This window comes from Pteropus medius, unplaced genomic scaffold (genome assembly GCF_902729225.1).
Source record: "Pteropus medius unplaced genomic scaffold, Ma_sr-lr_union100, whole genome shotgun sequence".
NCBI lineage: Eukaryota > Metazoa > Chordata > Mammalia > Chiroptera > Pteropodidae > Pteropus > Pteropus medius.
In genome coordinates, this window is record NW_024354499.1 from 5,719,333 (window position 1) to 5,769,997 (window position 50,665).

General features: G+C 41.5%; 1 protein-coding gene and 1 pseudogene across 3 annotated transcripts; one reads left to right on the forward strand and one right to left on the reverse strand.

The window, feature by feature from the left end:
- Window positions 1-1,250: 1,250 nt before the first annotated feature.
- Window positions 1,251-30,597, forward strand: DGUOK (deoxyguanosine kinase). 3 transcript variants are annotated; one of them, XM_039852378.1, is made up of 7 exons: window positions 1,251-1,478; window positions 10,957-11,069; window positions 19,488-19,675; window positions 22,996-23,143; window positions 29,099-29,214; window positions 29,809-29,908; window positions 30,349-30,597. In XM_039852378.1, the coding sequence occupies exons 1-7, from the start codon at window positions 1,337-1,339 to the stop codon at window positions 30,373-30,375; spliced, it is 834 nt and encodes a 277-aa protein (XP_039708312.1). In that variant the 5' UTR covers window positions 1,251-1,336; the 3' UTR covers window positions 30,376-30,597. The 3 variants fall into 3 exon arrangements, with proteins under 3 accessions (XP_039708312.1, XP_039708314.1, XP_039708315.1); XM_039852380.1 differs by lacking the exon at window positions 10,957-11,069 and having other exon boundaries at window positions 1,302-1,478; XM_039852381.1 differs by lacking the exons at window positions 1,251-1,478; window positions 10,957-11,069 and adding an exon at window positions 16,876-18,576.
- LOC120594676 (uncharacterized) lies at window positions 6,714-6,832 on the reverse strand (annotated as a pseudogene).
- Window positions 30,598-50,665: the final 20,068 nt, after the last annotated feature.

Below are 50,665 nucleotides of genomic sequence, written 5' to 3' on the forward strand. Positions count from 1 at the left end.
GAGTGGGAATGGGGCATGGGACAGACTTTAACAGCTCCAATATCCATTAGCCTTACACCCAGGTTATCTTAAATATATTTACAATCTATTTTTTAAAACAATGTGTTTAATATACAAACATCACTTCAACCATCCCATATTAAACATTGATATAGGGAAAAGGCCCTGCCTGCGCTTGCTCTACAAACAGCTTCAAGACAGGTGTCCCGGCCACAGACCCCTCCCCACTCTCTTGCAACCAAGGCGCTGTTTCGTAAAAGCTCCCACCTCTAAGATCGCTGCCTGAATAGTTTGCCTGTTGACTTCTGGTTTGACTCTTGCGGTTTAAGCGTGGAAGATGGAAGCACCTCCTGACAACATTCCATCAATCTTTAGTTCTTAGGTCGTTAAGAAGTTGGAGTGTGGCAGGACAAAGACAGTCAGGGCCTCACCCAATGGCAGAAGGTCAGAAATGTCCCTGCCCCTCTGTACAGCAGTTCTCCACCGACAGCAGGACTCGTTTTATACACTAGGAAGTTCCTCTCCAACCTGGCTCTTCCCCACGTTTCACAAATCCCATTCAGAATCCTCACTCCCCCCACCCCGCCCCAGACTTCACCCCCGCCCCGCCATTGTTCACGCCGAAGAGCCCAATCCATCAAGTTCAAATGCGTTTCAGGCACTTCCGAGTCTCTACCCACTTGATCCTAATGGGATTTTTGGCTACTATGCAAATCGATTGAGTGAACGTTTATTCATTCAAGAGAAAAAGTAAGAGGTGGGGGTGTAATTGAACTAATTTGTTGATTAGGCAATAACATGCCAGTATTGGGCTGCGAGTTACGCGGAATGGGAAAAAATTAATTTGTGTAAATTATCAGATTACGTCAGTTTCCTACTTAAATCCATCCAATTTCATCCCATATTAGAATAAAAACCAGACAATAAACACCTAGAAAAAAGAAATCTCATTTAAAATTACAATTATTTTTATTTGCCTTTAGTTATAAAATTTATTTTAAAGTTACAAAAAAATGCGAAAGTGATGGAATTGTTATATTTCTTTTAAAATGTTATTTGTCCAATGAACAAATCCGAAGGGGCTGATCGTGCCCTTCCAACTCCAGTTATCAGAAAACTCTTCCGCACCGCCAGCTACTTTCCTCTCACAACGCTCGCTACAAACATCGCGAGAACAGAGCTGTTTCTTTGGCCCCTCCCACCAAGTCAGCTCAACCCCACCTACTTCCTGCCTGGTGGTCTTCTGACGTCTGAGGCCCGTCAGACTGCGTGAGCGGAGCTACTGGGGGCGGAAGTGCTCTCGGCGGAAGTGTTAGCTGCGAGGATCGTGGGTGGGATGACCGCAGGCAGGCTTTTTCTGAGGTTGCTGCGAGTACCCTCCAGTTCCATGGCTCGGGGCCCATTCGAGGGCGTACGCCCTTCCAGGGGTCTGCACGCGGGGAGCGGGCCCCGAAGGCTCTCCATCGAAGGCAACATTGGTAAGGGCCGGAAAGTGGCTGCCCAGCCTTGGCCTCGGCTAAGTAGGTGCCTGAGAGGCTGGGAATGGAACTGGGCCCGGAACCCCTCCTCCCCCTCTCCCTTTTCTCCTCCCCCGGTCTGATGCGGCGGGGCTGCTTGTTCTGAGCTGCCAGGGCCTTTCCCCTCCCAAAGTGCACGGTTTGCCAGTGCCTCTTTGATTTTTAGAACCTCGGCCCTCAGTTCTCTCCATAAAAGCCACACAGTCCGTAAGAAGGACAAGAGTTCTACCAGCTTGTACGGATAGATTGAAATGGAAGCGACAAGGATCTGGGTCTAATTTCTTAGACCCAGATTTCTAATTCTGGGTCTAATTTCTAAGAGAGGGTTATCAGATTTGGGGGTGGGGGAGGATGCCTATTTAAAATAAAATTTCAGATAACGAGTAATTTTTTAGTGCAAGTGCGTGTCATGCGACAATTTGGGGCATACGGTGAAAAAAAAATCATTTAACTAAAAAGCAAATTTAGCTGGGTGTCCTATATTTTATCTGGCAACTCTACCCGAAGAGAGTTCCTAAAGTTCAGTCATTCAAATACCACTTCACTATTTTTGCCATGTCTCTCTGCTAGTTCCACTATCGTTTCTTAACGTTTTTCTTAGGAGAAACTCACTTTTTAGACCTAAAAACATGTATAAGTTAAAAATAACTTAGAAGAGCGTATAGAAACCCAGTATCGTTAATTAAAAGTAATTAAAAAACAGAATGAGAGCAAAACATTTCAGTTTAATATTACTAAATTCTGACAATGCTTTTTACCTGCTACGGTGTGAGCCCTAAAAGGGGATTAGCAACTGTTGAATATCGATGACATACTAGCAGTAAGCTGAATTTATTTTGTTCATTCAAACAGAATTTATTTTATTCATAACCCTTTGAGCCCCATTCACATGCTAGCACTGTTCTTGACCTTGAGGATACGGCAGTGAACAGAACAAATAAATATTTTTGCTCTCAGGGAACTCAAGTTGAGAGAGACAAGAAACATAAACAAAGTAAACAATGTTAGATAGTAATTAGTGTGATGGAGAAAATTCAGGGATGAGAGATTGAAGGACGTTGTAATTTTAAATAGGGTAGTCAAAACAGGTCTCATTTTAAGGTAACATTTGAGCAAAAAACCTAAAAGGTGAAAGAGTGAACCATGTGGATAACTGGGAGAAGAATCTTCCAGAGAGAAGACCAAGGGCAAAGGCCCTTAGGTAGAAAGTGTGTTCAAAGAGCAGGAGGGAAGCCATCGTTGGTGGAGTGGAGTGAGCAAGGGGGAGACAAAGTCAGAAGGTAAGGAGTGGTCAGATTGTATAGGCCTTATAGTCCATGATGTGTTTTTACTCTGTTTGAGATGGGAAGCTACTGGAAAGTTTGAACAGTCAAGTGACATGATTTAACTTAGATTATAAAAGATCACTCTGGCTGATATGTTGAAGGTAGAAAGTGTCGAGGTAATTGCAATGGTGAGTTTCATAAGTTGGACTAAGTGGTAGTAGAGAAGGTGGTGAGAAGTGATAGGATTCCAGTTACATTTTAAGGTAGGGCTAATTAGATTTAACATGTAGAATGTGAGATAAAGAGAGGAGTCAGTGAATAAGTTGAAAGGTGGAATTTCGATTTTCTTGAGAATAGGAAGAACAGATGGGGTAGGGAGTGGTTTCAGGATTTTGGTTTTAGGCAGGTTAGGTTTTTATATGGTTATAAGATATCTAAGTGGGGATGTTGAGTAGGAGATGTTGTATGAGCCTGGAGTTGAGTCTCCCTGAACTGGAGTTATAAATGTAGATAGTATTTAAAGCCAGAAGACTGTATGTTGATGGAAAGGATTAAGCCCTGGGACACACAAATGTTAAAGAGATTGGGGAGATGGGAAGGAACCAGCAAAAGAGACTGAAAAGGAATGATCACTGAAAAACCAAAAGAGAATGCTGTCCTAGAAGCCAAGTGAATAACGTGTTCATGAGGAGGCCATGATCAACTGTGTAATGCTGTTTGGTAATGGAGCTCTTGGGTGAAGTTGAACAATTTTTAGGAGCAGTAGGGGTGAAAATCTGGCACAGGTTGAAGGAGAATGGGAGGTGAAGAATTGGAGATAGTGGGTTAAGCAACTGCTTAGATGTTTTCCTAGACAGGGGAGACATGGTGGTAGCTGAAAGGGGAAGAGGAATTTTTGTTGTTAGAAATTAGATCATATTTGTAAGCTGGTAGAAAGGGTCTGGTAGAGAGGGAAAATTTTGGTAAAACAGGAGAGAGGGTAGAATTGCTGGGGTGATGTTAGTAAGCCAGAAGAAATGGAACCTATAGCCCAGGTGAAGCAAGGTTGGTCTTAGCTAGCAGTTTATTTCTAATAATGGGGACCGTAGTGAATGAGTACTGACTCGAGTAGGTATAGTGGGAACTTATAGCAGGTCTGCTGGTTGTGTCTGTTTTCTCAGTAAAATAGGAAGAAAGATCAGCTAAGAGTGAGTGTGAGGAGAGAAAAGATATCAAGTATCTAGTGAGTGAAGGGGAGAAATATAGAATTGCTGGGCAGCATTAAGGACCCATTGGACTTGGTGGTCGTGGACTTTGTGGACATTTTAAAGTGAGACCAGTCACCATGGCTGAGTGTGCTTTTCCAACCAAATCAGAAACATGGAAAGGAGTGAGAAGGAAAGGTCCTGCTACCTGCCTCATGGTGTTATTCAAAGATGTTCTGTCCTGTACTTTGGGAAATGCCGCTAAAGGAAGCTCTGTCCTCAGAGCCCAGGGAGGTACAAAGTACTTTACAAAATAAATACTTGGGACAGGCCATCAGGTTGTTGAAGCCTTGGAAATAAATGGAATTGCCCAAGGAAAATATGACTAATAAGAAGGCGACTGGGGTTCTTTAATCTGGCTCTCTTTAATTCTATCTCTCATTACTCTCCATCATCCCACACACCCTGATGACTCTCCCCAGACAGAATTAGTCACTGCCTCCTCTGTGTGCTCATAACATTTTGTACCTACAACTGCTGCAGCACTTGAGATTGTTTGCATATTCAACATCTTCCCCAGGTTGGCTACTTAGTGTCTTATTCATCTTTGTGTCATGAGCATAACCCCCTGCCTGACCCATTGTACTCATTCAGTGTTCACCAGATGCTTGAATCCTATGCTGTGATATCCATGTGGAAGTTAGTCATTGTTACCCACAGAGGAAATATTTTAAATTGCTATTACAATCAAATGAAGAGTTATCTTATTCTCTAATTATAGATGGCATCTCCAAACAAATCAGAATAAGAATACCTCGTCAGGAAATCTGAACAGGAGAAGGTGAACTCCTGTCTTAAGTGAAGTTAGATATCTTTAGAGTGGCTTTTCTTGTAGTCGTACTGCTCTGAGTCTCTTAATCTGGTCCTGCAGGTGTAGACAGCAGCAGCATGTATATGGGAAATGGATCATTGAAGTAACAACTCATGGCATCTAGCATGAGTTGTGAAGCCATAGGCCATGCATGACTGAAAGTGAAAAGCTTGGTACCTAGAATCCCTTAAAATCCAGCAAATAAGATACCTAGCCTATATTTTCAAGTGTATTCACTGAAGGAAAGTATCGCTTTCCAAAACCAGTTATTTTATGATCACAAACCTAAATTGAAGAAAGGAGCGCTGTTTGAAATATTGTTATTGAATCATCTCAGACCATTCTTGCTTTAAGTTTAAAGACTCCACCAGAGAAGAGGAAGGTTTTACACTTTGCAGTCTGGAGACCTGTACATAAAGCAGTGGAGAGCTTCCCTAATAACATTTTTCTTTCAGCATTCAAGATTAGTGATTTAAGGTCACTAATCTTTTATTGAGTATAAACAACTGGGCAAAGAATTCCAGGGGAAAAAGACCTATTTATTCCAAACATTGTAAATGAGAGTCTCCCTTTCTGTGATTCACCTCATTCTGTCCATCCATCTCCATTCTTAGTACCTGGCTATATACCCAGGATTCAAAGGGAATAAAGTCTGTCTGTGTCTTCAAAAAGTGAGCCCCCAGTCTAACTGGAGAGAGTGATGATGAGTCAACAAATAATTACAGTGTAATACCTTGTTAAACCAGAGCAGGCAATAATTAACTCTGCCTAGGGATGAAGGAGCTGGAGAGAGTTCAAGAAGGCAACAGTGAAGGGATGAATCAACTTGTGGGAAAAGTGGGGGAGGAGGGCATTCCAGATCAGCAAGGGTCTCATGATGACCAGTATGAGTTTAGATTGCACTCTAGGAGCTATGAGGGACCTTTTTTGTTCTTGTTTTCCCATGAAAAGAAAATAAAAGGAATCGGAAAAATGTATGATTCCTTTTAAGCCTGCTGAGTGCTTTTTGAAAAGTTTTATTACCAAAATGCCTGTGGGCTCAGCCTGTCTGATCCTGAGTACTTATATTCAGGGTTGGAACATAGTTCTTTGAGGGCAGGACCTCAACATAGTTCATCATTTTAGTTATAGTACATAGCACCTAGCAGCTACTCAGTAAACATCTGTTGATTTGAATGAGTGAATGAATGCAGCATCAAATGAAGTTTCTGGAATAAAGACTTCAGTTTTCTTTGAAGAATTTTTTTGTTTAAAGATAGACAGTTTTATATTTACTGTTTTTGTTTGCTTCTTGGTTAAATGTTTTGGAAATGGATTTTTCCCATGTTTTTCATCTTATTTAGAAGAAAATGCTTGGAGGTGATGGTAAATTTAAGCGGCTCCCACGAAATACAACTGTATTAAATTTAAAATAATATATTATTTTGGCTGTTACATCAGATACTATCATATTACTAGATTTTAGCATAATGTAGTTATAGCAGGCATTGTAGTTTATAAAAAAAAAATCGTGGGAGGAAAACACCATGACTTAGGAAAAGGTGAACATTAACAGCAGAACTCTTTGGTCCACCTTGTGGAGTGACAATCCTGGTGCTAATAAAAATCAACTTGTTGAAGTAATATGTTCTAAGAAAGTAGCTCCCAGCTCTTTTCAAGTCATGGCACATATAATAAAGTACAAGGATAGCCAAGACCCTAAAGAGAAAATTTGATCCTGAGATCTGATTACCACCACCCCCCACCCCCACCAAATTTCATGATGTTAAAAACTATATTGATTTTTTTTTTTTTTTTTAGACAAACCCTTGGTTGACCTCACAGATTGCAAGGACCTTGTCAGCTTACAACCCTTTATTTATTTATTTATTTTTAATGCCTATAGCACCTGGTCTTCCTAGGTGGTCTCCCATCCAACTACTAACCAGGCTTGACCCTACTTAGCTTCCAAGATCAGACGGGATCGGGCTTGTTCAGGGTAGCATGGCTGTCAGGGACATGGACAATGGACTAGTGGTTACCAGAGGGTAGTGGGTAGGGGAGGAGGGAAGAGGTAGACAAAGTAAAGGGAGTCAAATATAGTAAGGAGGGTGAAGTGGGTAAAGGGGATCAAATATATGGTAGCTGAAAGAAACTGGACTCTAGGTGGCAATCACACAATAGAATATATAGATGTCAAATTATAATGTACACCTGAAAATTATATATTGAAAAAAGTATATCGAAAGATGACAGTTAAGCTGGGATCTAACTAAATTGTGATAATGATGTAAGAGGCTGATGTTCTGCATAGAGACCAGACAAAGGGAGGAATTTGTCAATTTGCCCAGTGTTGAAGAGTAGCTTTGGGTGACTGTGAGTGTTCTGGCCATTCGGAGGAGGCCAGTGTAGCAGTAGAGAACCAGCCAACACCATTGCCATCATCACTGGGCAGCCCCTGGGAACACTTGAAAACATTTGTCTTTCAAAAGAACACACATAGTCAAAACCCAAGCAGGAAGAAAAACTATTACAGTCAAGTATCGCAGCACTAAAAACAGTTGCTCTGTCTAGTTTTAATATAAACATATAACTTTGAATCATTTTTTAAAATAATTATTCCATACCTGTGGGATTGAAATGCAATTTAAGAAATACTACCCTGTGATAAGTGACTTAGGCGCCCTGATCATGGATGGCACAGCTTTTAGGACCTTCCACTGCCACTTACTGTCGTCCTTTGCTGAAGCCAGCTTCTGATTACTAAACTGGCTTTCTAGAAGCTTTGGAATGAGGAGTTGGGTGCAGGATGGGGGTGTTGCCCTAGTGTGATTGTTCCAGTAATTGGAACTGTATATTTCCCATTACATCTAATTTGTTGGCATTCCGGGTTTTGTGTGTTTAAATGGCATGAGTTGGTTTCTGAGAGTCTTGAATGCCCTTTGATGAACTAATAGTGTCTGATCTCAGAGGTAAAGTCAGCACTCTGTAGAAACAGGGCCCTTTCCATATGCCGTTGCTTCTTGGGTAATTTTTTTTAATTTATAAAAAATTTAAGTTATTCTAACACTCATTCAACCCCAACCAGCTAACAACTCAATGATATTCTTCTTTTCGTATTAATTAAAATAGCTTTTCAGCTGATAGGCAGGGACCATGTTTTAGACTTAATCAGCAACCGGCAATCTAAATATTGACCATCTGTGCCAGATATTTTAAACTAGGGGCTACTCAGCGTAGGCAGGTATCTGATGATATATAAACTCAACCAATTTATAATTCCTACCTTGAGAAGCACAGAGTGTTTAGTAGTCTAGTATGTGGTTTTGGAATATATATTTTTAAAAAACTATCTCTGTTGACTTTGATCAGATTGTTTTGGATACCATTCTCGAAATGTGTATGCATTAAAAAAAAAAAGTACGCATCAGGATCACTTGGGGTATACTTTACAAATGTGAATTCCTGGGGCCCACTCCTAGAGATTCAGATCCTGTTAGGAAACCAAAATCAAGACATGAAACAATCAAAACAATTAGGTGCTAAATACATCATAGGCAGTTCTTGTTTGATTCAGCTGTCCAGTATGGTAGGAATTTGGTGTGAGCTAAAGTCCTGAACTTCATGGACGAGATGGGACCTTAGGCTATGTAGGGGACAGGATTTAGATGCAAGCCTAGAAGAGCAAGGGAAGGCATTTATTCATTGAAGTGTGGGAAGAGCTGAGGCTGAGCAAATGTGCAGAGGCACTCATAAGTTGGGTGGAGGTAGGACTGAAAGATAAGCATGACTGTACAAAATGCATAGATTCAAGGTGTTTGTTCTTACCCTGTGTATTCAGAGAGAAGTTGGAGTGGTGTGTAATAAATGTCACATATTGGATGTGTGGGCTCTTCTGCTGAGACATCTCTATACTCCCGATCAGTAACTGTGAGTGGCTGATAGAGTTGACTGGAAGGGTGCCTCCCTTCTCTTGGTTCTATTTGGGTTCCTCCTAAGGCTAGAACTTGAGAAAGATCATCTCTGATAGAGAAGATTGAATTGCAAATGTACTCTTAGTATTCATTTTTTGGTTTTTAACGAATATGGGTTTCAGAGGGAACCAAAATTAATGTTAATTATTAAGTGTTTTATTCATTCAGTCAGGTCATTAGAGCTTTGGATCCTGCCCTGGAGGAGCCCCATCTTGTAAGGAGCAATTACAATGGCAGTAATGGAATCTTACGCAGAACACAAGGCCAAGCATAAAGGAAGATTAGCTAATTCAGTTTAGAGGTGTCAGGATCTGGAAAGGCTTCACACAGGAGGTACATCTGAGCAGAATCTTGAAGACCAAGTTGAAATTGGCCACATGAGGAGAGGAAGTGAATCAGGAAATGGGAAAGCATACGCACAGTCACATTTCCAGCAGAGGACATGCATGATTGGAGTTGCAAGGAGTTTGGTCCAACAGAAGCTCGGAATACCTGAAGGGAAGCTGAGGCCAGACAGGTGTATGCAGGGGCTAGATGATGATGTGTCTTGTAGACCATGCTAAAGGTTTGGATTTTGTCATGAAGGTGATAAGGGAGTTTAAAGCAATGTAATTTTGTGTTTGGCATAGCTGCAGTATGAATGATGGATCGAAGAGGGCAAGGCCAGAGTTGGAAGGCAAGAGAGATATGAGAGCCTTGTCTTGAGCAAGAGATGGGAAGAGAGAGAAGGACAGGTGGGGAAATTTTAGAAGGCAGGCGCAAAAGCACTTGGTGGTCACTTGAAGTCTGGCAGAGAAGGGAGTTCTGACATTGAGTGGATGGTGCTGCCATACCCTGAGGTCTAGGATACGGGAAGAAGCTCAGTTTGGTGAGGAAGGTAATGCGTTCATTTAGGGAATATATTGACTTTAAGGTGTTTGTGAGACATCCAAGTAGAAATGTCTAGAGAGCTCTTGAATATTGAGTCTGAAGTTCAGGAAGCTATGGACCCAGACATTGGTGTAAATGGGAAAAGATAACTTAAATGTTGTGGTACTAGGTTGGTTTCATCTCCAAAGAATTTCTCCAAGCAACTGCTACTTCTAACATCCTCTGCCATCACCTTGGTTTAAGCTACTGTCTTCTAACTGGTCCGCCTACTTCTGTACCAGTCCATTCTTACATAGCTGGTAGAGTGATCTTTTAAAAAGGAAATGCAAATTTGTCATTTCCTTCCTTAAAACTCATCATTGCTGACTTGCCTTTGCCCTTAGAATAGATTCAAACTTCTTACTATGGCTACAAGACCCTGCGTGACCTGGCCCTGGCCTCCCTGTCTACCTGCCTCTCCACACATGTTCTGAGTCACTCTTCTCCTTCACTGACTTCTAGCTGCACTGGCTTCTTCAAGGCCACAGACTTCTCTTTTGTTTTGTTGTGCACCTAGTACTTTCGCTTTTCCCGATCTTTATTCATGCTGCCCCTTTTACCTGGATTACCTTTCCCCTACCCTTGGCTTAGCTAACTCTTCATCTTTCGGATTTTACCTCAGATGTTTTTCAGAGGAGCCTTCCCTGACCTCCTGAGCTATATTAAAGCCATCCTAAATTTTTCTTTGGTAGCACTTAACACAATTTGTTATTAGTTGCTTGTGTGTTTGCTTAGTATCTATCTCCATGCAGGCTCTGTGAGGGCAGAATCCATCCTGTGTTCATCATTGTACCAGACAGTCCTGAGCATGTAGTAGCACTCCCTGAATATTGGTCAGATTTGTTGAATGAATGAGGGTCATAATCTTTGTTTTCTATCTTGAAAAACTTGCAATTTTTACAGTCACAGACTAAATAGGACTATGATTCAAGCTTTACAACTAATGTAGCTGATTTTATCTACTTTTGACAGTCTATTACATTTTAGCTGTTATTAAATACTCTGCCTCGGGGATGTTAGGACATTAAAATTGCAAATCAAATCTTAGGGGTGTTTCCCCTCCCTGTTGCCTGCATTCGTTGTGGTAACTCTGGTTGGCATGGCCTGACCCATCGTCAGTCTGACAGTGGTATGGCTGCTGCGTTTTGAAATTGGAAAAACCAGTGCATGTTCCCTTGAGTTGGGCAGAGTTTAATAGCTGGCTTTTCCTTTAGCCCTGATTGGGAACTGTCCCAATACATGCTGTTTGCATTGCAGCTGTGGGAAAGTCCACCTTTGTGAAGTTACTCACGAAAACTTACCCAGAATGGCACGTAGCTACAGAACCTGTAGCAACATGGCAGAATGTCCAGGCTGCTGGCACGCAAAAAGTAAGTTTTCAGTTGTGGTGGGTAGTTGGCAGGCATGGGTGAGTAAACTAATTGTAATAATCTAATTTGCTCCAAGTAGGTGAGGTAGCCCAGTTTGAGTCTCCTTTTTAAAATACCTTCATTCCAGAAAGCAGACCACGTATACCAGAGAGGATATGACTTGTTTGATATGTTTAGTTTTGATTTTCGTGGTTTTTTATGTGTCTACAAAAGTGACTGCCTCTGTTCTGTGTGGTTTCCCAAAGCATGTCCAGCCATCTGGCTTTGAAGATTAATTTTGTCATTCCTGCCCTTAAGTATATTACTGAAGCTGACCATCAGGATCAACAGTTAATTATAGTGATTTTAACTTATTTATGAAGTTTTAGAAATTGGAAAGGACCTTAGAGAGCACCTTGTCACACTTTGAGTCAGTGCAGATATAATAACTAACATTTATACTGTGCCAAGCACTGTACATTTCATTTATGCCTGTGGCTTAGGCCCTAGTGTCAGGTCTGCTGCTTTGGGGAAAGACTGTAGGGTTGGTTTCAACACCAGCCACATCAGCGTGAGTAGGGAAGGACCAGTTTGGACATGTACCTTAGAGGTAGCTGAGGGAGTGGCAACACCATGCCTCCTGCAGCCAATGGGAGCATTCACTGAGTGGCTCATTCTGGTTTTTAACAGCTCTGATTGTTCTTGTATGAGCCACTTTGCATACTTGTGACTCCAACTCATTAATTCAAGTTCTACCTTTTAAGACTTAACTTTCCCATATGGCAGCTCTTCATATAGTTGAAAGCAATGATTTGTCTGCCCTTTCTCCCCCTCAGGTCTTCACTCTTTCAAGTGAGACACCATTTTTCCTTCTGACTGTTCCTCATTCTAAAGTAACTTTGTCTAGGGGATGAGCTCCAGTTAGTTTTCCAATTTAGGATTTCCTAAGAATGGTACTGTAAGCTGAACGGGACATTCTGTATGTAATCTAAATGGTCCACAATATCATCAAACTTGTTCTGGGTGCCATTTTTCCATTATTCCAACTCAGGATTGTGTTACCTTTTTTGGCAGGCACATTATGCTTATTGAGGATATTTGTTTTTTTAATCGTCTTTTTGTAAATATTTGTGAAATTAACTTTTCCATTTAAAAAAAAGTTATGTATCTTTTTCTGAGTATGTATGCCACAGATCACCTACTGTGGGGGTTTTTAAATATGTCCACAGACTGATACTCTTTCCTTGGAGAGATGGACCTTAATTCTCCCCTTGAGTGTGGGCTGGGCTTAGTAACTTGCTTGTAGTGAATAGAATGTAGCAGGAGTAACAATGTGACTTTCTAGGGTAGGTCCTAAGAGGTATTGTATCTTTCGTCTTGTTCTCTGATCACTTTTGCCTCTGCGGGTGCCAGCTGCCATGTTATGAAGCATCCCAATCTGTGAAGAGTCCCACACAGCAAGGAACTGAGTCCTGCCAACAGCTATGTGAGTGAATCTTTTTGGAAGTGGATCCTTCAGCCCCAGTCAAGTCTTCAGATTACTTTAGCGTCAGTCAACATCCTCACTGAAACCTGATGAGAAACCCTGAGGCAGAACCACCCAGCTAAGCTGTGTTCCAAATTCCTTGCCCACTGAAACTGAAATAATGGATATTTTTGTTTAAGCCACTAATTTTTGGCATAAATTGTTAAACTGCAATAGATAACTGATACTCCCATAATTCCATTATCCAGAGGTAAAACAGTTAATTAACATTTTGTCCTTTTAGATTCTTTTTACAGAGAAAATACACTTACATAAATATATAAGACATATATACTTTTTTAAAACAAAAATTGTGATTATCCTCTGCATGTCACTTGATATACAGTCTTCCTTTCATAGTAATATCATTTTAATGGTAGCAGTATACTGACAAAATAATATACTATCATTTACTAATCCCATCTTTTATTTTGAATATTTAGTTTTCTAATTTCTCCCTATTATAAACAGTGTTAAAATAATGAGTATCCTTGTAGCTACATGTTTGTTCTCTTTAATAGCTAAATTTTGTATCCCTATTTTCTTAGGGTAATCTAAAAATGGAATTTTGATGTGCAAAAATTATGTGTTTTGTTGACACCTATGTTTTACAAAATTTTCCTTCAGAAAAGTTGTACCAATCTCTTCATACTTTTAGCAACACTGGGTATTATTATTTTTCATCCTTGCTAATGGGAGAGGCAAGAAAATTGTGTGTAGTTTTATTTTACATTTCTTTGATTACCAGTGAAAACATCTTTTTGTATTTATCAGCCATTTATTAATATTCTTCAGTGCATTACCTATTCAAACCTCCTGCTTTTTTTTTCTATTGAGTTCTTCAAATTTTTGCAGTAACTTCATAAGAACTTATAAGTATCTTAACTCTTTGTCATATATTGCTGCTATTTTCCCCAGTTTGTCATTTTTATCTTTATATACAATGTATTTTGCCACATAGTACTTATAAGTCTTTATGTAGTCAAATCTGTCTTTTCTTCATAGCTACCGCCTTTGATGTTAAATTTAAAAAGACCTCTAACAGACCAAGATTATAAAAACGTGTGTCTGTGTTTCTTTCTCTTGCTTTTATGATTTTACTCTTTATGTTTATTTTAAAAGTTATAGGAGTCTAGGGAGTGTCTTTCGACTTGCTAGATGGGATGCTGTTTGATTCACAATCACTTAATAAAGCCAATTAGATCTTCAAAAAATAAAATAAAAAGTTATAGGAGTCTAATTTTTCCCAAATAGTTATTTATTTGTCCCACTAATAGTCTTGTTTAGTTTATTCCTGAGTGGTTATGTATTTTGTCATTATTGTGACTGGTTTCTGTTTTCTCATCTTTTTCACACTGGTTATTGCTGTTTTAATTTTAAAGGAAAGCAACTGATTGTTGTATTTGTCATATGACTTAATTCTCGTTTATGTTTTTTATTTCACTTGTTTACCTCTTTTGTAATTACTAATCATTTGTAAGAATTTTCCAATATCCATACTTCATTTCTATTTTTTTGTTTTCTTTCATTGGGTAGAAGTTCCAAAACAATATTAAATAATAGCAGTGATGATAGTCACTCTTATCTCGTTCTATCTTTAATGAAATTACCTCTAGAGATATATGTGTTAAGTTCTGTGATTTTTCATTTCAATAAACCATGTGGAGAAGGACCTTTTTGTTACTAGGATATTAATTGTTTTTTATCAGGACCAGATGTTGAATTTTCATCAAAAGCCTTCTTAGCATCTAGTGAGGTAATTGTAAGTTTTTCTTTTTTAATTTCTTAGTCAGATTTGATAAATGGTGCCATCTTCACATTTCTAGAGTGAACCCTTTTAGTCATAGTGTACTGTTCCATTAATTTGCTAACATGTTTGGAATTTTGCATGTATATTTATAAGTTTGATTGGTATTACTATTTGTGTGTACACTTTTAATAGGTTTTACTATCGGGTTTATGAAAATTGAGAAGTTTTGCATTGTTTTTAGCATAGGAATTATCTATTCCTTGAAGGTATGATAGAAATAATTTTTAGAGATATGGATTTAGTACTGTTTGGGGGAAATACTTACTGGATAACTACTTCTTTCTCAAATACTCAGGTTTTTTTTAACCTTCTTCAGTCAATTTTGATAATTTTGTGTTCTTAGAAAATTGCTTTTATTGAGATTTTCAAATTTAATAGGGTAAAATTAGTACATTTATTTTTTTATACTTTTAACTCTTCTGTATCCAGAATTATTGTATCTTTTCTCTTATGTTGCTTATTTGTGTGAATATTTTGGGAGGAGTAGATTAGATAAATGATTGTTTATTTGTCCTTTAAAGAAACCCAGTTAATGGATTTTATTTTTTAACTCTATGGCGGTGTGCCTTATTTTTGCCTTTTAATTTATCCATGTCTTTCTCAGAATTTCTTTCATTTTTAAAGCTATTTAGTTTGAACGATTAGTTTGTGTATTTTTCTTTTTTCTCTTTTTTATTTTGGCCTTGATAAAAGGAATTGCAACTAGAAATTTTCTTTATGGGATAAGCTTTGGCCCCATCTTCCTGACTGATATTTAAGATTTTAACTCAGATTTCTAAATTGTGTGTAATTATAGTTTTGATTTATTCTTTACCCAATAATTATTTTTAAAAGATTTCACATTTTCTGATTAGATTTTGTGTGTGCATTATTTTGTTATTCTAATTTTACTTTGTTGTGGTCAGACAGTGTGGCTTATATAATTCCTAATTGGGAGAACTTACTGAGGTTTTTCTTCATGTCTTATATATGATCAATTTTTATGTATGATCAGTTTTGGTAAATATGCCATGGACTTTTAAGAAGAACATATATTATCTGTAAGGTATGGCGTTTGTGATGTATTTTATAAATTCTAAGATGTCATTGTGAGACATCATGAATTTAATAACATTTCTACAGAATAATCAAAATGTCTTTTAAGTTTAATTTAACAAACATTTTAAGATGTACCCAGTTTCAGATATGTGAAAAAAAAATTATTTAGAGTCTTATCTTCCAAGCTCTCATTTCATGGGTCTACATTTTATATTAAATTCTGAGAGAACTGTGCTAAAGTTTTGTGCTTTTGTTGTTTTGTCCAGTTTTCCTTGTATTTTTATTGGCTTTGCTCTGTGTTTATATATTTCAAGCTTTATTATTCCATGTAAAAAGATTCATGACCTCTTTGTGAAGTCTTTATTGGTTTATTGGTATAAAAAACCCTCTTGTGACATTTAATGCTTTTTTCTTAATACAGTTTTGTCACATCTGCTTTCTTTTTATTTGTATCTGGTACTTGGTGGATTTTTATGTCCCTTTGTCTTCAATCAATTTATGTCATCTTGCTTTAGGGTTTTCTTGTTTTAGGTGTTTCTTTTATGAATAGGATTTTTAGTTTTTACCCAGTCTTAGAGTTCGCCTTTCCTGGGAATTTTTCTCTTTTATTATGATTATGTTTAATAATCCTACCACCTTATTTTATGTTTTTATCTCCTTTTTTCCTTTTTCGCTGTATTTGAACTTTTCTCCTTTTCATTCATAAGGCAAATTTACTATTTTTATTCTAACCATAAACATTTAAATTTAAAAAATATGTATATTTAAACCTATCAATGATTTTAATGGAGTCTCTGTGGGGCGGGGGGAACTCCACTGCTTTTTATTACCTTTTTCTCCAGACTCCATCCTCAGGTATATTGAAATTAGCTGAAATTTTAGAACTCCAGAATGTTTTAACATCATGGAATTTCCTTTTAACATTAGAAATTGTGACTAAACCCATTAACCACATTAACAATAGTGACTTTATACCTAACTCTGTTCTGTTGGTTATCACTGACCACTGTTTTTTCATTACCACATCTTCCCGTTTCTTAATTCTTTATTTTGATTAATGTTTCAGTTGATTGAAATATATTTTAAAGAAATGTTTTTTCAGAAAAGGTAAGTGGGTGGTATAATTTCTCAGTGATTGCTTGTCTAAAAATGTCTTTTGCTCTAGAATATAAAAGGTAGTTTCTGTCATGGAAAACTGTTATATGTTTCTCATCCTTTTTTTATATGTATAAATAATTTGTGTTTTCCTCCCCTCATTAGGTTTTTGGTTTATTTTTATGAATTGTTACATTTTGCCAAGATAGGTCCCATTTGTGGGTATGTGTGTGCACTTGCGAGCTGTATGTGTAAATATATACAGAATCTTTTTTGGTACTCAGTGAATTTCTCTGGTAGAAAGTCTTGCATCTCAGAAATTTTCTTTAATTTTTTTCTTTGATTTTAGCTTTTTTTTTTTTTTTTTAATCTGACCAGTTACCTCTGGTTATAACTCCTAGTTGTCCATGGTTTTAAACTTTATTTCTGTTCTTAAATACCTAGAGCTACGAAGTGTTTCTATTATACAGTGATTCTCAGTGATGGTGAAATTTGATGTGAGGGAGACATACATCCTATGACAAGTGGCCTTCCTCTGTCCACCTCTTTTTTTGTTGGGGGCGGCATTTCACCTCTGTATATTGGACTCTTGTCATATGAGAAGGAAAATTGTTTCCTTGGTTAGATAGCTTTGTCTGAGCTGCAGGTGTTGTAAAATTGCAGATTATTTTAGCCCATTCGGAAAATTGTTTGATTTAAGTTTAATTAACTGCAGTGAGGTGAAGCATAGGTGGCATTACATTTTGATGTGTCTTTCCAGAGTAAAGCAAGAAAAAGCAAAAAAAAAAAATTTTTTTTAAATAAAAACCCAACCCTATCACTATGTTACAATGTATATTGGCCTTTCTTCTAACCTGTATGTCTTAATTCATTTCATAATTTTCAGCTTTTTTTCCCCCCCTCTTAGTTTAGGGAGAATTTCTTGAGCTGACACTCTTTGTATGATATTTAATAATTTGTTTTACTGCAGTATGCAGTCTGCTAGTTAGTTATCTTCACTGGGTGTTTTGTTTGGGCAATTGCATTTTTCTCTGAGAATGTTCTTTTCATGTTGCTCCTTTTCTATGACAGCATGTTCTTATCAATGTGGCAGTCTCTTGAATCTCATTGAAATTCTGTTTTTTCCCATTTCTGGCAACAGCTGTCTTCTGAGAGGCTGTGTCCTGAGCACACATATTGGTCTTCTTTTGAATTGCTGAATATTTTTATATCCAATGATTATTCCTCTGTTTGTTAATATGTTTGAAGCGATGTTTGCATCTGTTCTCTGTAGCTGAGATGTGTTTTTCAGAAACTAGGCCCCTGTGCAGTTTTTTGTTCCAGAACAGTCTCTCTTTGGTAACCCAAAGCCTACTGGTAAAATAGCCTCCACCCAGTCAACCTAGTACATTTGTCAGCACAGTGCCCCATTACATTCAGCAGGTTTCTGTGAAGTCTCGGAACTGTGCCACACACTGAGGGCTCCTTACAGCCTCTAGTGACACCATCAGGGACTCCAGTAGATTAGAATTTGTCCCCCTGCTTCTACCTCCAGCTCTTAGCCAAAGGCCATTTGTGAAGCTGGTGTGGGTCTGTGGTTTGGGGGATTGGAAAGAGGGAAATCCTTTTGTGATCCACTCTGTTCTACCTACACTGCTCCTACTGAAGCCTTCCAAAAAGCCGGGACCCTTGTTTGGAATGTAGGGGTAATATTTAGCCAAACTGGAGCACTCACGGTTATCGAACCTTTTTCCCCCTCCTATATCTTTGTCTCTGCCTGAAGTACTTTCTTCTTAATCCCCATTTCGATCTGTGAAGATTCCACGTATCATTCCACATAGCTTAATGCTACTTTTTTCTAGAAACTTCCTCTGATTCCTTCTACCATATGTGAGCACCCCTTCATCACACGTTCTGCCTTATATTCTAGCTCTTTATATCTTTTCTTTTGCATTGCGAACTCCTTGAGTTTGAGAACCAGTATTGCTCGCCTCATATGGAGAAATATTAGAATGAAGAAGTAAGAGGAAGCCAGGTTTGAGTCACCATTCAGTACTTACTCATCATGAGACCTTGGACAAGTAAGTTACTTCACCTTTCTGAGTAGATTTTCTCAGGAAAATGGGCATAACAATAGTTCCTACCTTATAGGTAGGTACCTACCTGAAGCTGTTCTGAAGATTAAATGAGCTAACATAGTACAGTGTACATGGAAATAAATCTTAGTTTTGTTCTCTGTACCCCTTGCAGCACCTAGCCCATGTAGCACCTTATCCACACAGGCCTTCAGTTAACGATGACTGGGTGAATGCAGACCCAAAGTGCTTTGCACAAAACTCACTTTTGCACGAGTCAGTGGCAGAGCTCAGAAAAGAATTCGGGGCACCTGAGTGTCCCACACATGCCGAATAAGTGGGTCTTCAGATGCCTTTCATAAAATCTGTAGAATGGAGGGGGAGGGTTTCATTTGTTTAACAAATTGTAGCCCTTCTTTAAGAGAGAGAGAATTTTTTTTCAGTTGGTCGGATTTTCAAATAATCAGTTGCTTTCTTGTTTGGGTTGAAGTTTTATAAAGAACTACCACAAAAGGAGGCTCAAAAGGGAGGCAACGTAGTATTACAATGGAAATTTTTGTTTCCAAGTAGAGTTTTAGAGGGTTCTTGATTATTAACTCCCCCTCAGACAGACTCCACCATCCCATCAATCAGTAATGTGCTAATTCTATATGTGCTGCTTCCTCTGCTCTTCTCTGGTATGTTGAAGGTGGCATGTCATCTCCCTCTATCAGATTCTTGTCTAACAAGGTAGGAAAACTTCTTCCTTGAGTTGTAGCTTTGACTAAGCTGGAAGATGTGACTGTATCTTTTTAGTAGGAGGAAACTTTTGTAATTGCTTCTCTCATTGATTAGTAAACCTGCAGGGGGAAAGGGAAGGTAAACACCATGAAGTAAACGTGCCTTCTAGGAAATTCTCTTTTATAATTTCCCTGTAGGCCTGTGGTACCCAAAATCTTGGAAACTTGCTGGATTTGATGTACCGGGAGCCAGCGCGATGGTCCTTCACATTCCAGACATTTTCTTTTTTGAGCCGTCTGAAAGTACAGCTGGAGCCATTCCCTAAGAAACTCTTACAGGCCAAGAAAGCAGTACAGATCTTTGAGAGGTCTGTGTACAGTGACAGGTAAGAGCCCTAGCCCTCCACCAGTCATAAGGCCCCTGTTCAGCACTGCATGTGTTCTCTTCTTGCTCAGACTCTGCACCACTCTGGTCACTAAAAAAAGTACTTTAAAATTTTGTCTTCTTTTTAAAGACAGCACTATACAGATTTGTTCAGATTCGTAATTCCACAGGTTTGTCATATGTGTATTTTTCATAAACTAAATGCACTTAATTTCCCACATTGCCACTGATTATATTTTCCAATTTTCTGGCACAGAGGCCAGCTGGTAGCTACCTAATATAAACATTACATACTAAAAGGCACTGAGTAGACACTTAAGAAGCAGCGTATGTTCTAGGAAACCAAATGAATTAGTGGTTGGTTGTCACTGTGAAGAAGAGAGCAGACAGAATTAAACCTTGTAGTTCTAAAATGATACAAGAAATATAGTCATTCTTTTTTTATTCTTCAAGAAAGGATTTCTAAGTAGAAATAACAGATCTGTGAAATGGGCTTATGTGACAGGGCTTATTGCTGGCCAGAGTCTATAATAGACATCCACTGTCTGTGTCAGGTTAGGGGAAGAGCAGTGTCCTGACCACCTGAGGGAGTGAGATGTGGAGTCACTTTTAATGAAGGCCAGCAGTTAGCTTGGGAAATCAGTCCATCTATCCCAGAGGAGCTAGTCTATCTAGGTTCCAGAATTCCTGGCTGTGCTACCAGACCAGGCTGTGACTTAAGCCATTTGGAGACAAAGTGGGGGTGCCTTGATCCGGACACTGGTAAAGTTTTTTTTTATCTGAAGGCTACGAACGACCTGTGTCAGTGTGAAATGGTGGTTTAAAGGGTGATAGTCTATCTTAAGCCCCTTTGACTTATCAAAATGGAAAATGCCACATTTTCATTGTCCATTCACTTCTGAAGAAACTAGTTGGTTACCCATTTAATTCTAAGTTAGATAAACTAGTTATACTTCTTAGCACTACTGTAAACAGGAGCCTCCTGGGGGAAAAAATAAGGGTACATTTGTAATTGTGATGTGATTTGTTTTAATATTACCTAAAATCATTCAAGATATTGTAAAACAAACCCTATGGGCTATGCATTCCTTCTCTATGTACCCCAAGAGAGAAGCTACATGTTAGAAAAGCTAAATTTGTGAATTACAAATGTTTGTGCTCTAGATTTTGGTTTTTTCACCTGTTGGTTATACTACCTATTCTCCTCTCTCCTCTCTCAAGCCATGCCTGCTGGACTATGAAGATTACTTATAATGAGCTGAGTTACTTATAAACATACTCACCATCAGGTTTTTCACTTTCAGCTCTTTAGTGAGGTAGGCATATGAGAGATCCCTCAGAAATATAAATACTTTCTTTAGAAGCTATAAGGTCTTAATATTTACTTGTAAAGGAAGGGATGAGAATTGATTGCACAATAGGCAGCTGCAACATCCTAGATTTTTCCTTCAGAGGGGGCATTTTTGAGACAAAGGATAACTAATTACACATTCTAATCCTGGTGGTGATTTAGAGCCTTTCCATTCTTAAAAATTCGTGCATTTACTCAGCACAGGCCTGGGAGCTGCAGCAGAAAGCAAAACAGACCCAGTCCCTGCCTTCATAGCGACCCTAGTCTAATGGGGAACTCGGAGACTGCACATGTGCTCACGTGTCATGTGTGTTTCAAAGGACGAACATGGTTGTTTGGGAGAGTGGATGATAGGGAGGAAGAAGTCTAAATCTTTTCTGTTTGAGTTAAAAGAAATGGTAGCATGTGGTTTTAGGACAGGGACCCTGCCATCTAGGTTTTTACTTTGGTCTTCTCCACAGCCCCTGCGTTCAGACTGCAGGAGTTTCCTCTCTGTAGCATTCAGCACCACACCCTTCTACTCCCGCTCTCCATCACCACCAGCTTTGGAGAAATAAAGAAGTGCTCATCCTTAGAAATGGCAAGGGCCCTTTTTATAGGGCTTATTAACAGATATTTAATTTTTCTTTATAAGATCTTAATTTCCACATTACCTATGAAGAAGCTGAAAACCTTTTTTTGGAAATTAAGTTACAAAAGTCACCTCTTTTCTTTGTTGCCTTTAGCTAGGCTATAGCTAAACCATTCCAGACCAGGACAGTTGACTTCTGGAGCTCCCAAATTAATTTCTTGATAGCCTAGCCAAGAAGCACTTATAATGCTGACTAGGACGTCTTGAATACTATGTGTCATTCACTCCTCCAAGCACCTTGTGAGTATTATGTACAATCTTCACAACAACTCTGTGAGTTAGGTTCTACTGTTCTGTCTACAGAGGAAGAAATAGGCTGAGAGAATTCAATGATGTGCCCATGGTGGCACCGATGGAGAATTTTGGAGCCAGGATCAGACACAAGAATGTGACTCTGCAAGCCATTCTCTTAATCCCAACACACAACCTTTCAATGTATACTTCCCCGAGCCATTCATACATGGGGATTCTGAATTTCATTTTCTCAAAAGTGGCCAGTAGCTGAGCGTTGCCTTAGAAACTGGAGTTCATTGTTTAGGATGTAAATTGTGTTTGTATCAAGATGCCTGAGGCTTGAAAGCAGAATTGACCATTCAGAAGCTTCAATTTCTGGTTAGCTCTGACTTCCTCTTTACCAGACAGATGCTCCTTTGGTTGCCGAAGTAAGCAAGGGGCAAAGCTAGTTGATTTTTAGATTTAGCTTTTTATATCTGGATTTAAGGCTCGGCAGTAGATGAAGCAAATAAGAGCCATGTATGCTTTGGAGAAAAGTCTGCTTTCTTGGTAATCCCGAAGTTAGTAGGAAATGCACTTCCTGCTCCGTAGGTGACGCCACTGAAACACAGCTTTTCTATACTCCTAAACAAAACAAAAGGGTGGCTCAGCAGCCTGGAGACTCAGAAGCCCTCAGTTCTTAAATGAAATGTGCTGGGTGCTTTATACTAGATAAGTTTTTGTTTGGGGGCCTGCTGCAGTAATAATAAGGAAACCTCAGAAGGTTGGGTGTACGTGCACCATTTGCTGTGTCCTAACAGGTTTCCAGTGGGGAAAATTGTTTATGGCCAATTAGAGGCACACTCTTCCAATGCCCCTTTGTGCTCCCGGTGGGTTAATCTACCTGGAGAGCTATGATTTTAGCTTCTGCAGATGCTGTTTCCCATTTTAATGTTGAGCAAGGAGGGAGATAACAGGTTAAATATTCAGATTTCTTAAAGGGTTAAGTGGTTTTAACAGACATGGATCAAGTTGGTTATTAATTTTTCTGCTTCTCTCTTTTTTGCCTTTCATTCTGTTTCCCATTCTTCTCCCCTTCCCCCATCCCACCTACGTTTCCAACTAGGTATATCTTTGCAAAGAATCTTTTTGAAAATGGTTCCCTCGGTGACATGGAGTGGCATATCTATCAGGACTGGCATTCTTTTCTCCTGCAAGAGTTTGCCAGCCGGGTCCAGTTTCATGGCTTCATCTATCTCCAGGCTACTCCCCAGGTAATGCAGAATCTAAAGCCTTAGACTTCAGGGCCACGTGAAACTTAAGAGGAGATGTTCCCCAAGCCCCTGATTTTCTGGTTGGAGAAATTAGACAGAGGGTATTATCTGGAGCACAGAGAGCAGTGAGTAAGCACCCTCCCATTCTAGCACCCAGCACCCTGTTTTCCACAGACTTTCTGCTGCAGATGACTAAAGCAGTTGACTGTGCATAGAAAGCGTCCCTCTTGATGTAGCAACAACATAGAGCAAATTGGGCATTATCTTTATCACCTAGGGTTTGCAGGTTGGACCCTTTGACCAGGTAACCTATACTAGTTGCCTCAGGTTTCCCTTCCCTCTGACTGGATCATCAGAGTCTGTGGTGGTCTTGATAGTTTCCTAAATAGGATGTGGGGAGGGAGAGAAGGAGGGTTTCCTCACTTCATCCTGATATCGACAATTTATAGTCCCCTTTTGAACCTTTAAGATGCCACCGGAAAGGCAGGGTGGACTACAGAAGTTGCTTTCCATGACTCTGGAAGCCATGACCATGGAGCTAGCATAACACACAACAGGGTGATGTCACAGCGGGAACACCAGAGTCTCTGGGCACAGCAGTGGTCCTTAGCCTCTGCTGACTGGAGTGACCTTAGGCAACCCCTGGAAACCTTTCCCCTGGAGGGGTTCTTGTCTGTTTAATTCAGTGGCTCAGACTAGTGGTCTCTAAGGGCTCTTCTGGAGTGGGATTCTGAGTCAGGGCAGGAGGTATTTTTTGAGAGAAGTGTTGTTCTCAGCCTTCGAGGCATATATCATGTATAGTCAAATGCTAGGTATGCCACATAGCCTTAGGAGGGAAAGCTCTCTTTGGGCTAGAGACCTTTCTTTTTAGAGACCGGACTGAGCCTTGTGGACAGGAGGAATTCTGAGAACAGAGTGAATAGGGTCTGAAAACACAGAGGAGAGCCCTGTCACACAGGCTTCCAGGAGCTAGAGAGGAGAGAACCAGAAAGAAGGGCCTCACCTCAGGAAGGTGGCAGCTAGGAATGAGGCCAGGAGTGTGACTGGGACCAGATATTGGGAGTTCCTGGAGATTATGAGGCAAAAACTAGATCATAGGAGGAAATAAAGAGATCTCACAGAAATAAATAGGGTCTCAGGTTTAAAGTGAAACTGAACTAGAGATTTAGTGAGGCCAGAAGGCTGAGAACCTTCAATGAAAAAAAGCAAGCTGCAATTAGGTGCTTTAATTGTAAGTCAACTGGCTGGGTCACATTTATATGATTTCTTTCAGTAGTCTTCATTGCCTGGGACCATTACTAGAAGAGGCATATTGTGAAAGTGATACTTGAGGGGTGGGAATTGGTGTCAGTGATTATGGGAAAAGGAGACCCCTGCCAAAGAGGATGGTTCAAAGTAGCTGAGTGTAGGGTTCAGGGCGAGGGAAAGGCCTGGTCCCTAGGAGAGCTCCTGGCCTGGGCCAAGGAGGAGTGCTGTGGACTTGGGCTGAGTGAAGTTTGTAGTTGGAGTTCGAAGTGGTGGCATGTTTCCAGTAAGAGTCATGGGATAGATGGCTAAAAGAAGCAGTGGGTTGTGGGGCTGAGCTTTAGGAGGAGATTTGAGAGAGCTGACCTAAGCTTTTCCAAGAGAAACAGACCTTCAACATAATCAGCTTGGTGCCATGAAGACAGTATTGGAGACGAGGAAGTGGGTGGACTCAATTCCTGAGAGCAAAGCAGGGCTGCAAAGGCTTCATTTCTGGGGAGTTAAGGTTGAACCCAGAAACTGGGACTCAACAAGATATGCAAGGAAGTTTTGATCACTTCTTTGTGCGTTCAGATTACTTTGCGAGAAGGAGGCAATGATGATGACAATGGTGATGGTGATTATTATGATAGTATGGCTGACATATCTCTTTGGAGAGACTAATTCAGGGGTAGAATGAGGGGAGTTGGAGGATTATTGTAACTTAATGTTAGAAAAAGAAAACTAGCTTAATTCATTTTGAGATTGGATGGAAATTTTGGTGCTGTTTTGATGGCGTTAGAGCAAGGGACCCAGAAATCCTGGTATCCTTCCCCTGAAGTCACCCTGAACTCTTCTGTGAGATTCAGAGGTAACTATACCTAAAAGAAGAGCAGAACAGAAGTTAAGACATCTGTGTAAAAAGCTATGTAGGTGATCAATACTCCAATGCAGAGCCCGGATAGAAATACTGAGTTCAGAGCATGTAAGATGGACCTAAGTAGGACCTTCTTCTCTTTTCCACTTGCTCTCCCCTAAATTCGAACAAACGAGCAAGTCAACAATAGAAAATACCAAAACAGAAGTGGCTGGGCCTCAGTGTCCCTACCCAATCCTGTGAACTCAGAAAGAGAGTATGCAGCTGGCCAGTGTGCCTCAAAGAGCCAGGCCCTGCCTGGGACTTCTGTAGCATAGAGGACAGTGTGTGGAAAAGCTCTGGGGGCTCATACTTGAGGATCCACCCACTCCTGAGCCACTTACTTCCCTTCATCACGCCTATGGCAGTACCTGGTCAGGGTCCTGAGAGCAATTCCTGCCCTGGCCTGTCAAGAGGAAACAAGTGAATAACAGGGAAGTCTGCTTGGTGAAGGATTCAAAAAGAAAAGCTAAAACTTTTCTCAGATGAAAATGGCTAGTTATGAGAGGAGTTCAGAGCAGGCACCGATAGATACATGCTGAAATACATGAACAACTGCATTAGCAAAATAAGCAAAAGGCAAATAACTTTATTTTAGAAGCCTTTGAGATACAAAATAAGACCATGGCAAAGTCTAAGGGTAACAGAAACCACACACGGGAGAAGAATCAGTTGCTATCTCTGATTCCAAGCAGTCTGTGTGGAAAGGGAGTTTGGGGGGGGTGGGGGTGGGGTGGGGGTGGCTTGATAGGGTTCAGGAGATGAGGTCTGTCAGCATGAGCCTGCCCGTCCCTCCCCTGCCCGCCCCCCAGCCATTTGCATCTGCACTGTCTTTCCAATTTACATTCAGGTGTGTTCTCCCCATGACGACTGAGATGAAGAGGACCAGATTGTGCAGGATTTTTTTTTTTTTTATGAAATAACCATATCAGTAAAGCAAGAATTATGCCAAATGCTCAAAATAGTTTACCTAGACTTCTGGTGGTGGTGGTGGGGTGGGGGGCTTGCTCTGTTAAGCAAATTAATAGTAAAAATGGAAATGTTAGCCTGTTTTAATAGGAGAGACCTTAGCGTCAGTGTTTGCCTGCAGCAATGAATGAATAATTATAGCTTTTATAAAAAGAATTGCTCTGCCCTTGTGTATAATTGAAAACATTAAGTCACATTTTTAAAAATATGCATTTTCATTAATTCTGATAATATTTTTTTCTCAGAGAAGAAAATTGGGTAGCTTTGCTATGTTTAGAAACCCTGAAGCTACCTTGCTGGTGGGAATGTAAATTGGTTAGCCCCTAAGGAGGCAGTTTGACAGAATGTTCTAGCAAGTGCACACACGTTTTGACCTATTAATTATGCTCCTTGGAATTTACTCCGTAACTATGCTCCCATGTGGGCAAAATGGCTCGCGCGCAAGGCAGCGTTGTTTGTAAAGGCAAATGATTGGAAACAACCCAAGTGGTCATCAGTAGGGACTGGTTGACTATATTATGCTCCATCATGCACTGGAAAACTCTAAAGTCGTGAAAAAGAATAAGAAAGTACTGTACTGATATGTAACAGTCTCTAAGATATATTAGGTGAACAAAGACAAGACCAGAGTATATGTATGTATGTATACATATACATGTGTATGTATGTATGTATATGTATGTTTATATGTATGTTTAAAAAAAAGATGGGGCAGAAATGTGTATTATGTGTAAAATAGGTCTGAAAGTAAGTTAATAACATTGGTTGGTTGTCAGTGGGGTGGAGGACTGGGTAGCTGGAAGTCAGGGATGTAAAGCTGTGTGATTGGGTTGGCAGGGGAATAAGGGGAATGATCTTGAAGCCATCAGCTGTAGGGTGGGGATGGAGAGGCAGAAAGATAGAAAGAAGGAAAGAAAAAGAGGTTCAGAAAGAAAGTAGAAATGAAAAAGTAGAAATGAAAAAGAGAAAAAGGTAAATGGATAGAAACTAGGTCAAAACAAGTGGCTGGGCCTCGGTGTCCCCACCCATTTAAAATGTTAAATGAATACGTGCAACAAATATTTATTGACCACCTACTCTGCCTGAACAAGATGGACTCTGGCCTGCCTCCTGATCTCCCTCAGTCACCGTGCCCTCGGCGTACCCTGTACAGATTTCCTTCTGTTGTCTGTTATAGCCAAAATGCCACTGGTGGTCTGTGTTTGCCCAGGGCCTAGCACAGCGCCCAGCTCTCAGAGTGGGGCTTAGTGAGCTGTTACCAGAGATAAAGCAGGGGGCTCCTGCTGCTTCCAGGAAACACCTCTCAGACTGCCGGAGCCTATTTGCTTATTCTCTTATCTGGTGGCTTCACTTAAGATCCAGACCTCACAGTTTAGCACTTGAATCACTGTTCAGCATATTTTATTTTACTTATTACCTAACGACATTATAGAATCTCTAGGATAAAGACTTCATATAAATTTGGGATGATTATTGATTGAGGAGAGAGAGAGAGAGACCAGAAGAGATAAGTAAGTGCTAAAAGTATTAACGTGTTAGATCTGTCTCTGTTAATCAGTTTGAAAAGTTGGACATAAGATTATAAATGAAATTTGTTTATATGATTTTGTTTCCTTAAAGGAAAGATGGGACAAGAGAGAAACAACAAAGACTCTGTGTCTTTGGGAATACTGTTCACTGCAGTTTGGGGGTAAAGTTTTTCAAGTGTTTGAAAGAGGGAAGTCCTAAACCAGTGGGTTAATCCACCCGTTCTTCCAGGACAGATGGCTTTGAATAATGAAATGTTTGCCAGGCAATTCAGGCAAAACAAACATTTGGAGCAAAAGTTTGGAGGTATGAATGAACTTGGTCTGCCCTGCAAGCTAGAGGTCAAATCTGGCCAAAGCAGTGAGTCCAGGGGTGGAGCTAAGGAAGTTGAGAGGGGAGAGGTAGAAGGGGTGGCCAGACTCCGAGAAGGGAATGGCCCTGTGTGACGGGTAAAGGAGAAGGTGACAGTCTCTGAGCCATTGTGTTTCAAAGTTTTCTGTCAGGTGAAGGCAGGAAAGAATTATGCACACTCTGGAAGGAGCGGGGGAAGGAGAGTTAGTTCTAAGCCTCACTTTTTTTTACTTCTTTATCTACGCCTATGCAGATTTTGTATTCTGCTGCAGTGTGAGTGCTGTGATGTGAAAGAGATGTTTCAAATTACTTTCCTTTCATAAATGTCATGTTACTTATACTTTCTTGAACCTTGGGGTGATGGCTGTAGGCAATAAGGAGCTGGTGAAGTATTTTCAATGAGAGTAAGACCATTATATTGGAGTCCTGTGGAAGGACAGATGGGGAGAAAAGAACGGCTCTTACCAGGAACTTGAGCTGCCTTACCTCACAGTGACCCTCCGCAGTGAGTAGAGGATGAGGAAATAAAAGATCGCACCATCAGTGCATGGTGGAGACAGGAATTTAATCCTGAGCTTCTGATGTTAGGGCCATTCACTCCACTGCCTCCAGGAGGCAGAAAGCCAGAGGCCCTTGCTATAGTCCAGGTGACAGATGATGAGAACCTGACCAGGGCAGAGGTAAGAAAGAGGCAGGGAAAGAATGAACTGGAGAGAGATTGAAGAACATTTCAGTGACTTCCTGGATGTGTTTGGGAGCAGAAAAAGGAAAGGTAATTCCAGGTTCCCCGGGCAGACAATATTTACTATTAACCTGTGATTGAATAAGAAAACTAGACTGCAGAAGCAAAGTCGTGGTGTATAGTGCCCAGAATAGACATTATGAGTGGGTCTGAGAACCTCCCAAGACTGCACTGTAACAGCCAAGAAAACAAATGAGCTCAATGGGGCCTGGGAATTGTCTTTTAGATTTGTTTGAAGAGACTACACCGGAGGGGCAGGGAAGAAGAGAGAGGAATTGAGCTGGCGTATCTCGAGCAGCTTCATGGTCAACACGAAGCCTGGCTTGTTCACAAGACCACCAAGTAAGCGGAGAAAAGGGTAGCAGCCTGCCCCCAATACCTAGTCCTAAAATATAGAAAGTTCAACATGCAGCACCATAAGCAGGTTCAGAATGTACTGGAAGTGGTTGGAAATGTGAAACATTCCATTCAGAAGTTTAATTTTGAGTGTAATCTGTATATTCCAAGAGACTTTTTGTTAGATTCTATTTCCCCAGCTTTTTTGTTTTTTAAAGTTCTACTAGGTTGAACATAACATGGTGATTAATGATAACATAGTTGGCTCAGGGTGAAAGGCTAAAAACTTTTAGAGAAATTGTCTATTTACTAAGTTGACATTCCTAGTTTTAGCCTTTCCTCTCTTCAGGACAGGTATGCTGTCCACTTAAAATGTTTGGGGCCCTCACCTTCAGGATTAGTCTGAAGACTAAAAAGGAATTAAAGTCTTTTTCCAGCTAACTTTATTGAATTACTTTTTTAAACTGCTGTTTACATGCCATTTCATTGAGAAGCCATGTGACTGTAGATCTGTTCTCAAAATTATTAAGACTTGGTGAGTGTGTGAAGCTTGGCTCAGTGTTCTTTTTTCTGTTCCTTAAATGTTCGTGCTTCTTAAAGGCTCCACTTTGAGGCTCTGCTGAATGTTCCAGTGCTGGTGTTGGATGTCAATGATGATTTTTCTGAAGAAGCAGTCAAACAAGAAGAACTCATGAAAAAGGTGTGGAAGGCCTGAATTCCTGCTTTCTGATGGATTTCCTCTATTGTACTTTTATCTTCACCTCAAACTTCAATATAATGGGTCATGTGGTCTGTGCCTCAGATTGCATTTCACACTCCAAAGCCTGTGGGGCATTGTGCAAGTTGCAAACGTAATCCCTATTTTCTAAAGTATTTTGAGTTAATGATTGTTAAATAATTGATTTGTAATATGTACTTCCCAGCTTACTTCTCTAAGGTCCAGAACAAGGGAAAAGAAACTTCTGGATTCTATTCCCAGCTCTGCCTCTTAATACCATATGGCCCCGGGCAGGTCACATTTCCTCTCCATACCTATTTTCCCTTCCTCACATGGGCTTGGCTACCTGTGCATTGTGGTGGATTATGGTATAGTCTGCTGAAAATGTGAAATTTAACTTTTGGGTTTTCTTTTTCCCACAGGTAAACACCTTTATAAAGAATCTGTAACTAATACCAGGGTGTTCTGGCTGTGATTTGGGCTCTCTGACTTTCCGAAGCTAGAAAAAGACTGAGTCACCTTTCCATCCCCATTCCCATCTCCTCTTACTTCTAGAGTGCTCTGAGACTCCCATGTATGGTTTCTTTTACCCTTAGACTTTGCCGTGGTCTTATTTTGTATCTCAAAGGCTTCTCAAATAAAGTTTATTTGCCTTTTGCTTATTTTGCTAATGCAGTTGTTCATGTATTTCAGTGTGTATCTATCGGTGCCTGCTCTGAACTCTCTTAACTAGTCATTTTCACCTGAGAAGGATTCTTCTTGAATCCTTCACCAAGCAGACTTCCCTGTTGTTCACTTGTTCCCTCTGACATGCCAGGGCAGGAATTGCTCCCAGGACCCTGACCAGGCCCTGCCACATAGGGATGAAGAAGGGAAGTAAATGGCTCAGGAGTGGGTGGGTCCTCAAGTATGAGCCCCTAGAGCTAGGAAATGGAGCCTGAACTCCAGGAAGCTTCTTTATCTCTTTCTACCCAGCACTCTTGGTATGGAGGATGGGGTGGGGATTTAGACCTTTGTCCTAGAACTGAAAACCTGAACAAAAGAAAGAAAGGGAGGGAGGATGAGAACAAATCAGGAGCCCAGAAATTCAGCATCTAACATTTAGGGTTTGGTCATCCTGATACTGTGGCCTGCTCTAAACACCTTACCCAGCGAGTTTCTGGAGAGAATCTGTCTATGCTGGAAAGAAAAATTTTTGTGCTGTACTTCAAGCTTCAAGGACAATTTATTGTTAAGAGAGAAAAATAACATGACTCTCCATTAAAAACGAAGTGCTCCATTGCAAGAAGCCTGCAGGTCCATGAGTCACTGGGAGTGGAATTCCTGCACCGAGCCCTCGACGGTTGTGCAGGCACACAGGAAAAAGAATGAGCTTGGGAGTCAGACTGTCCCAGGAGACAGAAATTGTGTTTTCCTTTATGCTTGGGAAAATGAGTGTGAGATGAGTTTCTAACAAATACGATGTTTTAAGTAACAGCACAGCATTTCTTGATTTCTACTTAAAATTTTAATAGCTTTATTGAGATATATTTCGCATACCATATCAGACACCCATTTAACGTATACAATTCAGTGGTTTTTAATATAGCGATAGGGTTGTACAACCATCACCACAATCAATTCCAAAATGTTTTCATCACCCCAAGAAGGAATGCCATGCTAATTAGTCACTATCGCCATTCACCCCAACAATCCCCATGCACCCCATCCTGCCCTAGGCAACCGCTGATCTACTTTCTGTCTCTATAGATTTGCCTGTTCTAGACAATGTTTCATATAAATGGAATCACATAATATGTGGTCTTTTGTGATTGACTGCTTTCACTTTCCAGGTTTTCAAGATTCATCCATATGAGTACTTCATTCTTTTTTATGGCAAAGTATTTTATGGATATACTGCATTTTGTTTATCCATTCATCCATTGATAGACATGCAGATTCCATTTTTTGGCTGTTATGAATAATACTGCTATGAAAATTCATATACAAGTTGTGTGGATGTGTTTTAATTTCTCTTGGTTATATGTGGAGGCATGGAATTACTAGGTCAAATGGTAACTTCATGTTTAACTTTTTGAGAAACTACCGGACTTTTCCAAAGTGGCTACACTATTTTACATTCCCCGCCAGCAATGCATGAGGATCCTAATTCCTCCATGTCCTTGCCAACACTAGCTGTCTGTCATTTTGATTATTGCCATCCTAATGGATGTAAAATTGTATCTCATTGTGGTTTTGATTTATATTCCCTAATGTTGAGCATATTTTCATGTGCTTATTGGTCATTCTTATATCTTCTTTGGAAAAAAACATTTACTCAAATCCTTTGTTCGTTTTTCAATTGGCATTTTTATTGAGTTGTAAGAGTACTTGATATATTCTGATACAAGTCCTTATCAGATACATGACTTAATATTTTCTCCCATACCGTATGTTGTATTTTCATCTTGCTAGTATCCTCTGAAGTGCAAAAGTTTTTAATTTTGAGGAAGTCAATTATATTTTGTCACTTGTTGTTTGGCATGTCTAAGAAAGTCTTGAATAACCCAAGATCACAAACATCTGCATTTTCTTGTAAGAGTTGTAAGATCATCTCTGTGATCCATCTTGAATTAATTTTTGTGTATGGCGTAAGGAAGGGATTCAATGTTATTCTTTTGTATGTATATATCCAGTAGTCCCAATACCATATGTAGAAAAGATTAATCTTTTCTCCCATTGAATTGCCAGCACTGTGTTGAAAATCTGTCCCACTTTTTCTTACATTTGTTTGCTGCTTCAGGCTTTGGACAAGACCAGGGATGAACATGGGGTGTTAGGTGTGTTTTGGAAACTCAATTTTTAGCTTTGAGGGGCCCAAATGATTAATTTCCATTTACATTTCCAGGAACCACTAATGTAGAAATCACCTGTAAACCCAGAGTAAGAGCAGTAGGCCCTTATCCTTCATTCATGTATTTAATTATCAATAAACATTTATGAGTGTCTGCCACATGCTAGAGACCAAGGCGATAACAGTGAACACAACAGAAAGTAGACCTGTCCTTACCTCGCAGAACTTGACATCTAATGGAGAAAACGATAGACACTGAACAAGTAATTTCGTGTGTGGCAAGTGTTTCAAAAGGGGAAGTACAGGTACACTGTGGGGGACTATAACGGAAGAAACCACGTAATCTTGGATGCCCACGCCCTACAAAAGTCACAACTGTTCTAAATTCTGAGGAATGAATGAGGTAGAGAATTGAAGCAGAGGAAAAGGTCATGTGGCAAGGCCTTCATGTGAGAATCAGGCATTAGGCCCAGATTGTCAAAAACAGATGAGGTTGGTGAGTATAAATTAAGAATATATCCTCTCCTTCACATTCTTCACTCGGTCTTAAAGCCTGAAAATATACAAATTCAGTATTTGTTTTCATTTGTGAACATTGCCTTTTAGAATATATTCTTTAAGGAAAGTCAAAGCCATCAACAGTCTCACCTGGGTAAAATAATGTGCCATTTTCTAAATTGGTAGCTGAGTAGTTTGGAGAGAGTAAATATTTTAATGAGGAGCAGTAGTTCCGGAAGGAGAGGTCTGGGTAAAGTGTTGAAATATGGAAATTAGGATTGCACTGTCAGGCCAGCTGGGTGGCTGTTCTGACTTGGTTTAGGCTGTCCCCCAGAGTCAAATAACTCGGATTAACAACAAAAAAAAAGTTACACTTCTTTCTGGCTTACTATGTTGTAAAACCTTCTGTTCTGGAAACAGAATGTTACCTTGATGGGTTTATAATATGGATTGAAGCTGTGAAAGTTCACACTCCAGCTTTCAACATGAAGGGATAAAGTGTTAGTTTCAGGTGAAAGAGGCTGTTTATTATATGCAAATGTTAGTATCGCAGGGAAAATGAAGCAAGGAAATAACATGCATTTAAAATCTGAAAGACTGTTTAACCTCCTTCAGCCCTCACTTTAAAGAGTAGGCAGTTTAAATCTCTATACCACTTTCTCCTTGGAAATTTTTCCTTCGATGGGCTCTTCTGGCTCTTCCATTGCTTGAGTCTCCTTTTCTGTCTCCTTGGCTGACTCATCCTTGTGTTGGTGGCCCTCAGGCACCCTTGGCTCATTTCTATCTTTCCTCATTCCTCTGAGTGATCTTGTATTCGTTTTCCATTGCCGCCATATTGAGTAGCCCTGAATGTGGCTTAAAGCAACCCAGACTCATTACCTTAACAGTTACGTAAGTCAGAAGTCTGACACGGTCTCATTGAGCTAAAATCAGATTATCAACAGGGCTGCATTTCTTTCTGGAGATTCTAGAAGAGAGTCTGTTTCCTTCCCATTTATGTCTCCTAGAGGCTGCCCGCATTCCTTGGCTTGTGGCCCCTTCAAAGCTGGCAATGTTGTACCTTAGACTTTTCTTCCATTGTTACATCTATGATCACAGACAGGAAAGGGTCTCTGGTATTGTGTCCACGTGATTACATGGAACTTACCTAGACAATCCAGACTACTCTTCCCCATCAAGGTCTTTTAGCCTTAACTACATCTACAAAATCCCTTTTGCTAGTACGGTAATATTCACAGGTGCCAGGGATTAGGATGTAGACATCTTTGGGGGCCTTCTGCAGATCTCAAACACTGTCATGCTGGTACTATTATCATGGGGTGAGGACTTTTTTGAAACTTGGAAATTTATGGAAAATGAATCGTTGGCAGTAGTAGAGGGAATAGTACCCTGTCCTGGCCCAAACAGCCTAGGACCACCAGGAACAAACCTGTAGTTTGACAAAATCGGATTTATTAACTCATTGTAACAAAGGAGGCACACATCAGAGGAACAACGGGGTGTCTCACTAAACAGGCAAAGAGAAAGTTACAGGATTTAGGGAAAGGAAAGCATTTCAGTAAAATTTAAATGCAGCAGTGTTTTTGATTGGCTCAAAGCAAAGCGGGAGTCAACATCTGGTCTGAACTTCACAGCAAACCCAGGTTCATTTCTTTTGAAAGTACAAAGTTAGGATAAATGTGGAATATTGTGTTCAGAAACCCCTTATGTGAAGCTCTGAACCTGGGCTGCAAATCAAGACTGCTTCTCTGTCAAAGCGACTTAGATCCTCCTGGCAACAGAAGGGTGTTTTATTTTTACTGATAAAATTTCAAACAGCAAAGTTTCTGTGGTCTATCATTTTAGAGAACAAGGTTTCTCAGTGAGTCAGAAAGCAGTAGTCACGCAAAGAAGGGGGCGGTTATGACACTTCAGCTGCAGCATGCCCTTGGGAGGAATATTGTTTCATGGTAACTTTGTACCTATGTCGGTCCTCTCAGCCTGATGAATGTCAGGGTTTTTTCTTAGTCTGAGCTAATTTTTTACTTTCTCACCCACTTCATTTATCTACTCATAGCCAGTTTTGTTTCACCTATACCCTACCCACCACTGTCATTATTTTGAAGCAGATCCCAGACAGGAGATGACTTTTAAAGCTAGAGCTATATTCACCAGTGGATGTCATTACCTGGATATCCCTTAGGCTCAGTGTGTACGGAACAGCGTTCTCATCCCACCACCCCCACTTAAGCCAACAAAGCCCATTTGTCCTGCTCCTCCATTTTCCCAGTTGGCCACATTTGAAGCCTTGGAGTCATCATTGCCCTTCTACCTCGCCTTGCACCCTTTCTCAACAAATTCTGCCTGTTCGTCTCTGTCATTTCTGGTGCAGGGACTTTAGGGTTGACTCATCAGCATTCATTCACTTTACCTCCATAGTGGTCACATGGCTCCTTTCCTAGCGTGGCCAGGAGTGGCTGGAATGCCCGCTCCCCTGCCTTCCCCACCGTCACCTATTACTATTACCAGTAATCATCTCTTCTCCAAGCAACCCCAACTAAAACCATGTACAAAAAAGAACCATGGTTGCAATGGAAAAGCACAGTGTCAAGGTCTCCCACCCCACCCCTACCACCAGATAGCTGCCTCTCAGCCCTTCCTGTGCAGAAGTAGTAGAGGTGCCATGTTTTTATAACCTCATCTCCCACCCCTCATTCCATAAACCCTGCAAGACTACCTACGGTTTCAGAATACGCTGTGCGTTTCCCACATGATGGCATTTGTCCTAGGCATTTACCCTGAAAGAACTGCTCATTCCATCAGAGTCCAAAGTCTACCACTCCTCTCTTGGCGAGGCTCTTCCCTCGCCCCACACAAAATAGCCAGACTTTGTGCTCCTGGGCACTCTGCTTATTAAACTATGTCAAACTATGTATCGGACCTGAATGCAAGTAGTCTGGAGACATTGCTTCCCTCCTGAGCTTTGCCATTCTTGACACAGACCATGTCTTGGTCACTTAGCATAGTGGCTGGCATTTATTTATTGCTACTTAGTGAGTGCCTAATATAGACTTGTTAAATAAATGAATGATGTAACTGGAGACATGATCTGCCCTTTCTGAGGCCACTGGGTTTGTGAGCTCCATGTTACAATCATCAGTTTATGAAGTACTTTCTGTGTGTTAAGCATTATGAGGATATGCAAGAAAATGACAGGCCCAGATCGCACCTTCGAGTTGTCAAGAGAGTTGGTGATTATTAAATGCCTACTGTGTGCCAGCTACTTTACTGAACACTTTAAAAATGTTAAATCAATTCTCTCAATAACCCTATGACAGGAGTTTAAGATCCCAATTTTGCCAGTTGAGAAAACTGAAGCTCGGGAAAGTTCAATAACTTGCCTAGGGTCCCTCAGTAGGTGGCAGAGTCGGGACTCAACCCCATCTTGACTCCAAAGCCTGTTTTCTTTCCACAATATCAAACTGCCTTGTAGGGGAGACAGGACTAGACTTTCAGAAAAGAAGGCAAGCACGCATTTCTCTGGCTACCTCTCTGGATTTATCAGCCCACTTTGGTTACCTGGGCAGGAAGACCATATAGCTTGCCAGCACTGCTGGGTGGACACCCCCAGGTGCCTTTGGCCCTGAGCAGGCACAGAGATGCTTCCAGTATCCCAGATTTCCTCTTCCAGGCAACTGCACCTTCAAGGTAGTGAGCCCCTTCAGGCACTGGGGTGCATTTGGCAGTTTGGTGAAAGTTCTGGAATGCCTTTACAAAAGCCTTCCTACCCTTCTGGGTCCAATCTGTATGTTATTATCAAATGATTCTCCTAAAACACCTTTAAATCATATGAATATTCTTCTTTAAAAAAGGTTAGTATCTAAACGCAAAGTGGTATCCTGGATTGGTTCCTGGAACAGAAAGAGGACGTTAGTGGAAAAACTAGTTCAAGTCTGGAGTTTAGTTAATAGTAATGTACCAATGATGGCTTCTTAGTTATGACAAGTGTACCATATAATGTGAGTTGTTAGCATTAAGGGAGCTGAGTGAGGGGGATATGGAAACTCTGTACCATCTGTACCATCTGTAACTCTCTGTACTATCTTTGCAATTTTTCTGTAAATCTAAAATTATTCCAAAATAAAAGTTCACTTTTAAAAAAGGTTGGTGCCTCTTACAAGATGACCAGACTCAACTGGGCTTTTGGGGTCCTCTAATCTTTTCTTTCCCTGCCCCTGTGAAAGGACCCTCTGTTCTAAATGATTTTACTCACTGCCCTCTGAAAAGAGTTGTGCTTTCTTCGTCCCTGCATTTGTCCTAGCCATTTACCCTGATCGACTGATAAGCTGCCCCAAAATCAGTCCTGGTCCTTAATTGCAAACAGAAGTAAATCACTGCGAACCCGATGAAGCTTAAGCTTCAGGGCCCTTCATTTGCAAGGCCCTGGAGGGCCCTCCATGGCTGCTGTCACAGAAAGTTCCTCATGGACCCAAGACTCTGATAGGGATATCTAACTGGCAGAGTCTGGGCCAAACGCCCCTGACTTGCCAAGTAGCTGTGAGAGAGTCTGGGAAAGACAGTCTATGACTTCATCTTCACTGTGGGAGGTGGGCTCTACTTCCAACCAAGGTGGGTAAGTGCCCAAACACAGGAAGGAGATTCATTTGCTGGCTCTCCACAGAGTGGCAGATGTTCACTGCAGCTGGGGTTTCTAGAGCCAAAGCTTCCGCTAGAGACCATCGGGTTCAGGTGACACTCGTGAAACTCCAGCTTAGTTTGGCTTGGAGTCTGCACAGTACACACTATGCTCCTATCTTTGATTCACTAGACCAGGGTCATGAGGACTTCATCTCCTGAGAGCACTTGAATTAAAACTCTTAAAGTGAAAAGGGCCCATGGGCATGCCTTTGGGAACAGCAATGGAAAATGATGACACCAGGAAAGTGATAGCTTACTCTGTGGCTGTGGGTATTCCCTACGGGCAACAAAGTACTCAGTGTCTGGAAGAAGACCCTGTGATCTCTCTCAATGGAGGCCCCATCACTCCTCTCACCACCAGGAACATTGACTTCTCTTCTCACTCATCCTCAATATCCAGGCAATCATCTGGGGCTAGCCACTTCTCCCTAAGATTTCTCAGATCTGTTTCATCAGCCAGCATCCTCTTCAGGAAGCCTTTGCTGGCTCCCTCCCCATTTGGGTCAGGTGCCCTGCCTTTGTGCTCCTATTGAGTGCCTTTTGCATCTATCTTGTTGCACATGCCATATAGCATAAAATGATTTTTTTCTTTTTTTTTTTTCTTTTTGGGTTTTTTTTGGTCAGAGCTCAGAACGTATCTTAGAGCTCAGAATGTGCCTTAGTCTTCTTTGAATCTCCAGTGCCTGGCACATAAGAGTAACTAAGTAAATACTAGACAAACTGAAAGAAAGGAGAAAAGGCAAAAGGAACTAGGCTGAGTTTGAGAAGGGCCCCTTGGACTAAGCAATGAAATATTCCTTATACTCTCGCCCCTTTGTGCTGCCAGCTACATATTTGTTACATACTTGCCGAGTCCCAGGTCAGCTGGTAGTTAGGCTCTGAGCAGCCTCTCCACCTCTGGACTAGATTATATTACTGAGATCCTTAGAGCAAATGGTAGAAATACAAGATGGGAAGTGAGTCCTTTGATTCTGCTCTCAGAGCACCGCCAGGTGATCCTGGGGACCACTGTGGACTATGAAGTGCCTCACGAGGAGGGAATTACCAAAGACAGAAGCCCCAGGACCTGACTCAGTAAAACTGCAGCATCAGCCCTAGACTGCCCTCCTCAGACTTACTTTACAAGAGGAAGATATAAACTCTAAGTCACTGTTTGGGATTTTATCATTATATACAGTTGAGCTAATAATCCTGTGGCTCTGAGTTTATTGCAACATTCTCTCTTGTCTCATTTAGGGCCCTGCTTGCAGGGCAACTGTGTGTCAAATTGCTTGTAACTGGAGCCCCCATGAAATTTTATCTAGTACTGGGGACCCCCTGCAATTATGAGATGGTTCCTGGGCCACCCGTGCTGGGCACATGGCAGGAGCAAGAAAAGGAGGTAGGGAGGAGCTGTGTCACCTTGGACAGGTCACCAGGCCTCTCTAGGTTCCTTGCTTTGAAAACAAGAAAGATGACCTTCAGGGTCCTTACAGCTTCATGCTCAAAATATTGGCCTTATGAAGAAGTTGCTTGGAATAGATGGAGGGCTTGGGTTTAGGCATCAGACAAACCTGAGTTCCAATCCTGACTGGGCCACACTAACCACCAGTACAATTTGGATAAATTCCTTAACCTTTCTGAGCTTCTGTTTTCCTTAAATATGAAAGTAAAGCTAACTTTGTACCTACTTTGCAGAGGCATTCCAAGGATTAGAAATACTGTAGACAAACATCTGGGCACAGAACACCCACTCAATAAATAGAGCCGGTAGTGTAGGTAGAGAGTTGAGCTGAGCTGAGGCATGAAAGGTGAAATGAAGACTATGTTGGTAGGTAAAATGGTAGGACATCCCAGACAGGTGAGCAGCATGGGCAAGGGAAGGAATACTCATGAGGTGATGGTGAAGAGTGTGTACAATGTGGTCCCAAATGGGGAGAGACAACATGTCCCTGAGTGTGATGCAAGGCAGAGTGTAACAGGTGCTACTTATAGCTAAGAGCTTCATGGATCACATGCGCTTGAGCTGGGCATTAAATGATAGTAGGATTTTCAGAACAAAAGTTAGGATAAAAGTGGCTTTTGAGAGTAAACACCATGGGCAAAGCCAGGGAGCTAAGAAAGTGTCCGGTGTATCTGTGGGAGGGGAAGCTGTGAGGCTGGAGGAGAGGGCAACAGTGGAGGAGGAATGCTCAAAGGTTTTAAATGAGGGGTCTCCAACCCCCGGGCTGCAGACTAACACCATCTGTGTGGTCTGTTAAGAACCCAGGCTGCACAACAGGAGGTGAGCCAGTGAAGCTTCATCTGTATTTGCAGCCGCTCCCCAGTGCTAGCATCACCACCTCAGCTCCACCTCAGATCATCAGGCGTTTGATTCTCATAGGAGCCCCAGTCCCTGGTGCCAAAAATGTTGGGGACCACTGTTTTAACTAGAGCACTTGGGCCCCTCTTCTCTGCAAGGCAAAGACAAGACAGGCCAGATGAGCCTCCATTACCCACTGTCTTGTACCTGTGTCCCTTCAGCACCTCTGCCAGGTCTGTAAGGCCAGAGTCAGAATGCCTGGGTCTGGAAGAAGACTCTGAGGTCCCCTTGCTGACCTGGCAAAGGGGCTGATGCAGGACTTGTGTTCAGAAAGTGGAAGGCGGGGAGAGCAGGCAGGCATTCATTGCAGCTTCCTTCCCTCCTGGCTGCTGGCTGCGTGCCCTGAACTTGACCTCAGATGACCTGCGTGTTCCCTTCCTGGAAAAAGTTCCATTGCCAGGAGCAGTTGAGTTTTGTCTTTGGCTTTCTTTCCCTTCAAAGCGGGGACTTTGTCTTAGCCTGAGACCGGCTTCTGCTCCTCCAAAAACTACCTGAGCAGGACCTTTCCTCTTCATTGCATGTGTCAGCAGGGCAGTTTAGAATTGACTACTTTAAGAGTGCAAGATCATGGTATAGATAAGGACAAAAAGACCAGTGGGGGGTCAGGTGGAGGAGCTATGAAATATTTTCCCTGGACCACACAGCTAGTTAACAGCTGAGCTGGAACAGCCCAGGAGTTCAGAGTCTCAGGCCCACGCTCTCCACCTATCTAAGAGCTGCCTAAGGCCACACTCCTCAAATTTATTAGGGCGTGACATAAGTCCAGATTAATGTCAGTGTCTTGAAATCCTTGTGTGAGAAAATGAGTTATGTTTCAGGCATTGTCCTTGTTAACAATACCATGCTTGGAGGTTTTGTGGATTGGATTGGCATGAAAAATAATTTCAAAATACCTGGATCTGCCCAGTGTCGCTGATGAGTGTTGCCTTAGGAGACTGAATCTAGTGTTGACTCTAGTAACGGGAAAGAGCGGCATCATTTTCTCCTAAGTCATATGCATAAAGTATACATAGCATACTTATTGAAGAAAGGGACTGATTCGTAATTGACATACAAGATAGAATTTATTAATTCAAGTAGGCTGCTGTTGCTCAAAAACCAAGACTTTGGAGATAGTTTATGGGGCCCAGTAGAGAGACAGTCTCTGTTCTCCATTCAACAAGAATACATTAAACTTTTGAGTCCCAGGTGCTGTGCGGGGTGCTGGGAACACACTGGGTAGCAAGACAGACATATACATACCTTACAAGTGACTTCTTTACTTAGCAAATAAAATATCTTACCTAGATTTGAATACCAGGTTTAGTTCTGAAAGATATTTTTGTCTGCTTTCTAAGATTAAGCTCCTCTTTCAAAGGAGGGAGAATGAATTTACTGATTGAAAATACTTAGAAAAACATGTAGCTTACACAAAGGTAATCTCAAAAGAGGAATCCCCAAGATATTTTAAGCAATGGTCACATAACCTCCCAAGGAGATAATTTAGATAAGAACCTTCTATTTGGAAGTAGACATTTTTGGATGTTTGCTTAAAGCAAAAGCATGTTTTCATAACAAGGTTGTGGTGTCTGTAGGCCAGCCACCTCTCAAAGCAAGATGACCAAATGATCTGAACCAACCAGATCTATTGGCTGCTGTCCACTGCTCATGAGCCCTCTGGCTAGGACTGCCCCAGGCATCCACATTTGACAGCACCTACCTAGAGAATCTCCAAATCAAATCAAATTATAAGACTGACACAGCTTAGAAACAAACCTGCTTATTTGCATGGGTTCTGGTGTTGCCAAGGGTATTTCATTGATCAAAGAAAATTGCAATCATTGGGGTTTCCAGATTCTGACAATATATTCTATATTCTTTCTGTTTCATACAGCACTTTCTCATTTATTTTTTCCTTGAAGCTATACCTCAACTCTTGCAGTAGGCACTAAATGTTCTCATTCTGCAGATAGACAAACTAAGGTTTGGTTAAACAACTTGCCTAAAGCACACAGCTAGAGAGAGTCACTTATGGGGCTTGAAACCAGGTCTGGCAGTTCCTCCTCCACTAGGGGACACTCCCTTAAGAAACTCATGATCACGGGCATGAGCACAGCTCCCAGGCTGGCTGCACGTTAGACCCCCACCCCGGCATGACTAGATATTGCCAAGGACACTAGGCCTGGTCTCCAACCCAGGTCCCTAAATAAAGTGATTATCAGTGGACTACAGATTATTTTAGATTTTTCTTTTTGCTCATCTGTATATTCTTATTTTTCTATAATTAACCTGTATTTAATTTTTTAATTAATAATATCATTATAATGGCTGCATCATGTTCCAATGTGCTCATAGCCCATAAGTTAATCACTCTTTAATGTTGGATTTTTAGGTTGTTTCCAGTTTTTTGTCGTTACAAATAAGTCTTTGGTGAAGATCTTTGTACCAGATTATTGTGCACCGCCTTCCCAAGAGTGAAATTATTGAGTCAGAGGGCATAAACAAATTTAAGGTTATCGATAAACATTGCTAAATTGCTTTCCAGAAGGGCACTCAAGTTTATGGTCCCTTCAGTGGCATATATTGGGAAAGAAAATAGTTACAGTCTTTGCAAAATTGAGCACGTTCATCTGTGATCTGTCAATTTGCTGTGATTACTAGTAAGGTTAGACTTTTGATATACTCATTGGTCATTTGTATTTCTTCTTTTGTGAATGTTCACCTCCTTTGCCTTCCCCGCTCTCCCTTTTGGGTATTTGTCTTCTTTCTTACATGTTAAGTATGTTTATAACATTTTTCCTATTCATTTGTTTTGTAAATGTTTTCCCTCAGTTTATAATTAAATTGAGTTTTTGACATACAGAAGGATTTATTGATTTTATGCTTACAACTACCTTTAGATTACTTGATCAGGTAAACAGTTACCAACATTTTCTTCTCAGGTCTCATTAATAAATGCTTGCTTATATAAGAGCAATTGTCTGATTAAGCAAGATTTGATTGGTCTGGACTAAGGAACAATCCATCTCCTATAGGAACCTGACTTGGAATTATCAAAACTACAATACTTTTATGGTATACATTCCTTGAACTATCCCACCCGATACTGATAATGTGAAAAAAAAAAAAATGTCGATAGTTCCTACCTACTTTGTAGGGCAAAATATTTTGAAAGCAAACACAGCCTCTCACAAAAGACTGCCCTACCCCAAACTAACAAAGCCCATTTCTGCTCTGTATTCAAAATAGGGTGGGTTTTAGGATGGTACCACTAAACCAGGTGGAGACCATCCTGCCCTGGTCCCATGCCTTGGGGACAGATTCTAATCCTAGGCAGGGCTGTTCTGGCAATGTAATATTTGGGACATTGTATACTAATAAATTATTTGTCATTTCTGACATTCAAATTTAACTGGATATCCTGTATTTTAATTTGCTAAATCTGGTCACTATAATCCTCAGGTTTTATTTCAGTATTGACTTTGTGGCCTACGTCCCAGTGGTGTACACTGGAAGCAATAGAGAGACCAGCACCCCTGGCATACCACATAAAGGAATTTACCTGCCTGCCTCCAAAAGGAGCTATCAAGGCTAAGGAGCAGCCTGAGCCACAGAGATATTTTTTAAAAATCCCACTCTGTTGACTCGGCTACTCAGTCAGCATGTGCTTATAAACCTAAGCTCTTCACCCAGGCCTCATGGGTGCTTCCAGGCTTCCTGCACTTCCTTGCTCTTCTTCCTTCTTTCTAGGGGCTGTGGGTCTCCCTTGTGGCCACTGCCTGCATCAGGTGCCCTTAATCCACTGAACCTTCCTGTTTCAGTGGCCAATCTGTTTGTTCCCTGTGGCCTCTTTCTGCCTTTAACACCATATTTTCTCTTACTTTTTTTTTTTTTTTGATGGATTATGGATAATTAGATTGTTTTCCAAAGGCTGGGCATTCAAATTCAAGTTTTATTGTGGTTCGAGGTGGCTAAATGTTATGTGCACGTGGGTCATGGCTTAGTCACACGACCATTAGGGCAGTCCTAAAGAATGGCAAGAAGACTGAGACGTCAGCTGATAACCCCCTCCCTGGTTTAGTAAATAAGCAATACAATGTTGGGAATACAGTATATCTCCCCAGAACAATGCTGGCATGATCTTGAATGACTCCATCCATTAGTGCAGGTGTTTTCAAGAACACCTCTCCCAGCTCAGTGGTGGATGCCTGTGTCCTTTTTACCTCTAGCCTACTTATCCCTGCCCCTAGAGGCTTCTAAAGCAGAACTTCTCAGTCTTTAGGGTGCCTTTGAATCACCTGAAGTTCTTGTTAGAATGCAGATTCTTATTCAGTAGCTCTGGGGCCCGCTGAGATGCTGCCCTTCCACAACTCTCAGTGGTGCCGCTGCTGCAAGTCCAGTGATCACACTTGGAGCTGCAAGAAGCTGAAACTTCTTTTCCTGATTGGCTGCAGGACATCCCAGGCACCTGGCCTTTTTAATTTTGGGACTCTGGGTGGGACGCCTAGGGCCCAGGAGGTCTGAATCCAAGGCAATGTGATCTACATCTGTGAGAAAGGAGAGCACAGAGTGAGGACAAGGGAAGTAGGCTAAAGTGAGGAGAGCTGGGTAGGGGCTGGAAGCCTGTGAGGGGGACTAGTTCAGAGCAGTTTAGAGTGGAGCTGACAGGACCTCAGGCTGAGTGAATATGAAGGGAGGCTTTTGGGGAACTGCCATCTCCCACTGAGAAGGCTGAGTAGGGGCTTCTCAGTGGCAAGCTTCATCCTGGTCACCTGGACATCATTATCTCCATTACCTTAGGTGACACAATGTCCCCATTGATTACTGTATAGATGTTAACTCTAATTATTTGGGCTAAAATATCTTAAGACTCTTTCTCTGTGAAGTAGGAAGAGGAATCAGGGAATGGGGTTGAGTTGGACGAATGGGACAGTTTGAGTGCCTACTATATACCAAGGTCTGCGATAGGACTTTGTCATAGTATGGCTCAGCTCATGTAATCCTCTGCAGAGGGAGGCCAGGAGGGGGAATCACCTCGCCCACAGTCACGAACCAGCACATGGAGGAGCTGGAAATGCCAGGAATCCAAGGGAGCATCTCTGTGTGCAGAGGAGGGGAAGGTGTCGAGGGGAAGGCACAATGGCCGAGCGAGAAGAATGAGTCTCTAGTAAGACCTCTGAGGATTGGCCCCTTGCATTGCACAGTTCCTACAAATGGGACTTGACCCTCACCCATAAAAAGATGCAGGGACGGGGAGAGGGGTTGATATCAAGTTTAGGTCTCAGATGGGACAAGCAGGCTCCTAGTCATGAGGAGATAGGATGGGAACAACACATGGAAACATGATAATGGGACAAACCAGTTGAAGCAGCCTTTCAGGGATGCTCAGCCTTTTATAAAGCCTTAGCCCTGCTCTGACTGGATTCTTAGGAATTTCGCCATTTTTATACTATACATATTTTCTCTGCTTTCCCTTCCCCAATCCCCACTTTTTAAAAAAAAGAAAAAAAAAACAAGTTCTTTTTAAAAATTCTGACTTTGTTAGAGGATGTGATTCTGAAGTTTAACCAAGAGACAGATCATAGGATCTGGGCCCCGCCAATTTTCCCCACCTGAACCTCAGGGCCCTATGTGCGCTGCTTCCTGGGTCTGTCTGTGGGCATGTCCCACAGGCACCTCAAAGGAATATAGCCTTGCTGACCCCACTCAGCAACCTGCTTCTCCTCTGGCCCTTTGGTGCTACCATCCATTCTGTTGCTCTTCCAGAAAGCTCCTCCCTATCCCCTCATCCAATCAACCCATCCTGTCGATTTGATCCATAAATCTCTCAACATTTCTCTAACTGCACCCCCAAAACCCTAGTGGAAATCACCATTTTCTCTCATTTGGGTTCCTGCAACAGCCTTCCAGCTGGTCTCTCTGCTTCCATTCTCAGACCTTATTCTAATACATTCTCCATACTGCAGCCAGTGCAGAGCAAGATGTAGTCCTTGTCCATAGCACAGTGGATGGGACAAACCTAGGCACTCTTACCATGTGATTGGTAGGCCCAGTTATTAAAGGCTTCCTAGGGTATCACCTGAGCATAGTCAGGAAGGATGAGTGGGAGTGAATGGCAACAAGGCAGGAAATGCTTCTATCAAAGCTATGCTGTTATAGAAGTTTCCTTTAGCAGGCAGGCCACTAGTGACACATATACCCTGAGTCCTTTCCTTTGCTAGATTTCTTCTCTATTTCCAGATTAATATCTCCTGAGTTTGCCCTACTGCCACTTACCCCTTCCACCATGCTTCCCTTAAACTCAGATTTTTCAGCCTAGTCTAAACCTCTGAACCTGCTCTAAGGTGAGGAATGACAACCCATTAGAGTGCAGATCTGAAGTAAATGTCCCGAGGAGGGAGGGAGAAGCACTTTGGAAATGGGCAGACCGATCGCACTTACACATACCTCAAATGCACACGTACACACCACCTCCCGTACACACATTCCTTGTGTGTTAGTTATTAGTGCTGTTAGCCAAATGTTTTTGCTTCTCTCTCCAGGCACATGGGAGCATTACATGCATTGCACTTCCCTGCCCCCTTGTGACTTGCTTTGGCCAGTGAACTGAGAGCGAAAGTGCTGTGTTACTTCTAGATAAAGGCTTTCAGAGTCAGTGCTCCATTTGCTCCATCCTTGTTTCCCATCATCAAGGCTAAATAGGTAACATGTCCATTGCAGCAGCTTGCATCCCTGAGTGTCTGTGGAAAACGGAACTCCTATTGAGCCCACAGGAAACATAAAATTTTATGTCAAAGTAATGACACCTGGGGATTGTTTGTTAGTACAGCACAACTTAACTGATCCTGATTGATATACCTAGTCAAATCAAGGTTTGGGGGCACCAAGTCCTTTATCCTGTTGGGTTTTCAGCAGCTTGAATCTCTGAGTATATCAGAGCTCCCATCCTCTTGCCCAGACCCCTTAGGTTAAAAGATATCCAGGTTATTTCATCTCTTTCACATTATGATGGGGACCCTGGCATTCTCCTTGTAAATTATATAGTCTATTTGATTTAACCTAGATTCGAATGAAGTCACAGAAATAGTTATAAAACATGAAAGCATTTGCTGAGCTATTCAAAAGCATATATGGTCATGACTACCCTATACATGTCACACTAAACAATGCATATCCAAAAGCAATCCACTATTGAATATGCCTTTTCCCAAGAGCAAAACACCAGCTTCTGCCCCATATCAGCTCTGGCATTGGTAGGCTAATTTCAGAGGTCCTGGATTGTAAGCCCAATTCTGCCACTTAGTAGTGATGACCTTGGACAAATTACCTTTCTGAGTCCCAGTTCCCTTATCTGCAAAATGGTGCTAATAATAATAAAATCTATGACATAGAAAAAAAGGAAAGTAACAGTTGGTGTATTAGCCATTCTGCACAGACAGAACAATAATGTGTGTAGAAGTGCTTTGAATAGGGAAAGCTCTATGCAAATATTAGCTGATGTTTTTTAACCAATACATGACCAAAGAAGAAACACATCCCAAATCAAATAAACTTTCTGATACCTTCAATCTTTATAACCAAGCCCAGATGTGAACATAGCCTGTTTACATTTCTGCAAAAGGTCCCATAGTACAAAGCTCATTCTTCAAGTGGGACAAATTGCTTATTAGCTAGAGAGAAGGACTGGGGTCAAGCACCTCAAAGGTGGTTAGTCACATTCAATCATCTGCAGGTTCGGCAAACACCGGGCAGTGTTGGTTCCACGCAGTGACTTCCCGGAGAACCACAGGCACTCACTCATCCGATTATACTTCCTATGTTCCCACCCGGTGCTGAATCAACTGCAGTTTATCCGTGGAGCTGGAAGACCTCCTTATTTCCCAGCCACAACTCCATATCCACCTGCGGACATGCTCCCTGTCAACACTGTATTGCCTTCAGTCTGGACTTTTCCCCTAGCGAAGGGATTTCCCTTGGGGCACCTGCGCCGCCTGGTCCTGACCTCACTCGAGCAGCGGCCTAAAAGGCTCAGCCTCTGGCCGGCCGCTGGGGGTGGGGCCGCCAAGCCGCGGTCAAACTCCTCTAAGCGCCTGGGGCCTGATTCTGGCCGCCGCCTAGGTGTTGAACTTGCTTCTTGCCAGCTTCCTCCAGTCCAGTGCTTTTCAAACTTGAGCGAGCATCACCTGAAGAGCTTGTTAAGACAGATCGCTGGGTCCCATCCCTGAAGTTTCTGCTTGAGTAGGTTTAGAGGTGGGGTCAGAGCTTGCCTTTCTAACAAGTTCCCAAGTGTTGATGATGCTGCGGATCCGGGATCACACTTAGCGAAACTCCGCCTGTAGCTAAATGCTGCTCCCAGATAGAGGCTCGCTGGCCACCCCCACGCTCGTCCCAGCCCTGAGCGCTGTGCGGGTAGGGAATAACTCTGCCTCACCAGAGGCCGGAGGCCGCAGACCCAGGAAGGCAGGGCCTGAGGAGTTTGGATTTCATCTTGGGGGCCCCTGAAGAGCTTGTACTGGTAGGAAAGCAGACAGGAAAAACCCTTGGGGGTATAGAACCAGAGGGAAGATAGAGTAACCAGGGGGATCGTTTCATAAACTATAAATGTCTAACCAATGGACTGTATACTTGAAACTAAAAACAAAACAAAACAAAACAAAAAACCAACCTTGGGTCCTCAGGTGTTACTGGGATATTTCATTGATTGGGTTCTACTGACCTATTTCTTCAATGCATGCGTATTGATTGGGTGCTAAGTCTAGGGTTATGAAGGTGAAAAGACAGGGTCTCAGCCTTTCAGGAGCTAATAGTAATGGAGAGGAAAATATGTAAACAATGCCAATGCCAGCAAGATAACTATTTCTAGGAGGCAGTGTCAAACTTCTGCAGAGGGTGGGTGGGTGGGGCTCTGGAATCAGTCTGAGGAGCAGGAAGAGGTTTCCTATAAGAATTGGCATTTCTGCCGAGACTTGGAGGATAAGTGGGAATTTGCCAGGTAGAAGGAGTAGCTGGGAGGAGTTGAAGTGGGGAGTGGTTTCCCCAGACAGAAAGAAAGAGCAACAAGACTGCGGAAGTGCAATATTCCAGGGAGAGAGGCAGTTGGGAAGACTTGACAGGCAGGTCATAGGCCTGGGCCTGGTGTCCCTCTTACCTTTATAGTGGCTCCTTCTCTGTCTCTTTTGCTGGCCCTTTGTCAGTTGCTGTCCCTCAGGTGCTGGTGTTCCCTGAGTCTCTGTCCCGGATGCCTGTTTCTCTCTCCATTTCTACTCCCAAAATGCTCCTCCACCTCTGAGGCCTCACTTACAATCTGCTCACTTGCGGGGCCCACATGTGCGTTCCAGCCCAGACCTTGCCCCCTCAACTCCACATTCATCTCCATACAGATGTCCCCAGGCATCTTTCCTCTTGCACTCTGTCTGGTGAATGGTGCCAGCATCCACCTAGTTACCTAAGCCAGAGGATTTTGTGAAGTGACCTTCTCAAAGATAGCTGGTGAAGAGTAAATTGGCACAGTAAATAGCTGGTATCACTCACTAAGAATACAGGAGGAAAGACGCTGGGCTCAAATTCTGAGTCTACAATTTACTAGCTGAGTGGCCTTGGATAAATTACTTAATATCTCTGTTTCCTTATCTATAAAATGGATTTGGTGATTGTACCTACCTCACAAGCTTGTTCTATAGATTAACACTAATTGTTGTCATTTATTAAGCCCAATGTTAAGTACTTGGATTCTCTCCGAGATGGTGAGCACCTGGTCCAAGGTCACTCTGCTAGCAAGTGGCAGAGCCAGGTCTGGAATCCAAAGTTCTCTGGCTCCTAGGCCACCTTCTTTGCCTCATTGTCACACTGTCTCTCTGGAGATTGTATGACAAATTGGGAAGTGCTTATGGTAAAATGTTAAGTGAAAAGAGGACAGCAAATTGCATAATCAGTACGACTGTTTTATTAAAAAAAGGAAATTAAACTACAAATAGAAAAGGCTAGAAGGAAATACAGCAAATGGTTCAATGTTGTATTAGAGTGATATTTGTCTTCTAATTCTCTGTATTTTCTACATTTTCTTTAATATACATAATTTTTCTTAAAAATTAAATTATTTAAAACAATTATAACATTAAAAACAATTACAAGTCAATAATTTGTTCTCATGTTTGAAAATTACACTCTATTGGTAGGTATCTCCCCTCAGTTCTAGACTTACTTCCCTGAGTAGAAACTCTTCAGTTTTCTCAAAGGCCAGGGTAGAAAGTAGGTACTGCAGCCATGTTCACCACCTACTCCACAGCTTACAACCTGGCCCCTGGAGCAGGCTGTCAAAATCAGGCCTGGAAGGAAGTTCCAGACAACCCGGGCTTCTCTTACCGCCTAGGGCTTTCTGGACAGCGCTACAGATCAGTTACTTTTTTTTTTT

What these genes read in the sequence shown, in the direction of transcription:
- DGUOK (XM_039852378.1), top strand. Translation starts at nt 1,337, where the DNA reads ATGACCGCAGGCAGGCTTTTTCTGAGGTTGCTGCGAGTACCCTCCAGT. An exon ending in CTCCATCGAAGGCAACATTG is followed by an intron (nt 1,479 to 10,956) that starts GTAAGGGCCGGA and finishes TTTGCATTGCAG; the next exon opens with CTGTGGGAAAGTCCACCTTT. An exon ending in AGGTCTGTGTACAGTGACAG is followed by an intron (nt 19,676 to 22,995) that starts GTAAGAGCCCTA and finishes GTTTCCAACTAG; the next exon opens with GTATATCTTTGCAAAGAATC.